The sequence below is a fragment of the Mustelus asterias genome, chromosome 28 (assembly GCF_964213995.1).
Source record: "Mustelus asterias chromosome 28, sMusAst1.hap1.1, whole genome shotgun sequence".
Taxonomy (NCBI): domain Eukaryota; kingdom Metazoa; phylum Chordata; class Chondrichthyes; order Carcharhiniformes; family Triakidae; genus Mustelus; species Mustelus asterias.
Window position 1 is genome coordinate 22071681 of NC_135828.1, and position 72089 is coordinate 22143769.

The 72089-nt window shown below is 47.3% G+C and overlaps 1 long non-coding RNA gene across 1 annotated transcript; it reads right to left on the minus strand.

The window, feature by feature from the left end:
• Nucleotides 1-10427: 10427 nt before the first annotated feature.
• Nucleotides 10428-38984, minus strand: LOC144480152 (uncharacterized). The gene is made up of 3 exons (XR_013495627.1): nucleotides 38874-38984; nucleotides 21957-22055; nucleotides 10428-10535 (listed from the first exon to the last, which is right to left on the minus strand). It is a non-coding gene; the product is annotated as an uncharacterized LOC144480152 (long non-coding RNA).
• Nucleotides 38985-72089: the final 33105 nt, after the last annotated feature.

Genomic DNA, 72089 nt, shown 5'->3' on the forward strand with positions numbered 1-72089 from the left:
TAGGCCAACATCCCATTTGCCTTCTTGATCACCTGTTGCACCTGCAGACTGGGCTTTTGCGTCTCATGCTCCATATAAGTCGGGCGCTCCATCAGTGAGGGTTAGTGAGGAGGTCCACTGTTACTCTGCCTGCAATCGGTGGAAGGGAATAGGGAGGGTGGATCACTCTGCCTGAGATTGGTCTGGGTGGCGGAGGGGGTGGGGGGGGGGGGGTGATAAGGGGCTCAGTAATGTTGTGGGGGTGGGGCAATGTCTCTGGGGACCAGGGGGAGGCATTATCCGGCCCAAGAGGGATGTGGCAGGGGAACGGCGTTCTATCATTTTTTTTCTGCGCACGCGCAGTTGGAGGCGCCGATCGGAGCTGCAGGATTTCGGGCGCGTTAAGCCCCGTCCACAGGCTTGCGCAGCGCGATTCGGATTCGCTGATATTTTTGCAGGCAGAGTCAGAACGCCTCAGAACGGGTCTAAAAGTCGGATCTGAAACACTCCCAGTTTCAAGTCTGCCCAGCACTGAGAATGAAAATAGTAAAATAGGGCCCTTGGAATTTTGGGGGGAAAATCCCACCCAATACTTTTCACTGTATGCCAATACATGTGACAATAATAAATCAAATCAATAAATGTATTCAAAGTAGAGAGTCCAAGGTTGCCAATAATCATAGTGATAACTATGAAAGTATGAGGCATGAGTTAGTCAAGATAGATTGGGGAATGTCATTGAAAGACATGATAGAGGATAGGCATTGGCTAATACTTAAGGAACAAAGGCATGCATGGCAACAATTATACGCTCCTTTCTGGTACAAAAACAGAGAAAGAAAATCAGCTCAACCTTGGCTTACAAAAGAAATTAAGGATATTAGATCGAAAGGGGAGTCAGATGGTCGCTAGAAAAAGTAGCAGGAGGATTGGGAGCAGTTCAGAATTCAGCAAAGAGGGACCAAGAGATTGATTGAGAGGCTAAACTAGAATATAGAACATAGAACATAGACCAGTACAGCACAGAACAGGCCCTTCGGCCCACGATGTTGTGCCGAGCTTTATCTGAAACCAAGATCAAGCTATCCCACTCCCTATCATCCTGGTGTGCTCCATGTGCCTATCCAATAACCGCTTAAATGTTCCTAAAGTGTCTGACTCCACTATCACTGCAGGCAGTCCATTCCACACCCCAACCACTCTCTGCGTAAAGAACCTACCTCTGATATCCTTCCTATATCTCCCACCACGAACCCTATAGTTATGCCCCCTTGTAATAGCTCCATCCACCCGAGGAAATAGTCTTTGAACGTTCACTCTATCTATCCCCTTCATCATTTTATAAACCTCTATTAAGTCTCCCCTCAGCCTCCTCCGCTCCAGAGAGAACAGCCCCAGCTCCCTCAACCTTTCCTCATAAGACCTACCCTCCAAACCAGGCAGCATCCCGGTAAATCTCCTCTGCACTCTTTCCAGTGCTTCCACATCCTTCTTATAGTGAGGTGACCAGAACTGCACACAATATTCCAAATGTGGTCTCACCAAGGTCCTGTACAGTTGCAGCATAACCCCACGGCTCTTAAACTCCAACCCCCTGTTAAATGTGACAGTAAATTTGCAAATGACAGAAAAGCAGACTGCAAAAGCTTCTATAAGTTTCTAAAAAGAAAAATATTAGAGAAGACAAATGTCGGTCCCTTACAGTCCGAAACAGATGAATTTCTAATCGAGGAAATGACAGAACAATTAGACGTTACTTTATTTCTGTCTCAACGGAGGAGGACACAAAAGTTAAAGTGATGTTTCATTATTGGTCACAAGTAGGCTTCCATTAACACTGCGATGAAGTTAATGTGAAAATCACCTAATTGCCACACTCCGGCACCTGTTCGGGTACACTGACTTTTATTTTTCCAATTTTCAATGTCTTTATAACTGATGAAGAGAAACGTTCAAAGAAAAGAATGTGTTTGGATATCCCGATGCGAGGAGGAGACGGGTGGGTGAATTCAAGATACAGATCAGCGCAATCTCACTGAATTGCGGACATGTTCACGGGGCTGAATGACCTGTTTCTTTGTTCCTGTATTTGTCCTGTGGTGTTGGATCAGTAGATTCTATGTTGCAAAACCTTTTTTTTTGAAATGTCAGGGAGAAAAGGCTGAGATAACCTTACATTTCTGGCACTGGTTCCTGCCCAGACCAGGAGTGTTGCCCAAGTTAACAAACAAAGGGGAGGAAACGGTTCCAAGTGGTCAGAATCCATATTTGCTCAGAGGCAATGCACGGTCATGTATTGTTTCAGGACAGATGTCAAACCTCTTATCCCGTATCCCAAACTCCAGAAGGCTCCAAACTCCAGCGACATTCAAAGCTGGCCCTCTGGGTAGCAACTCGAATAAAATCATTTTATTGTTCATTTTTCCATATTTTGTTTCGTCTTTTGTAAGTACGTGCTGGATCTCCGACCCCAAATTCGGCACACACCCAGTCTCGGGCTCCCCGGACAAGGGGTCCAGTGCCTGTGGATGCTTAGCTTTCAATTTGCGGAAAGCAGGTTTAAAGATCTGCGCCAGAAACCTCTGACCCCCCCCATCTGTGGCTGGGATTTTCCAGTCCCGCTGCAGTGGATGGAGTTTTGGCTGGCCGCCAAATTCTCCGTTCTCGCTGGCAGCGGTGGTGGGAATGGACAAGATCAGGGAATCCCCCCCCCCCCCCCCCCCCACCCCCCACCCTCTCCCCCCACCCCACCCTCCAAGGTTCTAGCTGTTATAATTTGGGCTTTTTCTAACATCTTTTCCAAATGCAAAATGGATAACTTGATAATGCAAGCAGGCATTATCATCCAAAATCTGTATCTATCACCCTTGTGCAGAAATGTCTTTAGAAAGCAGTGATAAGGGAGTAATGCCTTCAATTCTGGGCACCATTATCTTTAGGGAGAGTATCCAGATCTTAGAGAGAGTGCAGAGGAGATTACTAGAATGGTATTTGGGATGAGAGTTTTGGTTCATTAAAGGGTTAGGAGAAGCTGGGGGCCTGGTGGCGCAGTGGGTTAGCGCCCCTGCCTCTGAGCCAGAAGCTCCGGGTTCGAGTCCCACCCCAGGACTTGATGGCCTAGGAAGACGCGTTCATAACGCGGCCAAACAGGTTGAATGTCAACTTGTAAATCCTTCCAAACATGCCAATGGCTGGCGGTAGAAGTGGGAGAGACTCCTGGTCGGTCACGCTTGATGTGGAGTGGCACCCCCCTCAAGCTATAAGCCCCCAGCGACAGACTAGTGACCTGTTCCGGGAATGACTAGCTATGGAAACAGACAAAAGTCTATCTTAGAAAATAGGAGCAGGAGAAGGCCATTCGGCCCTTTGAGCTTGCTTCCCCATTCATTATGATCATGGTTGATCATCCAACTCAATAGCCTGATACCATCTTCCTGCCATATCCTTTGGTTCCCCTTCACCCCAAGAGCTATATCTAACTCCTTCTTGAAAACATACAGGCCAGAATTTTACCAGCCCGCCCACCATGGGAATCGGCGAGGGGTGGACAATGGAAAGGTCCATTGACCTCTAGTGGGATTTTACGGTTTCGGAACGACGGAGGCCGTTAAATCCCACCCACAATGTTTTGGCCTCAACTACTTTCTGTGGTAGTGAATTCCACAGACGGACCACTCTCTGGGTGAAGAAATTTCCCCTCATCTCTGTCCTAAAGTGATGCATTTCAGTAGATCTAATGTAAGGGGGAGCTATACAATAAATGGCAGAACCATCAGGAGTATAGACACACAGAGGGATCTGGGTGTGCAAGTCCACAGATCCTTAAAGGTGGCAGCACAGGTGGAAAAGGTGGTGAAGAAGGCAAATGGCATGCTTGCCTTTATTGGACGGGGCATTTAGAGTATAAAAGTTGGCATCTGATGTTGCCGTTATATAGAACGTTGGTGAGGCCACATTTGGAATACTGCGTCCAGTTCTGGCCGCCACATTACCAGAAGGACGTGGAGGCTTTGGAGAGAGTGCAAGAAAGGTTTACCAGGATGTTGCCTGGTCTGGAGGGTATTAGCTATGAGGTGAGATTGAGTAAACTAGGGTTGTTCTCCCTGGAAAGACAGAGGTTGAGGGGCGACCTAATAGAAGTTTATAAAATTATGAAGGGCATAGATCGGGTCAACAGTTGGAAGCTTTTTCCCAGGTCAGAAATGACAAACACAAAGGGGTCACAAGTTCAAGGTAAGGGGGGAAAGGTTCAATACAGATATGCGGGGGACGTATTTTACACAGAGGGTGGTGGGGGCCTGGAATGCACTACCAAGCAAGGTGGTTGAGGCAGACACACTAGGATCATTTAAGACTTATCTAGATAACCAAATGAACAAACTGGGAATAGAGGGATACAAACGGATGGTCTAGTTAGGAACACATGATCGGTGCAGGCTTGGAGGGCCGAAGGGCCTGTTCCTATGCTGTATTGTTCTTTGTTCTTTGTTCTAAACGGTTTACCCTGTATCCTCAGACTGTGAATCCTTGTTCTGGAAACATCTACCATCAGGAACATCCTTCTTGCATCGATTCTGACTAGTCCTGTTAGAATTTTATAGGCTTCTGTGAGAGTCCCCTCATTCTTCTGAACTACTGAGAATATAATCCTAATTGACTCAATCTCTCCTCATACATCAGTCCTGCCATCCCAGGAATCTTTGTTGCATTCCCTCCATAGGAAGAACATCCCTTGCTCAGATAGGGAGATCAAAACTGCACACAATATTCCAGGTGTGGCCTCACCAAGGCCCTATATAATTGCAGCAAGACATCCCTGTTCTTGTGCCTTACTGCACCACTAGGAGAGGGATTGAATTGAAAATGGAGAAACTGGGATCGCTTTCTCCAGATATATCACAGCTTGGTATGGCTCCTGCTCTGACCAAGACTGCAAGAAGCTGCAAAGGGTTGTGAACGTAGCCCAGTCCATCATGTAAACCAGCCTCCCATCCATTGACTCTGTCTACACTTCCCGCTGCCTCGGAAAAGCAGCCAGCATAATCAAGGATCCCACGCACCCCGGACATGCCCTCTTCCACCTTCTTCCGTTGGGTAAAAGATACAAAAGTCTGAAAACACGTACCAACCGACTCAAGAACAGCTTCTTCCCTGCTGCCATCAGGCTTTTGAATGGACCTACCATATATTAAGCTGATCTTTCTCTACACCCCAGCTATAACTGTAACACTACATTCCGCACCCTCTCCTTTCCCTCTCCCCATGTACTCTATGAACGGTATGCTTTGTCCATATAACAGGCAAGGAACAATACTTTTCACTGTATCCCAATACAATAATAAATAAATTCAATTCCCCGGGGAAGCAAAAGTTCAGGAGAGATACGATAGAGATATTCAACATCACAAATGAGAATCTGTTTTCAGACGGCTGCTAACTGAAGGACACAGATTTGTGGTGATTGCCAAAAGAGCCAGAGGTGAGGTCAGGAAACTTATATTTTACACGGTGAGCTGTTCTCAATGTACTGCCTGCCAGGATGGTCTGACTCCACATTTTAAATTCTATGTAATGTAATATTAGCATCCTTTCTTAAGATAGTGCACAGGAACTTGATAGTCACAAGGTCAATAGCAACATCGAACTTTGTGATTTGAACCACAAAAATCTCAAGGGAGACACTTACGTTAAAGCAGACAGGATTGACTTTGACCTAAAAATTGTAACAGTAACAATTTCGGGAAGGTCATTCCTATTTGAGACACTTGGGGTACAGAGAGTCACGTCTCCTATTTTCAAGCCTTTGTTCCATTTAAATTCCTGTTATTATTTTCCTCTCGCCGCTGAGTAACTCAGGCGCCCTGTGCAGTCTAAACAAAGGCTTATTTTTTTGTGGATCTGTATAACACGCTTGAAGCAAGGACAGCTTGTTCGAGACACAAAGTGAGTATTAATTGGGTCAATGGCCTCACTCGAGTTCCTGAAAGGACCTTCAGCGATTGTGTTCGCCCAGTATCACAAGCAACATTCAGCCTCATCGTGTTAAAGGTCTGACGATGGCTTCAATCTCTCTCACACCAGTGGAATAAAGACCTGCATTGGTGGGTTTTATCAACAAAGGATTGGCCCAGAATTCACAGCTCACTGTCGGGGCAGGGTGGGGGGGTTGGGGTGGCAACAGAAACAGAATTATTCACACCACTCCACCCGCACTGCTTAAATATCACAAAGGAAACTCTCTCTGAATCTGAAACAGGAAATGCTCAGTGGGTCATGCAGCCTCTGGCACCCTGGAATCTTCCATCCTCCCTCATGCCTTGGATTTCCCCCGTGTTGCTGAGAGTGGATGGAGTTTTGGCTGGAACATCAACTTCTCCATTCTCGCTTGCAATTAGTCCCACCGCAGATGCAGATCGGAAAATCCCACCCATAATTTCATATTGTTTTGTCGTTCTCCCTCACTCATTCTTAATTTTTCCACTGCCTTCCCTGAACTTGTCTATTTCTGTCAGTTAAATTCCAGCCACCTGGAATTTGCTGATTATTTGCCTCTACAGTGTTGTAGCCCTTCAGCACTTTCTATTCTCTGTGGAACACGCTCCTCTTACTGACCCTCCTCCTGTGCGCCCTCCGCCCGATGGTGCGTCACCATCCTTCTCATCAAACCCCGCCTGCTGTTGGGATCATCCAGTCCCACCGCGAGTCAATGGACTTCTGGCTGGGCCACTGAACTTCCCAGGGCCACTGAAGTCCCAGTCACGGTCTCTCCTGACAGTGGTTAGCACTGCTGCCCCACAGCACCAGGGAACCGAGTTCGATTCCTGGCTTGGGTCACTGTCTGTGCAGAGTCTGCACATTCTCCCCGTGTCTGCGTGGGTTTCCTCCGGGTGCTCCGGTTTCCTCCCACAGTCTGAAAGACATGCGGGTTAGGTGCATTGACCCAAACAGGTGCCGGAGTGTGGCAACTAGGGGATTTTCACAGTAATTCCATTGCAGTGTTAATGTAAGCCTACTTGCGACACTAATAAATAAACTTTCCCGTTTTCATTCTCCCTGTCATGGGACTGGTTAAAATACCACATTCTGCCAATGCGGGTTCATCCTGTTTGGATGGAGGCCTACTTGAAAGCAACACACAATGCAGTCGATAGTGACCGTCTCTGCCTTCAGCTTCCAGGCTTTTCCCTGGAGTGTTTCTGGTAACATTTCGCCACATCTTCAGCTTCTGTGGGAGAATAACTTCAAAAGGGGTGTGGGGAGCAGCATGCTTCAGCTTATTTAAGTGTTTGAAAGAATATCTCTCAGGGTGACGATTCTATGACTAACTTCCTTCGCTTAGTGAAATTATAATGAATACAAATCTGACACCATAAAAGGCAGTGATTATTCATAATGGTTTGACCTATGTTGGCCTTTATTACAAGAGGATTTGACAGTTGGAGTAAAGATGTTTTACTGTAATTATATCAAGCTTTGGTGAGAACAGATCTGGAGTATTGTGTGGTCTCCATATCTAAGGAGAGATTATACTTGCCATAGAGAGGGTGTAATGAAAATTCACTAAATTAATTCCTGGGATGGAGGGGTGTTCTATGAGAAATGATTGAATAGACTGGGCCTTTATTCTCTGGAGTTTACAACAATGGGAGGTGATCGCACTCAAATATACAAAATTCTTACAGGGCTCCACAGGGTAGATACGGGAAGAATGTTTCTCCTGTGGGAGGGGGGACTAGAAACAGGGGCACAATCTCAGAATAAAGGCAAGGTCATTTAGGACAGAGATGAGGAGGGATTTCTTTACTTAGACGGTGGTGAATCTTTGGAATTCACTGGCCCAGAGGGCTGTGAGAGTTCAGTCATTGAGTATGAGTGGCACAATGGCACAGTGGTTAGCACTGCTGCCTCACAGCGCCAGGGACCCAGGTTCGATTCTAGCCTCAGGTCACTGTCTGTGTGGAGTTTGCACATTCTCCCCGTGTCTGCGTGGGTTTCCTCCGGGTGCTCCAGTTTCCTCACACACTCCAATGATGTGCAGGTTAGGTGGATTGGCCAAGGTAAATGCGCGGTGTTACGGAGATAGGTCGGAGGGGAGGGCTGGCTGGGATGCTCTTTCGGGGAATCAGCGCAGACTCAATGGACCAAATGGCCTCCTTCTGCGCTGTAGGGATTCTATCGTTCTGTTCTATGGTTCTATGTTCATGATGGAGATCAATAGATTTCTTCATATTAAAAACATCAAGGGTTACGGGGATTAATCAGGGAAATAGCGTTGGAACAGGGCATCAGCTTTGACCTCACTAAATGGTGGAGCAGGCTCAAAGGACTGAATGGCCTACTCCTACTCCCTGTTTCTTAGTTTCTTATGTTTATTTGATCCCTTACTTATGGTAGCCAATTAACAGTCAGTTCCGTAGATCAGTATCAAACAGGGCAGGTAATTGGCAGCCGATGTAATGCCACTCATTTTGTGATACAATCCAAAACAAGATTTGGTGCACTTTGGTTTTCTCAAGTCCAGATAGAAGGTATACATTCAGCACGGTATTTTGTTCAGCTGTAGAAATTTTGCTTCAATGCAAATTGTTTTCTGACGATAAACTTGACATGTGGTTTTCGCCCGGGGCATGGTTTCAACACATCTGCTGGTGCACAAGGCAAATAAACCTCATGATATATACTGCCTGAAGTAACTTAGTAGAAGACAAACTTGTTTACCATGCAGTATCTCACTCCCAACTGCAGCAAACACAGTGGTGTCAGCTCTGATTACAATGGGTGTAGCTCTATAGGAACTGCATTGTTGTGACAAAGAGAAATAAGGGGAATTAAAGAAGTAGATTGTGTTGTATTTCACATACATTACCTGTGAACAGGTCTAAGGAAAGATATACTAGCATTGGGGGCAGTACAAAAAAGGTTCATTATGTTGATCCCGGGTAGGGATTTTCTTATGAGGAGCGGTTGAGTAGATTGGGCCTGTACTCATTGGAGTTTAGAAAAGAATGAGGGGTGACCTTATTGAGACATATAGGATTCTCAGGGGGGACTTGACAGGGTAGAAGCTGAGACGTTGTTTCCCCTTGTGGGAGAGTCGAGGACATAATCTCAGAGTAAGGGGTCTGTCTCTCAGAGGGTAGCGAATCTGCGGAATTCTTTACCGCTGAGGGCTGTAGAGGCCGGGTCATCAAGTATGTTCAAGGCCGAGACAGACAGATTTTTAAGGGAATCAAGGATTAAGGGGATAAGGCGGGAAAGTGGAGTTGAGGATTGTCATATCACATCAGTCATGAATGATCTCATTGAATGGTGAAGCAGACTCGATGGGCCAAATGACCTACTTCTGCTTCTGTATCTTACGGTCTGTAAGCATGGGAACAATGTATTGGCAGCAGTAGCCGATATTTCCAGACTTGAATGTAAACACATATTCTCTGCCTTAGTTGCAAAGCAGAAATTGGGGTGAGTTTTGTGATGGGTGTGCATGGAACCATGAGAATTCAAATTTAAACACTGATCGGGAAGCAACTCCAGCCCTCTTGTGAGAGAGGGAAACCTGGTTTGATCAAGATTGGGTCCCACTCAGAGGGAGGGTGGGACGTTCCAGTGCAGTGGAGGGCGGGAGGAATGGGAATGATTTTTTTAAAAATTCACCCTATGGGATGTGGGCATTGCTGGCTGGGCCAGTGTTTATTACCCATCCCTAATTGTCCTTGAAGGTGGTGGTGAGCTGCCTTCTCGTCCCTGGGGTGTAGGTACATCCACAATGCTGTTAGGGAGGAAATTCCAGGATGACTCAGCGACAGTGAAGGAAGAGGCGATATATTTCCAAGCCTGGATGGTGAGTGACTTGGAGGGGAACCTCCAGGTGGTGGTGTTTCCATGTGTCTGCTGCCCTTGTCCTTCTGGATGGTGTGGAGATGCCGGCGTTGGACTGGGATAAACACAGTAAGAAGTCTCACAACACCAGGTTAAAGTCCAACAGGTTTATTTGGTAGCACAAGCTTGTGCTACCAAATGAACCTGTTGGACTTTAACCTGGTGTTGTGAGACTTCTTACTGTCTTCTAGATGGTAGCAGTCATGCATTTGGAAAGTGCTGCCTAAGAAAGCTTGGTGAATTGCTACAGTGCATCTTGTAGATGGTACACATGGCTGCCACTGAGCGTCGGTGGTGGAGGGAGTGAATGTTTGTGGAAGAGTTAGCAATCAAGCAGGCTGCTTTGCCCTGACGGTATTGACCAGGACGTAAACAGATTTTCCACCAACACCTTGCATCAAGAGTATATGGTTGAGGATGTCCCCACACTGAGAATGCTAACGGCCCACTGGATTGCAGTTTGAGACAATGGCTGGGGTTTGGGGAAAGGTGCTGAGTTTGGCGGGGAGGGGGGCTTCTGATTCACCACACTGAAAACAGCTCTCCCAAGACTTCAGGTAAAGGATTCACAGCACATGATTGCAAAGCCTCAATCTTTTAGGGCTTCGAACCAAAGGTACCTTTGTTCGTAAATCGCTGTTATCTTGCGATGGCACTGCTATTTCCCAGAAGCCACCCTGGGGCAAGATAAAACAAGGTACAAGCGTATGAAAATAATTAAGATAACACGGATAAAGTAATCAAAACAATTGCTCAGCAATTCACCCATCAACAAGATATCAAAGATATCAGCCAGAAAGGTCAATAAACCTATAAATAAAATTATATTATGGAGGCGCATCGCTCAAACTCCCTCATGAAGAACTGAGGGATATGAAGACAGAGAGTGATCCATATTCCCTCACTCTTCAGAGTCAAGGCTTCATGGCATTTTGAGCAAATGACAGATACTTCCTTAACTACGATTGAATTGGGACCAAACCTAATGAGGCCAGTACAAAGACCGTGGTCAATTGGTCCACCAGCCTCATATGCTTATTCCCAGTGAGATTCAGGCACTAGTTAGGACTCCATTGGGTAGCTGCTTTCGGACAGACCCCGTGAGATCATAGATCATAGAAACCCTACAGTGCAGAAGGAGGCCATTCGGCCCATCGAGTCTGCACCGACCACAATCCCACCCAGGCCCTACCCCCACATATTTACCCGCTAATCCCTCTAACCTACGCATCTCAGGATTCTAAGGGGCAATTTTTAACCTGGCCAATCAACCTAACCCACACATCTTTGGACTGTGGGAGGAAACCGGAGCACCCGGAGGAAACCCACGCAGACACGAGGAGAACGTGCAAACTCCACACAGACAGTGACCCGAGCCGGGAATCGAACCCGGGACCCTGGAGCTGTGAAGCAGCAGTGCTAACCACTGCGCTACCGTGCCGCCCGGTGAGGGTGTTAGTACGGGCTTCAAAGAGTGGCCGACAACAGCCCATAGATTGAAGTCAGGCCCAGGAGGTGTATTCCCACTCTCTCCACCTTGGGTGAGTTAAAAAAAGGTTGCTTTGATTTTTAGACCAAATTCATTTAAATAATAAATTAATTCTCTGGAGTTGAACACTCGTCTCACTTTCATGGTCACAATATTGTCATTGATTGATCCGAAAACCCATCTGGTTCTTCAAAGTCCTTTAGGGAAGGAAATCTGCCATCCTTACCCAGTCTAGCCTGTAGTATAAGCGTTTATTTGTGTCACAAGTAGGCTTACATTAACACCGCAATGATGTTAGTGTGAAAATCACCTAGTCGCCACACTCTGGCACCTGTTTGGGTACACTGGGGGAGAATTTAGCAATGCACCTAACCAACACGTATTTCAGACTGTGGGAGGAAACCGGAGCACCCGGAGGAAACCCACGCAGACATAGGGAGAACATGCAAACTCCGCGCAGACAGTGACCCAAGCCAGGAATCGAACCCGGATCCCTGGCGCTGTGAGGCAGCAGTGCTAACCACTGTGCCACCGTGCCGCCCATATAGGGTTAACATGGGATTGAGTACAATACCATCCACACGGTGATGTACAACCCAGGAATCAGTGTGATATTGAGCAGGGTCTGGTAAAGACCGAAGCATGGAGGTAGCTCCTACACCACGATCCAGCTTGGCTAGTGGTGAGAAGGGCACTTCCCGTCAAATCCTTCATGTACACCCAAAATCTCGACACCGCTGCCTCGCTGCCTTTGAAGAGGTGACGGGGAAGGAAGAGAGAGTTGCACACCTCCTTGTGGAATGTGCCTTTGCACAGACCGTCTGGAGAGAGCTGAGGCGGTACTTGTCGAGGTACATCCTGAACAGCTCCTTAACTCTGTGCTCTACGGGCTGCTCCCAGGGACGCACAGCCCGTGACAAACAGCAACTGTTGCTGGAGGAACATCATAAGTTCGTAAGATATAGGAGCAGAATTAAGCCATTCGGCCCATCTAGTCTTCTCTGCCATTCGATCATGGCTGATATGCTCCTCATTCCCATTTTTCTGCCTTCTCCCCATAACCCTCCAACCCATTACCAATTAAAAATCTGTCTAACTCCTCCTTAAATTTACTCACTGTCCCAGCATCCACCGCACTTTGGGGCAGCGAATTCTACAGATTCACAACCCTTTGGGAGAAGTAGTTTCTCCTCAACTCTGTTTTAAATTTGCTGCCCCATATCCTAAGACTGTAACCTCTCATCATAGTCTTAGGAGGCCTGTATTTGCCACACCCTGGTTACTTACAGAGGAGATTTACTCGGTGAAAGACACACTTTGGTTTGCCCGAAACTTGTTGATCTTCCGGTGCAAGGAGTTGGCCTTGACCGAGACTGGCACATTGCAAAGGTAGCAAAAGCCACACAAGCTTTCGGAGCCTTAAGCTCCTTCTTCAGGTGAGTGAAAATTCTGTTCATAAACAGGGCATATAAAGACACAAACTCATTTTACAGAATAATGGTTGGAATGCGAATACTTACAGCCAATCAAGTCTTGAAGGTACAAACAATGTGAGTGGAGAGAGCATTAAGACAGGTTAAAGAGATGTGTATTGTCTCCAGACAGGACAGCCAGTGAGACTCTGCAAGTCCAGGCAAGCTGTGGGGATTACAGATAGTGTGACATGAACCCAATATCCCAGTTGAGGCCGTCTTCATGTGTGCGGAACTTGGCTATCAGTTTCTGCTCAGCGACTCTGCGCCGTCGTGTGTCATGAAGGCCGCCTTGGAGAACGCTTACCCGAAGATCAGAGGCCGAATGCCCGTGACCACTGAAGTGCTCCCCAACAGGAAGAGAACAGTCTTGCCTGGTGATTGTCGAGCGGTGTTCATTCATCCGTTGTTGCAGCGTCTGCATGGTTTCCCCAATGTACCTTGCCTCGGGACATCCTTTCCTGCAGCGTATCAGGTAGACAACGTTGGCCGAGTTGCAAGAGTATGTACCGTGTACCTGGTGGATGGTGTTCTCACGTGAGATGATGGCATCTGTGTCGATGATCCGGCACGTCTTGCAGAGGTTGCTGTGGCAGGGTTGTGTGGTGTTGTGGTCACTGTTCTCCTGAAGGCTGGGTCGTTTGCTGCAGACAATGGTCTGTTTGAGGTTGTGCGGTTGTTTGAAGGCAAGAAGTGGGGGTGTGGGGATGGCATTGGCGAGATGTTCGTCTTCATCAATGACATGTTGAAGGCTCCGGAGGAGATGCCATAGCTTCTCCGCTCCGGGGAAGTACTGGACGACGAAGGGTACTCTATCCACCGTGTCCCGTGTTTGTCTTCTGAGGAGGTCGGTGCCGTTTTTCGCTGTGGCGCGTCGGAACTGTTGATCAATGAGTCGAGCGCCATATCCTGTTCTTATGAGGGCATCTTTCATCTTTCAGTTTGTACCTTTAAGACTTGGTTAGCTGTAAGTATTCGCATTCCAACCATTATTCTGTAAATTGAGTTTGTGTCTTTATATGCCCTGTTTGTGAACAGAATTCTCACCCACCTGAAGAAGGAGCTGAAGGCTCCGAAAGCTTGTGGCTTTTGCTACCAAATAAACCTGCTGGACTTTAACCTGGTGTTGTTAAACTTCTTACTGTGTTTACCCCAGTCCAACGCCGGCATCTCCACATCATGACATTGCAAAGGTCCAGGACTATGTGTCGAGGGATGCACTCAAGCTTGGGGCACTGTCGCCAAGGCGCAATGGGTGATGATCACTGTGTAAGGCCTCTCAACCAAGGTACACTGAAAGGCTAGTAACTGGGCAAAACCCCTCCAACTGGAACTGTGTTCTTGACTGTGTATAGTAAATGTTGAAACATCTCAGCGTGCAACAGGACCTATGTATATAATTTGAACAATCATTGTACTCTCTATAATGAAAATATTGAAATGTTTGTAATGTTCTCAATACTGTATTGAAGCACCTCAGAGTGCATCTTAATCTTTGTAGAAAATGTGAATATCATTGCACTTTCCTGCTGTGACAGTTTGAAATATTTTGACATGTTTCTTTCTGTTATTTTACGAATAATGTATATTTTTGCTAAAGGAAATGGAGATATCTCCTACCAAAAGAAAAAATGCTGGAAAATCTCAACAGGTCTGGCAGCATCAGTAAGGAGAAAAGAGCTGATGTTTCGAGTCTGGATGACCCTTTGTCAAAGCTTTTCTCTTTTGGTTTCAGATTCCAGCATCCGCAGCAATTTGCTTTTATCTGGAGTTGTCTCCAAAACTGTTGCCTTTGCTAGTGCAGGTGTAAATAGTTCTACCTGATAATAAAGACTAACATTTAACCCACTAAAGCCAAAGGAGACTTCTTCAAAAGACACTGTTCTGTAACCAACACCCGCCACGGTGGCACAGTGGTTAGCATTGCTGCCTCACAGTGCCAGAGACCCGGGTTCAATTCCGGCCTCGGGTCACTGTCTGTGTGGAGTCTCCACATTCTCCCCGTGTCTGCGTGGGATTCCTCCGCGTGCTCCGGTTTCCTCCCACAGTCCAAAAGATGTGCAGATTAGGTGAATTGGCCATGCTAAATTGCCCCTTAGTATCCAAAGATGTACAGGTTAGGTGGATTGGCCATGCTAAATTACCCCTTAGTGTCCAAAGATGTGCGGGTTAGGTGGATTGGCCATGCTAAATTGCCCCTTAGTATCCAAAGATGTGCAGGTTAGGTGGATTGGCCATGCTAAATTACCCCTTAGTGTCCAAAGATGTACAGGTTAGGTGGATTGGCCATGCTAAATTACCCCTTAGTGTCCAAAGATGTACAGGTTAGGTGGATTGGCCATGCTAAATTACCCCTTAGTGTCCAAAGATGTGCAGGTTAGGTGGATTGGCCATGCTAAATTACCCCTTAGTGTCCAAAGATGTGGAGGTTAGGTGGATTGGCCATGCTAAATTACCCCTTAGTGTCCAAAGATGTGCAGGTTAGGTGGATTGGCCATGCTAAATTACCCCTTAGTGTCCAAAGATGTGCAGGTTAGGTGGATTGGCCATGCTAAATTGCCCCTTAGTGTGATGGGGATTATCAGGATAAATACATGGGGTTATGGGGACAGGGCCTGGGTGGCATCGTTGTCGGTGCAGGCTCGATGGGCCAAATGGCCTCTTTCTGCACTGCAGGGATTCTATGAAGCTGGCCCACATGTGACTCCAAATCCACAGAGAAATATGGTTGACTCCTAACTGTGCTTTGAAATGGTCTAGCAAGCCACTCAGTTGTCAAGGGTGTTTAGGGATGGGCAACACGCAGTGGCACCCAAATCCTATAAAAGGCTTAAAAAAAAAGACACCCTCCTCCCACCCCCATCTGCAGTTGCTTTAAAGAAGATGAATGTTGAATGTCTGAGGCAGCTGATCATAGCCAGCCCAGCCCATCCTACCATCATGGGGAATCACAAACAGCTACAGAAAGAGCCTTCAGGTGCCTGATCTGTACATGCTAGGGGCCTGAGGCCTGTATTGGCCACACCCTGATGACTAACAGAGGAGATTTACTCTGCACTTAACCCGGGCCTTACTGGGCCTGAGGCGTTAAGGGTGGGCTCCATTCCTCAAGGTCACCCCGGTGGGCATGAAGTGAAAACAAAAACTACAAACATTTGTCCTATTTTCTGATTTCTGCCATGCCCAGCTTTTTGTGATTTTTCCTTTTGAAGGAACAGGCTCCCATGAGGAAACACAGCGTCCTGGCCTGAAAAGCTCTGGTGAACACCTGTCAGGTAACTCCTGTGGTAAAATCTGACATCAGCTGTACACACACCAGCCGGAAGCACTGCAATTTTTCGGAATTTGATCTTAACTGAACAATTGATGTCAAATCAACAAGAATGAACATGTTTGCAGCAGCGATGGTTACTAATAGCATCATTATCCCCAGTCGTGATTCATAGAATCCCTACAGTGCAGAAGGAGGCCATTCAGCCCATCTAGGGCCCTATCCCCGTAATAGGATATTTACCCCGCTAATCCCTCTAACCTACGCATCCCAGGATACTAAGGGGCAATTTAGAATGACCAATGCACCTAACCAGCATATCTTGGGAGGAAACCGGAGCACCCGGAGGAAACCCAAGCAAACACAAGGAGAACGTGCAGACTCCACACAGATAGTGACCCAAGCCGGGAACCGAACCCGGGTCCCTGGCGCTATGAGGCAGCAGTGCTAACCAGAGCCACCGCGCCGCCATTTCTTGTGTGTTTGTTCCTTTTCAGAATGCCGTGGTTCAAAGTTCTCATCTCCGTCTCATAAAGGGAAGAATGTGATTGCACTGGAGAGGGTGCAGAGGAGATTCACCAGGATGCTGCCTGGGATGGAGCATTTAAGCTATGGAGGGAGGTAGGGTAGGCTTAGTTTATTTTCGCTGGAGCAGAGAAGACTAAGGGACGACCTGATCGAGGTGTACAAGATTATGAAGGACATGGACAGAGTGGATAGGGAGCAGCTGTTCCCCTTAGTTGAAGGGTCAGTCATGAGGGGGGGACATAGGTTCAAGGTGAGGGGCAAGAGGTTTAGGGGGGGATGGGAGGAAATTGGAGCACCCGGAGGAAACCCACGCAGCCACGGAGAGAATGTGCAGACTCCGCACAGACAGTCATCCGGGGCCCTGGCGCTGTGAGGCAGCAGTGGTAACCACTATGCCACCTTAATGTCTAGTGTCTTAACATCTCGAGACCGTATGACTTTTCTTCCCAGCCCCATTGATAGAGAGAAGCTTCTTCCGCTGCTGGGGGAATCCAGGACAAGGATTTAAATTCAGAGTGATGACATTCAGGACAGAAATTAGTAATCACTTTTCCCAGGAAAGTGGGTAGAAGTGTGGAAACTTTCACCCACATACATCGGCAGGATGCCAGATCAATTAATAATTTTAAATGCGAGATCAATAAGGGGAGAGGTTGGCATGGTGGTAATGCCCTGAGGGCATGGGTTCAAATCCCACCAGGACTAGTGGAATTCAAATTCCGCATTTGATAAGCTGGCCTTGCAACCATTGTCACCAAAACCCATCACGAACATCCTTTCGGGAAGAAAATCTGCCAACCTTTCCTGGTCTGGCCTACATGTGACTCCAGACCCCATGGTAATGTGGTTGACTCTTAACTGCCCTCTGAAATGAGCCGAGCAAGCCACTCAGTTCAAGTGGAAGACCTCTATTGGGAAGTGGGTTAGTGTAGATTTAGTGTAGTTTTGTCAGTGTAGACTCGATGGGCCGAAGGGTCGCTTCCTCTGTACTGTAATTAGGGATGGGCAACCGATGCTGGCACTGCCAGCAATGCCCACATCCCACGAAGGAATAAATGACAAAATAAACAGCTGAGATGGGGCGGCACGGTGGTTAGCACTGCTGCCTCACAGCCCTGGGTTCGATTCCCGGCTTGGGTCACTGTCTGTGTGGAGTCTGCACCTTCTCCCCGTGTCTGCGTGGGTTTCCTCCGGGTGCTCCGGTTTCCTCCCACAGTCTGAAATACGTGCTGGTTAGGTGCATTGGTCATGCTAAATTCTCCCTCAGTATACAGGCATCGGAGTGTGGCGACTAGGGGATTTTCACAGTAACTTCATTGCGGTGTTAATGTAACCTTACTTGTGACACTAATAAATAAACTTTAACTTAGATGGGGAGTCAGGATATAGATCAGCCTTGATCTCATTGAATGGCGGAAGGGGTTGAATGGCCTCCTGATGTTCCGGAGCCATTTCTTTTTCTTTAGAAATCTGTCGGGGGAAAGATTCCGGTTTCCAGAAAAGCGTCCTTCTCCAGTCTGTGATCACCAGATATACATACCGAGAGCTCTGTGTGTGCCCTCGCTGCTTGGAGATATGATTAGCCTTTTGCTTTTGTGTATGTGTGTGTCAGTCCCTAACAGTGGCCTCCCACACAAGATAAAGACACAGAGGCCCTTGTGTTAAAATGATGTGCCTGCACATTGCGATCTCTGATTAGGGACACAGCAGAAATGGAAGGAAATCGGCATCGGGGTTGTGAAACCAACAGGGGCAAACGATTTGCTTTCTTCAGGACCCCCCAAACCCCCCCAACCCCGGAACCTCATCACAAATTCGATAAAAGTCAACAATTTGTGCTTCCCTTTGACTTTTAGTTTTGGCGGAGGGGTGGATGTTTAGTACACTTTACACTGATGTAATAACGCTGTCCAGACAGCTTTCGGGTTTTGCATTGTGTCGCTTCAGAGTTTCAATCGAACGAGAGATAAACATCTGATTTCCCAAGCGGCGGCTGCTCGGTTTAAACTTTGCTCTTTCATCTTTGGCATGTGAACCCATCCGCTGAAAGAGGAGATAACGTCAGCCCTAAATGTTGTCCCAAACAAAATGAGTCTGTGTCCTGTCAATGCAGCTCCGAAAAGCCCTGAGTCTACACAACCCGACAGGCCACAATTAAATGACTAAATCAGAAATCCTGCTCCGCTAGCCACAGAGATCACATAGAATTATGTCGAATTACATGGAATGTGCAGCACAGAATTGAGCCTTTCAGCTCCAGCCGACTCCCATCATTTTTCCCTCATTCAGACTTTATTCTTTACTCTCTCAGTGGCGTTTGCTACCAAATAAACCTGTTGGACTCTAACCTGGTGTTGTGAGACTTCTTACTCATAGAATCCCAACAGTGCAGAAGGAGGCCATTCAGCCCATCGAGTCTGCACCCATCACGATCCCACCCAGGCCCTATCCCCATAACCCCATGCATTTACCCTAACTAGTCCCCCTGACACTAAGGGGCAATTCAGCAAGGCCAATCCACCTAACCCGCGCATCTTTGGACTGTGGGAGGAAACCGGAGCACCCGGAGGAAACCCACATAGACATGGGGAGAATGTGCAAACTCCACACAGACAGTGACCCAAGCCGGGAATCGAACCCATGTCCCTGGCGCTGTGAGGCAGCAGTGCTAACCACTGTGCCACCCTGCTGCCCCACTGTGCCATCGTCCCACCCCAAGTTTAGTTTCTTTACCCTCTCACCCAGTTGAGTTCTTTACTCTCTCACCCAGATTAGTTTCCCCTGAGCTCATTTTTTATTCATTCATGAGATGAGGACATTGCTGGCTAGGCCCAGCATCTATTGTCCATTCCTAACTGTCCTTGAGAATGTGGTGATGAGCTGCCTTCTTGAACCTCTACAGTCCATGTGGCAGGGGAGGTGGTGGCGTAGTGGTATTGTCACTGGACTAGTGATCCAGAGACTCAGGATGACATTCTGGGGACCTGGGTTCAAATCCTACCACGGCAGATGGTGAAATTTGAATTCAATAAAAATCTGGAATTAAGGCTACTGATGACCGTGGAATATTGTTGCAAAAACCCATCTGGTTCTCTAATGCCCCTTTAGGGAAGGAAATCTGTCTTTACCCGGTCTGGCCTACATGTGACTCCAGACCCACAGCAATGGGGTTGACTCTTAAATGCCCTCTGAAATGACCTCAGTTCAAGGGCAATTATGGATGGGCAATAAATGTTGTTCCATGAATTAATTTTAAAAAGGGACACCCACAGTGCTGTTAGGGAGAGAGTTCCAGGATTTGGACCCAGCGACAGTGAAGGAACGGTGATATATTTCCAAGTCAGGATGGTGAGTGACTTGGAGGGGAACATTCAGGTGGTGGTGTTCCTATGTATCTGCTGCCCTTGTCCTTCTAGATGGTAGTGGTCGTGGGTTTGGAAGGTGCTGCCTAAGGAGCCTTGGTGAATTACTGCAGTGCATCTTGTAGATGGTACACACTGCTGCTACTGTGCATCAGTGGTGGAGGGAGTGGATGTTTGTGGATGTGGTGCCAATCAAGTGGGCTACTCCCTGGATGGTGCTGAGCTTCTTACGTGTTGTTGGAGCTACTCATCCAGGCAAGTTACACTCCTGACTTGTGCCTTGTAGATGGTAGACAGGCTTTGGGAAGTCAGGAGGTGAGTTACTCTCCACAGGATTCCTAGCCCCTGACCTACTTAGAGGCAGCACAGTGGCTGCATGGGGTGGCACAGTGGTTAGCACTACTGCCTCACAGCACCAGGGATCTGGGTTCAATTCCTGGCTTGGGTCACTGTCTGTGCGGAGTCTACACATTCTCCCGTGTCTGCGTGGGTTTCCTCCGGGTGCTCCGGTTTCCTCCCACAGTCCAAAAGACGTGCTGGTTAGATGAATTGGCCATGCTAAATTCTCCCTCAGTGTACCCGAACAGGCGCCGGAGTGTGGCGACTAGGGAGTTTTCACAGTAACTTCATTGCAGAGTTAATGTAAGCCTACCTGTGACTAATAAATAAAATAAAAACTTTAAACTTTACTCTAGTAGCTGCTGTATTTCTATGGCTAGTCAAGTTCAATTTCTGGTCACTGGCAAGCCCCAGGATGTCGATAGTGGGCAGTTTCAGCAATGGTTATGTTACTGAATGTCAAGGCGCAATGGTTAGATTCCCTCTTGTCGGAGACGGTCATTGCCCGACACTTGTGTGGCACGACGTCACAGGTGGAGAAGGTGGTGAAGAAGGCATATGGCATGCTTGCCTTTATAGGACGGGGCATAGAGTATAAGAATTGGGGTCTGATGTTGCAGATGTATAGAACGTTGGTTCGGCCGCATTTGGAGTACTGCGTCCAGTTCTGGTCGCCACACTACCAGAAGGACGTGGAGGCTTTGGAGAGAGTACAGAGGAGGTTTACCAGGATGTTGCCTGGTATGGAGGGGCTTGGTTATGAGGAGAGATTGGGGAAACTGGGGTTGTTCTCCTTGGAAAGACGGAGGATGAGGGGAGACTTAATAGAGGTGTATAAAATTATGAAAGGCATAGATAGGGTGAACGGTGGGAAGCTTTTCCCCGGGTCGGTGGTGACGTTCACGAGGGGTCATAGGTTCAAGGTGAAGGGGGGGAGGTTTAACACAGATATCAGAAGGACATATTTTACACAGAGGGTGGTGGGGGCCTGGAATGTGTTGCCGGGCAAGGTGGTGGAGGCGGACACACTGGGAACGTTTAAGACTTATCTAGACAGCTATATGAACAGAGTGGGAATGGGGGGATACATAAGAGTGGTCTAGTTTGGACCAGGGAGCGGCGCGGGCTAATTGTTCCTTGTTTCTCGTTTCAAGGCTTCATTCTATGATCATCTTGCTGGTGCCAGTACAGAGCGAGACTGCGGATAGTTGGGAACCTGTCTCGGGGGCAGGGAATTCATATGGTGTTCGTGGAAGTGGAAATGACTAGGGTTGGGAAGCACACTGGGCCAGTGTGATCTCCTGGACTCGTTTCGATCGCCTCAGGGGGTCGGAGAGGAATTTCCCAGATTTTTATTTCCCCATATTGGCCCTGGGGTTTTCACTCTGGGTTTTCGCCTCTCCCTGGAGATCACATGGAATGGGGGGGTGGGGGTGAGTTAATAGGTTGTGATGAACAAAGCATCGTAGCTGTGAGGGACAGCTCGGTGGATAGGATATTAGGATGTAGATAGGCTGGAAAATTGGGCGGGGATCCTGGATTCAGGATTCAATCCTGGACCGGGGAGCGGCGCGGGCTTGGAGGGCCGAAGGGCCTGTTCCTGTGCTGTATTGTTCTTTGTTCTTTGTTCTTTGTACCACCGGTCAGCCCAAACGTGGATATTGTCCAGACCTTGCTGCATCCGTAAAACACACGTCAACCACCCCATGTGTTTGTCAGTTCCATATTCTCAGCACCTGAGTCAAGAGATTTCTCCTGAATTTCTGGCTGAATTTCTGAGTGAGTTTGAAACATTTATGGCAAAAGCAGAATAGTGTGGATGCCGGAAATTGGAAATTTAAAAAAATGCTAAGAATGGGCGATAAGTGTTGGCAGAGTCAACAATCCCCACCTCCCTTGCAACAATTGAAAGGAAATTGAATGGCAGATGGAGTCTAATTTAGATAAATGCGAGGTGATGCATTTTGGTAGATTGAACCAGGGCAGGACTTACTCAGTTATTGGTAGGGTGTTGGGGAGAGTTACAGAACAAAGAGATCGAGTGGTGCAGGTTCATAGCTCCTTGAAAGTGGAGTCACAGGTGGACAGAGTGGTGAAGAAGGCATTCGGCATGCTTGCTTTCATTGGTCAGAACATTGAATACAGGAGTTGGGACGTCTTGTTGAAGTTGTACAAGACATTGGTAAGGCCACACTTTGGAATACTGTGTACAGTTCTGGTCACCATATTATAGAAAGGATATTATTAAACTAGAAAGAGTGCAGAAGAGATTTACTAGGTTGCTAATGGGACTTGGTGGTTTGAGTTTTAAGGAGAGGCTGGATAGACAGGGACCTTTTTCTCTGGAGCGTAGAAGGCTGAGCGGTGATCTTATAGAGGTCTATAAAATAATGAGGGGCATACATCAGCTAGATAGTCAATATCTTTTCCCAAAGGTAGGGGAGTCTAAAACTTGAGGGCATAGGTTTAAGGTGAGAGGGGAGAGGTACAGAAGGGTCTAGAGGGGCAATTTTTTCACACAGAGGGTGGTGAGTATCTGGAACGAGCTGCCAGAATTAGTAGTAGAGGCGGGTACAATTTTGTCTATTAAAAAGCGTTTAGACAGTTACATGGGTACGATGGGTATAGAGGGATATGGGCCAGCTTCTGTGGAAAGTCAAAATCAGAGTAAATGGCCGGGATTTTCCAGCTTTGGCATGGTGGTTTCCACCATGGCAAACGTGGCAAGCCAGCCAAAAGTACATTGATTTCGGCGGGACAGGAAGATCCCACCCAACTTTTCAAGTTTATGACTTCTTGTCAGAAAAAGTCGGGGATATAACAGTTTTGTTAAGCAAATGAAGAGGCTAGAGAAAAAGTAGTATTGAGGAAGCAGAAGGACTAGGACAGGTTAGGAGAGTGGGCAAGAGGTGGCAGATGGAATACAATGTGGAAAAGTGTGAGGTTATGCACTTTGGAAGGAGGAATGGAGACATAGACTATTTTCTGAATGGGAAAGTGCTTAGGAAATCAGAAACACAAAGGGACTTGAGAGTCCTTGTTCAAGATTCTCTTAAGGTTAACGTGCAGGTTCAGTCGGCAGTTGGAAGGCAAATGCAATGTTAGCATTCATGTCGAGAGGGCTAGAATACAAGAACAGGGATGTTCTTCAGAGGCTGTATAAGGCTCTGGTCAGAGCCCATTAAGAGTATTGTGAGCAGTTTTGGGCCCCATATCTAAGGAAGGATGTGCTGGCCTTGGAAAGGCTCCAGAGGAGGTTCACAAGAATGATCCCTGGAATGAAGAGCTTGTCGTATGAGGAACGGTTGAAGACTCTGAGTCTGTACTCATTGGAGTTTAGAAGGATGAGGGGGGGGATCTTATTGAAACTTACAGGATACTGCGAGGCCTGGATAGAGTGGACGTGGAGAGGATGCTTCCACTAGTAGGAAAAACTAGAACCAGAGGGCACAACCTCAGGCTAAAAGGACGATCCTCTAAAACAGAGATGAGGAGGAATTTCTTCAGCCAGAGAGTGGTGAACCTGTGGAATATTTTGCCACAGAAGGCTGTGGAGGCCAGGTCATTGAGTGTCTTTAAGACAGATAGATGAGTTTTTGATTAATAAGGGGATCAGGGGTTATGGGGAAAAGGCAGGAGAATGAGGATGAGAAAAATATCAGCCATGACTGAATGGCAGAGCAGACTTGATGGGCTGAGTGGCCTAATTCTGCTCCTATGTCTTATGGTCTTAGAAGTGGGGAGGTGGGGTTGGGGGGAAGGAAGGAACGTCCGCGTTAGGGATGAAAGGCAGGGGGAGTTTAAATGACAAAACGGATATAGTTCAAGGCAAAAGGGGATGATAAAGGAACAAGAAGCAAAATATGGGCCTGGAGAACAATCACAATCAACAGTTACCGTCTGAAAATTTATGATCTGAAATTGGTGAAGCTAATCTTGAGTCCAAAATAGCTAATTGTAAGATAAGGGGTAGGATTTTCTGGCCGCGCTCGCCCCAAAATCAGAAATTCCCCCCCCCCCACACCGAGGTCAAAGGACCTTTCCACGGTCTGCCCCTCGCCCGCTCCAATTCCCGTGGAGGATGGAACAGGAACATTCGCCCCGAGGTCTTCTTCCTTGAGCTTCTGTTGATCTCCATTGGAAGAGTGCAGGAGGCCGGGGACAGAGAGTTAGAGTGGGAGTGAGTGGGAGTGAGAGGGATTAAGCTCAGGGTCAAGCCTATGGACTGAACCAAGATGTCCCACCGAATGATCAGCTGACTTGGATTTGGTGCCCCTGCTGCAGAGGAGGTCACACTGTGAACGGGAGAATACAGTACACCAAAACCAAAATCCATACAAGGGAATTGTACAATGTGGAGGGGACATTAAGTTGAGGTGGGAATAGATTGCATGGCGCCATTTTGAAGAAGAGCTCTTCACTGCTGTCCTGGCCAACATTCATCCCTCAACCAACAACATGAAAACACATTATCTGGTCGTTATCACATTGCTGTCTGTGGGGGCTTGCTGCGCGCAAATTGGCTGCTGCATTGGCAGCAGTGACTACATTTCAGAAAATACCCCACCGACTGTGAGGCACTCTGAAACATCCAATAGTCATGAAAAATGCTATACAAATGCAAGTCTTTGCTTCTTGCAGTCAGACGAGGAATCCCATTGTAGTGTCAGCTCTTGTGGACACGCTGGTGGTGTCCCTAAGTCTGGGTTCAAGTCCCGCTTCAGGGTTTGACAGCCGTAGGCGATGTGTACACAAAACAGGTTGGGTAACTCCTTCCAACGTCCCTGAAGGCAGGCGGTTACAGAGCGGGGAGAGATTTCTGGTTAACAGTGCTGCAGAAGGCAACGGCAAACCGCTGCCATACTTTGCCATCATGGACCAATCCAATGGAAGTTCATGGTCGCCAATGGGACCTTAGGAAGGATTAAAGAGTCACCTCTTAGTTTGTGACATTGAAATTCCATAGGTCACATTTAATTCTTCGTTTCCATAGGAATGGGTGATCCACATACCAGTTTTATTGTTTAAAAGCGCCACAGTCACCAGCATCCTAATTTTTTACTCACTTGATAAGATAACCAATCTTACACACTAAAGTGTATCAGTGTTACTAAATATTTATTCTTTTACTGTTCAGCGAGATTGTTTGGCCGTTAACACCTAAATCACATTCTATTTAAGTGTTTATGCTGACAACGTGTGAAAGCAAATATGTCTCAATAAAGCCAGTGGTCTGAAGTAAAATAGATCTGAGAATGGAATCATAGAATCCTTACAGAGCAGAAGGAAGCCATTTAGCCCATTAAGCCTGCACCAACAACAGTTCCACCCAGGCCCTATCCCCGTAATCTCACTTATTTACCATGTTAATCTCCCTGACACGAAGGGACAATTTAGCATGGCCAATCCACCGAACCTACACATCTTTGGAATGTGGGAGGAAACCGGAGCACCCAGAGGAAACCCAAGCAGCTACAAGGAGAATGTGAAAACTCCGCACAGACTGTCACCCAAAGCCAAAATTGAACCCGGGTCCCTGGCGAGGTGAGGCAGCCGTGCTAACCACCATGCCGCCCATAGATATGGAAGAGGTTCTCTGTTCAATTGGTGGTCAAGTTTCAAATTTAAGTCAAATACCGGCCAGGCAAAAGCACCCTGCAATATGAGGAGAATGACCTGACATTCAAGCAGTGTTGCGGTTCCCGGTGGGAGAGTGCTGCACTGTTGCTGGTGCCATTTTTCAGTTGAGATATGACGTTGAGGCCCTGTCTCCCTTCCCAGGCATGTTTGAAGAAGAGCGGGGGAGTATTCCCCAGTGCCTTGACAAACTTTTATCTATCAGATGACCTGATCAGTTACCACCTCTGTGTACGACATCTTGCTGTTCACATGTTGGCTACCTACATAATAACAGTGACTACACCTCAGAATGATACGCTGAATTTGACTGAGAAACAGCTTCCAATGTTCTGAGGATGGAAAAGGTTCTATATAAATGCAAGTGCTTCCTATACATTACATTAACTGGGATGGGGGGGAGAAAACACCTCTATAGAGCACCTTTGCTGGACTAAAGCCGAAAAGCATTCAAAGAGTATTTTTTATTTGTTCATGGGATCTAACACCCGTCTCTAATTTCCCTTGAACTAAGTGGCTTGTTCAGCCGTTTCAGAGGACATTAAAGAGTCAACCACATTGCTGTGGTTCTAGAGACCAGACTGGGTAAGGACATTAGTGAACCAGATGGATTTTTATGACAATAATTTCATGGTCTTCTAATCCCAGATTTTTATCGAATTCAAATTTCAGCATCTCTCAGCGTGGGATTCGAACTCAGGTCCCCGGAACATTGGGCCTCGTGAGACGGTCTATGACAATACCACAACGCCACTGCCTCCCTGATGGATAACCCTAGTTCCAAAGGGTTTGTCAGCAGGGTATTGGGACAGTCCATTCTCACACATCCAACCATGGGACATCCCAAGGCATCCAACGGCCAATGCGTTAACTCTTGGCGTGCAGCCTCAGTGGTTCTGTAGCCAATAAGGGCAGAGGAATTGGGCAGCATTGGTTGAGGTTATGATGAGGTTGCGTCCCCATTGATGCCCAGATTTGGGCAATCTTGCCACAGGAAAAAATCTCACAGTCCCAGAAGAAACCACCAAAGAGGGGTGGGGGGTGGGGTGGTGAAAGGCTTTACTCATGAAGGAATGGAACGCAGAAGCATAAGGGGAAATTTGATAGAGATGCACAAAATTCTGAGGGGTTTTGATCAGAAAACTGTAAAAAAAAGACCTACTTCCACTGGTTAGTGAGTGGGTAATAAGTGTTTATTATTGGGCGGGGAGGTGATAGCCTAGTGGTATTATCGCTATGCTATTAATCTAGAAACTCAGCTAATGTTCTGGAGATCCAGGTTCGAATCCCGCAGATGGTGCAATTTGAATTCAATAATAAAAATCTGGAATTAAAAATCTACTGATGACCATGTCGGAAAAACCCATCTGGTTCACGAATGCCCTTTCGGGAAGGAAATCTGCTGTCCTTATCTGGTCTGGCCCACATGTGCCTCCAGAGCTACAGCAATGTGGTTGACTTTCAGCTACCCTCCAAGGGCAACTAGGGATGGGCAATAAATGCTGGCCAGCCAGCGACGCCCATGTCCCACGAATGAATAAAAAAATCATCTGAATGGCTATAAATTAGGAAAGGGGAATGTGCAATGAGACCTGGGTGTCCTCATACACCAGCCGCTGAAGGCAAGCAAGCGGTAAAGAAGGTAAATGGGTACGTTGGCCTTCATAGTGAGAATATTTGAGTACAGGAGCAGGGATGTTTTGTTGCAATTATACAGGGCCTTGGTGAGGCCATATCTGGAATATTGGGTGCAGTTTTGATCTCCTTATCTGTGGAAGGATGTTCTTGCTCTAGAAGGAGTGCAGGGATGGTTTACCAGACTGATTCCTGGGGTGGCATGGCCGACGTACGAGGAAAGATTGAATCAGTTAGGATTATACTCGCTGGAGTTTAGCAAAATGAGGGGAGAATCTCACAGAAAAATTTCTAACAGGTCTAGACAGGGTTGATAAAGGAAGGACATTCTCGATGGCGGGGGGGGCGGAGTCCAGAACCAGGGGTCATAGTCTAAGGGATATGGGGTAAAACTTTTCGGACTGAGATAAGGAGAAATTTATTCGCCCAGAGAATGGTAAGCCTATGGGATTCTTCACAACAGAAAACATTTGAGGCCAAAACATTGTGGGGGTGATCTTAGCAAAAATAAATTTAAGTGCTGAACAAGCATGAAAACTGGAATCGTGTCCATTTTTTGGATAAGCTCCCAGACGCAATTGTACGGCACTTAGAAAAGAAAGTGTGATTCTCACCAGTAGAGGGAGAGGGCGGAGCCTATTCACGCTAGGAAGCCAGCTGATGAGCTGTGGTGGCCACATTGGACATGTGCCCCAATCTCCCAGTGCACTGTGTACAAGATCGACTGGCGTGACGAGCCTATGAAATCGCCCCCTGCATGTTCTCAAGAAGCAGTTAGATTTAGAATCATAGAATCCTACAGTGCAGAAGGAGGCCATTCAGCCTATCGAGTCTGCACCGACCTCAATCCCACCCAGGCCCTATCCCCATAACCCCATGCATTTACCCTAGCTAGTCCCCCTGATACTAAGGGGCAATTTGGCATGGCCAATCCACCTAACCCACACATTTTGGGACTGTGGGAGGAAAACAGAGCGCCCGGAGGAAACCCCACGCAGACACGGGGAGAACGTGCCAACTCCACACAGACAGTGACCTAAGTCGGGAATTGAACCCGGGTTCCTGGCCCTGGGAGGCAGCAGTGCTAAGCACTGTGCCACCGTGCCGGGTTTGTACTCGTTGGAATTTAGAAGGCTGAGGGGGGATCTTATAGAGACCTATAAGATAATGAAGGGACTGGATAGGGTAGAGGTGGAGAGATTCTTTCCAATTAGAAAGGAAGCTAGAACTAGAGGGCACAGCCTCAAAATAAAGTGGGGTCAGTTTAGGACAGAGTTGAGGAGGAACTTCTTCTCTCAGAGGGTGGTGAATCTCTGGAATTCTCTGCCCACTGAAGTGGTGGAGGCTACCTCGTTGAATATGTTTAAATCACGGATAGGTGGATTCCTGATCGGTAAGGGAATTAAGGGTTATGGGGATCAGGCGGGTAAGTGGAACTGATGCACTTCAGATCAGCCATGATCTTATTGAATGACGAGGCAGGCTCGAGGGGCTAGATGGCCTACTCCTGCTCTCATTTCTTATGTTCTTATGTGCCGCAACTTGTTTGTTTAGCAGTTGGGGCGAAGGGGGATTAAAGGATATGGGGCAAGGGGGGATTAGGATATTGAGTTGGATGATCGGACATGATCATAATGAATGGTGGAACAGGCTCAAAGGGCCGATTGGCCTCCTCCTGCTCCCATTTTCTATGTTTCCATGCATGGTGTCGTTATGGTTTCTCTGTCAATTGAAACAGACTCCATAATTGCTTTCAAAGCCAGCATATCAACGAGAAAGGAAATGTGAAAGAGTGGGAGGAGAAGACAGAGGCACTGGGACGGAACGAGTTAAGCTGGTGGTCTAAATGAGCCCCGTCTTCTGTTTGTAACATTCTGCCCTTCCTAATCGCTGTTTGGCTCAGATGTCGCTGGCAGCCAGGTGTTCGAGCTCAGTGGTGTTTCATCCTCATTTGTCTTTTCAAACTATACCAAAGATACCTTGATACTGAGCAGCGATTTGCTGCTACAAGGACCGCTAGGAGTCAAACTGTTGTTTCTTAGAAGCAATGTGGACCGCATGACCTTCAATGCGGAGAAATGTTGTTACTTCTCCTGCTCTGTGACATGTTGTTGCCTTTCAGGTTTGGAGGAGGCCTGGCAGCTGTTTGAGGAACCAGTCCTTGAGAACTGAGCTTATTTATCCACTTATCTGCCCGGGCTGCTTCTCCAGAATGTTTCAGCTGAAATATCCCCATTGCAAAGCATGTTCCTTTCCTTTTCGCCCTCCCACAAATACTCAGCTATTTCGCAGAGTCTGGACGGCTGGTTTCCGATGTAAAGCGATGCCAGCATTTGACAGAGAAACCATAACAACACCATGCGTGAAACATCGAAAATAGGAACAGGAGGAGGCCAATCAGCCCTTTGAGCCTGTCCCGTCATTCATTATGATCATGGCCGATCATCCAACTCAATATCCTAATCCCCCCTTGCCCCATTTCCTTTGATCTCCTTCGCCCCCAAGTGCCAAACAAACAAGTTGCAGCACGGTGGCACAGTGGTTTAGCCACACAGCGCCCGGGACCCGGGTTCAGTTCCCGGCTTGGGTCACTGTCTGTGCAGAGTCTGCATGTTCTCCCTGTGTCTGTGTGTGTTCAATTCCCGTACTGGCTGAGGTTATTCATGAAGGCCCCGCCTTCTCAATCTTGCCCCTCGCCTGAGGTGTGGTGACCCTCAGGTTAAATCACCACTAGTCAGTACCCCCACCCCCCCCCCCCCCCCCCACCCCCCCCCCTCACCCCCTAAAAGAGGCGAGAGCAGCCTGTGGCCATCAGGGATGATGGTAACTTTTTTTTTACTTCAAATACAGTTTAGCTGTCACCCACTGACATGTTTTTTTTATTCATTCGTGGGACATGGCTAGGCCAGCATTTATTACCCATTCCTAGTTGCCCAAGGGCAGTTGAGAGTCAACCACATTGCTGTGGCTCTGGAGTCACATGTAGGCCAGACCGGGTAAGGACGGCAGATTTCCTTCCCTAAAGGACATTCGTGAACCAGATGGGTTTTTGCGACAATGGTTTCATGGTCATCAGTAGATTCTTAATTCCAGATATTTTTTATTGAATTCAAATTCCACCATCTGCCGTGGCGGGATTTGAACCCGGATCCCCAGAACATTAGCTGAGTTTCTGGATTAATAGTCTAGTGATAACACCACTCGGCCATCGCCTCCCCCTATCTGGGTATCGACTGCCTGTTTTTGAGCTGCTTTGTAAATTCTCCCATGACGTTATTTGTATTGAGGAGAGAGGCTGTCCTTGCTTTCTGTCACACTTTAGATGTTACACTTTATGGTAAACTCTGACTGGTCTAAGAGAAATCAGGTCACACTCCCGATATTATCAACCATGGCCGTGTCCTCCTCACTGCGAGCATTGCCACAGTGGGTTGGATAGCACCTCTAATATTATCGAGGAATGCACTGTCTGCCTCGCCATAAAAAGGAAAAGAAAGATTCGCATTTACATAGCACTTTTCAATCCCACCAGACATCCCAAAGCCCTTAACAGTCAAGAGACCCAGGTTCGAATCCCACCACGGCAGATGGTGAAATTTGAATTCAATAAAAATCTGGAATTAAATGTCTAATGATATCCAATGTCGATTGTTGGAAAAACCCATCTGGTTCACTTTCTTTAGGGAAGGAAATCTGCCGTCCTTACCTGGTCTGGCCTACATGTGACTCCAGAGCCACAGCAATGTGGTCAACTCTGAACCGCCCTCTGAAATGGCCCGAGCAAGCCACTGAGTTCGAGGGCAATTAGAGGTGGGTAACTCAATGTTGGCCAGCCAGTGACATCCATGTCCCATGAATAAACGGAACAGAAAGTACTTTTGAAATCTAGTCATGTTATAATGTGGGAAAGACAGCAACCAATTTGTATACAGCAAGCTCCCACAAACAGCAATGTGACAAAATGAGCAAATATTCCTTTTTTTGGGATGCGGATTCATAGAATCATAGAATCCCTCCATTCAGCCCATCGAGTCTGCACCGACTTTCTGACAGAGAATATCTCAGCCAGGCCTTCTCCCCCCACCATATCCCCATAACCCCACACATTTACCAATCCACCTAACCTGCACATCTTTGGACATTTGGCCTTTATCAATCGAGGGATTGAGTTTAGGTGTCCGGGGATAATGATGCAGCTATATAAGACCCTCGTCAGACCCCACTTGGAGTACTGTGCTCAGTTCTGGTCGCCTCATTACAGGAAGGATGTGGAAAAGATTGAAAGGGTGCAGAGGAGATTTACAAGGATGTTGCCTGGATTGAGTGGCATGCCTTATGAGGATAGGCTGAGGGAGCTCAGTCTTTTCTCCTTGGAGAGACGTAGGATGAGAGGAGACCTAATAGAGGTATATAAGATGTTGAGAGGCATAGATCGGGTGGATTCTCAGAGGCTTTTTCCCAGGGTGGAAATGGCTGCTATGAGAGGACACAGGTTTAAGGTGCTTGGGGGTAGGTACAGGGGAAATGTTAGGGGGAAGTTTTTCACACAGAGGGTGGTGGGCGAGTGGAATCGGCTGCCGTCAGTGGTGGTGGAAGCAAACTCAATAGGGTCTTTTAAGAGACTCCTGGATGAGTACATGGGACTTAATAGGATGGAGGGTTATAGTTAGGCCTAAAAGGTAGGGATATGTTCGGCACAACTTGTGGGGCCGAAGGGCCTGTTTTGTGCTGTAGTTTTTCTATGTTTCTATTAAGGGGCAATTTAGCATGGCCGATCCACCTAACCTGCACATCTTTGGACTGTGGGAGGAAACCGGAGCACCCGGAGGAAACCCATGCAGACACAGGGAGAGGGGGCTAACTCCACACAGACATTGACCCAAGGCCAAAATCGAACCCGGGTCCCTGGTGCTGTGAGGCAGCAGTTCTAACCACCATAACTGGCAGGTGAATATCAGCCAGCACGCCAGGGATGACTCCCTGTTCTTCATCAGAATAGGGGCATTGCAGCTTTGATGTTGGAGAGGGCAGATTTCATTGCTGGTTTCATTGGTTTCATTGCTGACAGTGCAGCATTCCCTCAGAACTGCCCAGGAGCAGTGGCCTTCAATATTGTGCTCAAGCCCGAGAGATGAACTCAAAGCTGATTATTCAAGAGGTGAAAGTGCTGTCAGCTGGGGCATGGCTGACAGAATGTCAGTGTCCCAGTCACCTGCTGGTACTTTATCTTCCTCAATATTGAATAAGTTGATAACGTTGATTTATTTTGGCACAAAGATGAGCCGGAGCTGTAAATCACTGACAGAAGTTGGGTGTTGGCAGGGTTAAAGTATTAGTTTAGAGAGACATGAGATCACCCATGCGAATTGGGGTGAGTCGGAGTGAGGTGAGGAGCTCAGCAGATGACCAACTGAAAACTGCAATGTTTGACTTCTTTTAGCCAAGAGTTCCTTCTTTTCTGGCACGTACTTGTCCCAATTTGATAGCTTCATACCATGCAGTAAGACACTAAAAGATAAGGAGCCTGCCTGGCAGCATCACGGTGATAGGAGCTGCTTGGTACTTTAAGTTGCTGGAGCTGGTTTGTGGCGTTACCTGTACTCCAGAGTGGAACAAGCACCCTCGAAGCGCATTGTCCACTGGGGTTGGAGCGTCTCAATCACTGATAAGAGGAATAAGGGATAAGGCTCTGAGAAGAATCATACAATCTCAAAACATTAACTCTGTTCCTCTCTCCACAGATGCTGCCAGACCTCCTGAGTTTATCCACCATTTTCTGTTCTTCATAAGGGATAAGGAGGAGTGTTCCCTCCCTTCTGTGAAAAGGCTCCGGTGGGCCTAACTCCTGATAACCTTTGACTCCCTTGTTAGTTGAGAATATATCTACCTCTGCCTGTCTATCTGTACCCTGCCTTCCAATACTCTTTGCAGAAGAGAGTTCCAAAGACTCATGCATCTCCAAGAAAGAAAATTTCTTCTTATCTCTGTCTAAAAGGGGAGACCCCTTATTTTTAAACTGTGCCCCCCTCATTATAGTCTCTCCCACAAAAATAAACATCCTTTCCACATCCATCCTGCCAAGAACTCTCAATAAGGTCACCTCTCAATTTTCTAAACTCCAATCAATACAGGTCCAACCTTTCCTCAAAAGATAAACCGAGGAATCAATCGAATGAGTCTTCTCTGAGCTACTTTTAATGCAAGAGGGAAGGTAATGGCCTAGTGGTATTATCGCTAGTTTACTAATCCAGAAACTCAGCTAATGTCCTGGGAACCTGATGCGCATCAATTGGACACGAGGCACGAAGCTTCAGTAAAAGAAGGCTTTTATTAACTAACAATGGAACTAACAGAACTTTAACACACTATCCCAGACTGAAGAGGTCCCGCCCGAGCAGGGGGTCTTATACCTCTCCCAGGAGGCGGAGCCCGACTGGGATGTGCCACAACAGTAACAACCACAGGTGTATCAATCCCACCCTAGCCCAACAACAACATTAGAACAACCCCACAGTGGGAACCAACGATGGTTCACCACATTCACCCCTCCTTTGAGAACAAAGGCCAGCGGGGTACGAAAACAGACTAAAATGTCAACAGATTATAAGTTCAGACGGTCTGGAGGTCCGCACCGTCGTTGTGACCTCCTCAACTCCGGCGGTGACACCGGAGCAGGTGCTTGCGGTGGCGTTCTCCCCAAAACAGCGTCCAGCTGTTCTCCCACGGACTCACAGGCCGGTTGACCCTGATGAAGCGGTAGTGCAGGGGATCCCGATACATTCTGCGATGGTGCCGATCTTTGGGGCTCAGGCAAGCTGTGCATTGGAGTAAAACTGTTAAGCACTGGTCCCGGTGCTGTCCGCGCCACGTCCGGGGGAGAAATAAGGGATAAGGGATTCATCACTGGGGGTATGGGAGCGACAGGAGTTGCTACGTCCCCTGCGGGCGCCAGGTCTCGGATCGAGACTGTGTCCTCTCGCCCGTCAGGATATGCCACATAGGCATACTGAGGGTTGGCGTGGAGGAGGTGGACCTGTTCGACCAAGGGGTCGGACTTGCGGGCCCTTACATGTCGCCGCAGAAGGACGGGTCCTGGGTACGTCAACCAGGCTGGTAAAGATATCCCCGAGGACGACTTCCGAGGGAATGAGAACATCCTCTCGTGGGGAGTAGCATTGGTTGCCGTACACAGGAGGGAGCGAATGGAGTGAAGCGCATCAGGGAGGACCTCCTGCCAACGGGAGACTGGAAGGCCTTTGGACTTCAGCGCCAATAGGACAGCCTTCCAGACTGTAGCATTCTCTCTTTCCACCTGTCCATTACCCCAAGGGTTGTAACTCGTGGTCCTACTAGAGGCAATCCCGTATGAGAGCAGGAATTGCCTCAAGTCATTACTCATGAACGACGAGCCCCTGTCGCTATGGATATAGCTGGGGTACCCGAACAGGGTAAAAAGATCACGGAATGCCTTGATCACCGTGGCAGTCGACGTGTCCGCGCAGGTGACAACAAACGGGAACCGGGAGTACTCATCTATTATGTTCAGAAAGTACACGTTCCGATCTGTTGAGGGAAGGGGGCCCTTAAAATCCACACTCAGCCTCTCGAAGGGGCGAGTGGCCTTGACCAAATGTGCCCGGTCAGGTCGGTAAAAGTGCGGTTTGCATTCCGCGCAAATCCGACAGCTCCTTGTCACCGACCTGACGTCCTCCACCGAGTAAGGCAGGTTGCGGGCTTTGATAAAGTGGTAGAGCCGAGTGACCCCAGGGTGGCACAGGTCATTATGGAGGGCGTTCAAGCGATCCTCCTGCGTAGTAGCGCATGTTCCGCGTGAGAGGGCATCCGAGGGCTCATTGAGTTTCCCTGGACGATACATGACATCGTAGTTATAGGTGGAGAGTTCAATTCTCCACCGCAAGATCTTATCATTCTTGATCTTGCCCCTCTGCGTGTTGTTGAACATGAACGCCACGGACCGCTGGTCCGTGATCAGGGTGAACCGCTTTCCCGCCAGGTAATGGCGCCAGTGTCTGACGGCCTCCACAATGGCCTGGGCCTGCTTTTCCACCGCTGAATGCCGAATTTCGGGGCCTTGGAGGGTGCGGGAAAAAAACGCGACGGGCCTGCCCGCCTGGTTTAGTGTGGCGGCCAGGGCGAAATCAGATGCATCGCTTTCCACCTGAAAAGGGATGGATTCGTCTACCGCGTGCATCGTGGCTTTCGCGATGTCGTGTTTCAATTCCTTGAAGGCCAATTGGGCCTCTGGCGTGAGTGGAAAAGTCGTGGACTTAATAAGCGGACGGGCTTTGTCCGCGTAGTTGGGGACCCACTGCGCATAATAGGAGAAGAAGCCTCGGCATCTTCTCAGTGCTTTTGCGCTAGCGGGCAAGGGAAGTTCAGCAAGGGGGTGCATACGGTCTGGATCAGGGCCAATGACCCCGTTTTCCACCACGTATCCCAGGATGGCTAACCGGCGCGTACGGAATACACACTTCTCCCTGTTGTAGGTCAAATTCAGGCGAGATGCAGTGCGTAAAAAGTTCTGGAGATTTGTGTCATGGTCCTGCTGATCACGGCTGCAGATGGTGACATTATCCAGGTACGGGAAGGTAGCCCGCAGCCTGTTCTGGTCCACCATTCGGTCCATAGCACGCTGGAAGACCGAGACCCCATTGGTGACACCAAATGGAACCCTAAGAAACTGATACAGACGACCATCCGCCTCAAAGGCTGTGTAGTGTCGGTCCTCTGGGCGAATGGGGAGTTGGTGGTAGGCGGACTTAAGGTCTATGGTGGAGAACACCCGGTACTGCGCAATCTGATTGACCATATCAGATATGCGCGGGAGGGGATACGCATCCAGCTGCGTATATCGATTAATGGTCTGACTGTAATCAATGACCATCCGGGGTTTGTTCCCGCTCTTGACCACCACAACCTGTGCTCTCCACGGACTAACACTGGGCTGTATGATCCCTTCTTTGAGGAGTCGCTGAACCTCAGATCTGATGAAGATCCGATCTTCAGTGCTGTAACGCCTACTTTTAGTAGCGATGGGCTTGCAGCCTGGTACCAGATTCTTGAATAAAGAGGGTGTGGTGATCTTTAATGTAGAAAGATTGCATGCGGGGCGCTTTGGACAATTTGGAGACTGCAGCTGTTCCCCTACTGTCAGCGAAGGGAGTGGCCCACCGTACTGTAGGATCACACTCTTCATGTGGACCATAAAGTTTAGTCCGAGGAGAATTGGTGCGCAAAGATGCGGCAACACAAGGAGCCTGAATCGCTCGTAAATTGTGCCTTGCACTTTCAAGGTTACCACACAACGTCCTAGCACAGGGACAGACCGGGACCTTGATGCCATAGAGATTGTCTGTTTGGCAGGTTGAATCTGGAGTTCACACCTCTTTACAGTGTCAGGGTGAATAAAACTCTCAGTGCTCCCGCTGTCAAACAGACAATAAATTGCACGACCATTTACCTGTATATCCATCATCGAACAGTCAAGCCTGTGATGCTTAGCCTGGTTCAGGGTGATCGACGCCACCGTTGGTCCGTGAACGTCACTGCAGGCAGCTGAGGTCGATGCTGAGGACCCCTGCTGGTCGCTCATGGTCATCGTCGACCAAAATGGCCGCCCCCATGAATCGCACATGGGTGAGGGCGCCAAACGTAGCGACTCCTGGTGGTCATCCTCCTCCGACTCCGTCGACCGCAATGGCGTCGTCCTGGACTCGCACGTGGACGAACCCCGTGAGTACTTCAACGACGATGGTGATGATCCCCGTTCTGAAGGGTCACAGGCCGCACTGCCGTTCTTGGGCTTCGATCTGCACACCTTCGCATAACGCCCCTTTTTACCGCATAGGTTACAGACTACCGCTTTAGCGGGACACTTTTGTCGTGGATGCTTGGCTCCTCCGCAGAAGTAGCACCGCGGGCCGCATGGGGCTGCAGCCGTTGTCTGGTCCACATGGGAGCACGCCATAACACTGCACTTCGAGCCCGTGGGGCGAGGAGGGATTTGCGACTGCTCCTGCCACGCTGTCTCCACGTGGTCCTCCGGATACAGGACCAAGCTCTTCGAAGCCGCCTCAAGCATTTCAGCTAATTCCATAGCTTGGGTCAGGTTGAGATTTCCCTTTTCTAGCAGCTTGAGACGGATGTATGAAGACCCGACCCCGGCCACAAACGCATCTCGGGCGAGGTCATACATGTACTGCTCAGCCGACACAGCTTTGCAGTCACAGCCCCTGGCAAGCTGCAAGAGCTCATTGGCGTAATCCTCCATGGTTTCGCCCGACTGCCGACGTCGTGTAGCGAGGAGGTAACGAGCGTGGATCTCGTTGGGAGGTTTCGTATAGCGCTTTTTTAAAAGCTCGAGGGCCCTCGGGTAAGTGGTGGCCACACGGATCGCGAGATAGACTGTGTCGCTTACCCTCGCATGGAGGACCCGGAGTCTGTCATCATCTGTGGTGACCGCTGCGGAGGCTGCCAGGTAGTCTTCAAAACACTTCAGCCAGTGGTCGAAGGTGTTAGAAGCGCCCACCGCACGTGGATCTAGCATCAGACGTTCTGGCTTTAGGATTTGCTCCATACTCTCCTTTCTTTTTTTCTTCCGTCGAGAGCTTAATGTTAGTTAATAAAATTGATGCGCATCAATTGGACACGAGGCACGAAGCTTCGGTAAAAGAAGGCTTTTATTAACTAACAATAGAACTAACAGAACTTTAACACACTATCCCAGACTGAAGGGGTCCCGCCTGAGCAGGGGGTCTTATACCTCTCCCAGGAGGCGGAGCCTGACTGGGATGTGCCACAACAGTAACAACAACAGGTGTATCAATCCCACCCTAGCCCAACAACATTAGAACAATCATAGAATCATAGAATCATAGAAACCCTACAGTACAGAAAGAGGCCATTCGGCCCATCGAGCCTGCACCGACCACAATCCCACCCAAGCCCTACCTCCATATCCCTACATATTTTACCCGCTAATCTACACATCCCAGGGCAATTTTTTAGCATGGCCAATCAACCTAACCTGCACATCTTTGGACTGTGGGAGGAAACCGGAGCACCCGGAGGAAACCCACAGTGGGAACCAACGATGGTTCACCACAGAACCTGGGTTCAAATCCCCCCAAGGCAAATGGTGGGATTTGAATTCAATAAAAAAAAATCTAGAATTAATAATCCACTGATGACCATGAAACCATTGTCGGAAAAACCCATCTGGTTCACTAATGTCTTTAGGGAAGGAAATCTGCCGTCCTTACCCGGTCTGGCCTACACGTGTTTCCAGAGCCACAGCAATGTGGTTGACTCTCAACTGCCCTCGGGCAACTAGGGATGGGCAATAAATGCTGGCCCAGCCAACGATGCCCATGTCCCACGAATGAATTTTTAAAAAGACCCCAAATTGACCACCTCGTTATCACTAAAGAATTTGGCAAAAATCACCCGACCTTCTTTCTACCAAACACAATTGTATTTTGCAGGCGATATTAATGCTGGCCTTGATCCAGCTGAACCCAGGCTGCTTTGGCGTTCCTTACCTCTGCTGAACTTTCCCTTATCTTTGACTGCGATATCAGGGAGGTCAGTCAACGGAACTGTCTGGAATGCCTTATAACCACATTTTGTCTACTGTGGAGCTCTGCCCTCATGTTGCTATGGTAAGGGGGTCACTAAGGGTTACTCTCTGGTTGCCAGGTAGGGTGATGATCTCCAGTGGAGACATTTTGAGGTCTAGCTCAGTTCTGAAGAAGAGTTGCATTCAACTCAAAATGTCAACTCTCTCCACAGATGTAGCCGGACCTGCTGAGTATTTCCAGAACTTTCTGTTTTTGATTTCAGATTTACAGTATCAGTAGTATATTGATTTTTATTTTGATGCTCCATGCAGTGCACAAATCCAAATTAAAGTTTTTTATAAGTTTATTTATTAGTCACAAGTAGGCTTACATTAACACTACAATGAAGTTCCCCTTGTTGCCGCACTCCAGTGTCCGTTCGGGTCAATGCACCTAACCAGCACGTCTTTCAGACTGTGGGAGGAAACCGGAGCACCCGGAGGAAACCCACGCAGACACGGGGAGAACGTGCAAACTCCGCACAGACAGCGACCCAAGCCAGGAATTGAACCCGGGTCCCTATCGCGGTGAAGCAGCAGTGCTAACCCCCGTGCCACCATTCTGATCTTAACAAGTCTTTCCATTACTTCTTTGCACTGAACAATATGATTGTCCATGGGTTTGTGATATATTACTCTGATCCAGGGGCCACATCTGAAGCTTCTATACAGAACCGGAAGGTTCATGGTCTTTGAAACCACTCTTAGTGGCTATACTGTCCTAACTATGTGAGGGGTTTTGGATCATTTGCAAAAAGTAAAAGACGTGGTATGCACGTGTAGATTCAAATTAACAACGACTGATTTATTCTAGAAACTTCTGCCTGATACTAAAAGCAGGACCCTCTGAAACACTCGAATGACATTGCCATCAAATCACGTGACCTGCTCTTAAAGCAATCTGCAACCACTTAAATATATAACAGTGGCCAACCCCACCTCTGTGTCCATCCATAAGCTGTCATGCTGCTCATCTATTGCTGAATGATAGACATGGGGTTATCTAAAGGTGCACAAGCGTTATTCAGAGTAACTCGTGCTCCCAGGTATTAATAGGATCGGGTGAAACTGAAGCCAAGGCACAGAGATTTTATTTATTGAGAAAGTTGATTGCTCAAAGCTCTCCCCCAGCTCAATCCAGTTACATGTTCCATTTGAATAACTGTAAATCAATTTTAAAAACCGATAAAAGGGGGAGGTATAAGAGCCAGGATGAGAAGTAAGTGGGAGGGGTGGGTGGGGGAGATGGGGTATTGGTGGTCATCGCTATCACCAAGTCCATTGGGGGATAGATAGACTGGAAGGAGAGGATAATCATAGAAGCATTGAAAATAGGTGCAGAAGTAGGCCATTCAGCCCTTCCAGACTGCACCACCATTCAATATGATCATGGCTGATCATGCGCTTTCAGAATCCCACGCCTGCTTTCTCTCCATACCCCTTGATCCCGTCAGCCGCAAAGGCCATGTCCAACACCCTCATGAACAAAGGGAGAGGGGGGTGTGGGGGGGGTGAGGGGTGGTGGAGACCTGCGCGGGCTCTCCGACGGTCCTGAGAGGGCCGTTAAGAACAAAGAACAAAGAACAATACTGCGCAGGAACAGGCCCTTCGGCCCTCCAAGCCCGCGCCGCTCCCTGTTCCAAACTAGACCATTCTTTTGTATCCCTCCATTCCCACTCCGTTCATATGGCTGTCTAGATAAGTCTTAAACGTTCCCAGTGTGCCTGCCTCCACCACCTTGCCTGGCAGCGCATTCCAGGCCCCCACCACCCTCTGTGTAAAATATGTCCTTCTGATATCTGTGTTAAACATCCCCCCCCCCTTCACCGTGAACCTCTGACCCCTCGTGAGCATCACCACCGACCTGGGAAAAAGCTTCCCACCGTTCACCCTATCTATGCCTTTCATAATTTTATACACCTCTATTAGGTCACCCCTCATCCTCCGTCTTTCCAATGAGAACAACCCCAGTTTACCCAATCTTTCCTCATAACTAAGCCCCTCCATACCAGGCAACATCCTGGTAAACCTCCTCTGCACTCTCTCTAAAGCCTCCACGTCCTCTGTAGTGTGGCGACCAGAACTGGACGCAGTATTCCAAATGCGGCCGAACCAACGTTCTATACATCTGCAACATCAGACCCCAACTTTTATACTCTATGCCCCGTCCTATAAAGGCAAGCACTTCCCGCACCCGCCACCAGCCTGCACTGAGAATGGTCCTCCAGTTAACTCCCAGTAGCAGCTTGAGGCTCCTGGATAAGCATTCAGTGGACAGTTGAGAGCCTCGACTGGCCTATGGGTAGACGATGCCCATGCCACTCCCCCTCCCAGAGGTTGTAGTGGATGGCAGTGGTGAGGGGATAGGTGTTTAATGGGCCCCTCTCCGCCCGCAAACCCACCGCCAGGGTGAGACGGGGACATAAAACCCTGCCCATGGGGAGCGGAGTTGTGCACAGTACTCTAAATGAGTTCCAAACAAGGCACTACATATATTTAACACGAACATCTCAATCCTCTTACTCCAGGCATGAACTACACCTTTACTATGACAGATTCTTCAACCTATTTCTGAATAACTGCTATACCATTTAATAGCCTAAAATACACCCTGTACTAAACCCTCCTGCTAACTCCAGTCCTATCATCAGGACCCTGTACATTTAAATAAACAAGCTGCTATCTTGGTTTGCATGTATTTACGAAGTGCGCTATCTCAGCAAACAGCAATCAATCCAGCAGCGCTTAAGTCTGGGGTGGGTCCAAATACATCTAGAGCACAGAAAATATTCTAAAGTTAAAGTTTATTTATTAGTCACAAGTAAGGCTTACATTAACACTGCAATGAAGTTACTGTGAAATTCCCCTAGTTGCCACATTCCAGCGCCTGTTCGGGTCAATGCACCCTAACCAGCACGTCTTTCAGACTGTGGGAGGAAACCGGAGCACCCGGAGGAAACCCACGCAGACACGGGGAGAATGTGCAAACTCCACACAGTTCCCAAGCCGGGAATCGAACTGAGGTCTCTGGCGCTGTGAGGCAGCAGTGCTAACCCACTGTGCCGCCCTTATCTTAAGTTGTGATGTGGAATAATATTCGTATTCAGTTCAATTACAAAGAGAAAAATGACAATTTGGGGATTTTGTTTCAAAGATCTAGCTCATTTGTAAAGGATTTTTGGTTTAATTTATGATTGGCTTTTCATATCATCTGGTTCAGCACTGAAAGAATTGATTCCCAGAATTCCAACAAATTTCACAGGTCAAAACAGCCCAGCTGTAAGCACTGAAATAAAGGAAGGTTAAGGAATTTGATTTATTATTGTCACATGTATTGGGATACAGTGAAAAGTATTGTTTCTTGCGCGCTACACAGACAAAGCATTCTGTTCATAGAGAAGGAAAGGAGAGAGTGCAGAATGTAGTGTTACAGTCATAGCTAGGGTGCAGAGAAAGCTCAACTTAATGTGAGGTAGGTCCGTTCAAAGGTCTGATGGCAGCAGGAAAGAAGCTGCTCTTAAATCGGTTGGTACGTGACCTCAGACTTCTGTATATTTTTCCCGATGGAAGAAGGTGGAAGAGAGAATGTCCGGGGTGCGTGGGGTCCTTGATTATGCTGGCTGCTTTTCCAAGGCAGCGGGAAGTGTAGACAGAGTCAATGGATGGGAGGCCGGTTTGTGTGATGGATTGGGCTACATTCATGACCCTTTGTAGTTTCTTGCGGTCTTGGGCAGAGCAGGAGCCATACCAAGCTGTGATACAACCAGAAAGAATGCTTTCTATGGTGCATCTGTAAAAGTTGGTGAGAGTCATAGCTGACATGCCAAATTTCCTTAGTCTTCTGAGAAAGTAGAGGGGTTGGTGGGCTTTCTTAGCTATAGTGTCGGTGTGGGGGGACCAGGACAGGTTGTTAGTCATCTGGACACCTAAAAACTTGAAACTCCCGACCATTTCCACTGGCACGTGGAAGCCCAGCTGTAAGCACTGAAACAAAGCAAGATTAAGGAGTCTGCACTGGCAGTGCGTTCCAGGCACCCACCACTCTCTGTGTGAAAAAGTTTCACTGCACATCTCCCCTAAATTTTGCCCCCTCTCACCTTAAACCTGTGCCCTCTTGTAATTGACACTTCCACCCTGGGAAAAAGCCTCTGACTATCCACCCTATCTATGCCTCTCATAATTTTGTACACTTCTATCAGGTCTCCCCTCAGCCTGCGTCTTTCCAGTTAAAACAATCCAAGTTCATCCAACCTCTCCTCATACCCAAAACCCTCCAGACCAGGCAACATCCTGGTAAACTTTCTTTGCACCCTCTCCAACACATCCACATCCTTCTAGTAGTGTAGTGACCAGAACTGCATGCAATACTCCAAATGCGGCCTAATTAAAGTTTTATACAGCTGTAACATAACTTGCCAACTTTTATACTCGATGCCCCGGCCGATGAAGGCAAGCAAGCCCTATACCTTCTTGACCACCTTATCCACCTGTGTTGCCACTTTCAGGGATCTGTGGACCAGTACTCCCAGATCTCTCTTTATGCCAATGCTCCTAAGGACTCTGCCATTTACTGTATAACTTGCACCTGAATTTGATCTTCCAAAATGCATCACCTCGCATTTGTCTGGATTAAACTCCGGATTAAACCTATGGTACACTGAGACAAATCTCAATGGAGTCACATAGATTCAGATTTTGGGTCTTGTCTCTCTCTTGTGATGATGGCAGCAAGTTACTATTGCAAACAGTCAGAGATGCAAAGAAATCTTTCTTTCGAGAGCAAGCATCAATCAGTTTAGCTAAACTGACTAGCAAAGTGAAGGTAAACTACATTGGAAGGACTAACATTTAATTTCCAATTCTCATTCCACACCTAATGGCGCACTAAGGCAGGCTTTGTTCCCATAGCTAGATTCCTGGAGCAGGTCACTAGTCTGTTGCCAGAGGCTTATAGCTTGAGGGATGCCACTCCACATCAAGCATGGTGGACCAGAAGTCTCTCCCACTCTTACCACCAGCCATTGGCGTGTTTGGAAAGATTTTTTGACATTTAACCTGTTTGACCGCGTTACTTCCTCAGCCATCTAGTCTCGGGTGGGACTCGAAGCCGGAGCTTCTGGCTCAGAGCCATGGTGCCTCCTACCACCTTTTAAAAAGTGATATAATTACTCTGGTGGCCAGTTTCAGTCATATGCCACCTGTGCGGCTGAAAGAGAAATGTACTTTGCCGTCAGTTATCTATTCACAGGAGGATCACTCCTCAGTGCCCACCAGAGACGGAAAATCTGTGGGCGCCATCCCTAAAAGTGATTGTTGGAATATGCCAATGTTTTCTCAACAAGTGCTTCTGGGAGGCAAGGTTCCAGACTCGCATTTCCATAGCTCCTTTCATTATCTCAGGATGTTCCAAGGCACCTTACAACCAATGAGTTCTTTTGAAGTGAGGTCACTGCGTAATGCAGGGAGCGAAGCAGCCAGTTTGAAAACGGGACGCCCCCAACGCACACCAACAAAATAACCCAAATAAAATGTTTGAGGCGCCATTGACTGGGACATCAGGATAGCTCCTCTTCCTTTCTCCGAATCGTGCCTTGGGAGTCTTTTATGTCCACCTCACATGGCAGATGGGGCTTTGGTTTAATGGTCCTATCTAAAAGATGACCCCTTGGACAATGCAGTACGGTGGTACAGTGGTTAACAGTGCTGCCTCACAGTGCCAGGGACCTGGGTTTGATTCCCGGCTTGGGTCGCTGTGCAGAGTTTGCACGTTCTCTCCATGTCTGCATGGGTTTCCTCTCCCACAGTCCGAAAGATGAGCTGGTTAGGTGCGTTGGCCATGCTAAATTCTCCCTCAGTGTACCCGAACAGGCGCCAGAGTGGCGACTCGGGGATTTTCACAGTAACTTCATTGCAATGTTAACGTAAGCCTACTTGTGACACCAATAAATAAACTTTCGGAGTGTGGCGGCTAGGGGATTTTCAGAGGAACTTCATTGCAGTGTTAATGTAAGCCTACTTGTGACATGAATAAATAAACTTTAAACTTTAATGCAGCACTCACTGGATTGCCAACCTAAGATTTTGTTCTCCTGTGGGACTTTAACTCATGACTTCCTGAAATTGAGCCATGGCTGATGTAAAACCAAGAGCGAAAAAGCGAGCATAAATAAACAGGTAAATTGTGGAATATACAGGGAGACACTGAGAAAGCAAGAGGGTTGTTTAGAAAATGTTTTGTTCAGGATCTAAACTCTGCAATATGTGTGTATGGTGCCTCTACAATCAGGAATAGAGACCTGAGGAACTTTGTCCAATTAATTCAGTACAAATAAGAAGAATTAAAGCCAGGAACTCCTTATCTCTGTTGCTTAGACGTTGACCTTGCACACTGAGGAGGTGACAGCTCTTTTTCAAAGACCTTTGGGAGTGCAACCAATTCCCACTTTGGATGTTTCCATTCATCCCACACAGAAACGGCCCTGACCACAGAGAGCAGACAGGACATGAGCTCGCTGGGGTGGCTGTACAGGGCACATAGCTGGATCTAGCAGCAGTGGAAGGGTTAAGTTTCTTTCTGTTGACATGCCTGCTGGAGGAACGAGCAATTTCCACTGCATCCGCTACGGGAGCAGGTGGGACAACATCACGGGGTTTCGGAAAATGAGTCTATTTATTTCACAAACATATTTGTTTGAAGGTTCTCCATTGCAAGATTCCTTCTGTGAAAGAAGATTCTGATGGTGAGACCCCCCTCTATAGGGAGATTCAAACAGTGAGACCCCCCTCTACAGGGAGATTCTAACAGTGAGACCCCCTCCATAGAAAGATTCTAACAGTGAGACTCCTTCTATAGAGAGATTCTGTGATTCTATAGAGATATATGAGATATATCTCACTGTACACAGATTCTATAGAGAGAGTACATAGTGAGACCCCCTCTGTAGAGAAATTCCGACAGTGAGACTCCCTCTATTGGGAGATTTGGACAGTGAGACCCCCTCTATAGAGAGATTCTAACAGTGAGATCCCTTCTATAGAGAGATTCTAACACTGAAACTCCCTCTATAGAGGGATTCTGACACTGAGACCCCCTTTATAGAGAGATTCTAACGGTGAGACCCCCTCTGTGGAGCGATTCTAACAGTGAGACCCCCTCTATAGAGAGACTCTAACAGCGAGACTCCCTCTGTAAGGAGATCCTCCTGGGATCCATTATACTAATTCAAGTTGTGAAAGTTCCTTGATAGAAAGAGTCCTCTTGATTCCCTTTCCAAAGATTGAGTTTTGATGCTGTCGTCCTCATGGTCAAAATAGCAAAAGTGCATTTAACAGGGAGCCAGATAAACACAAGGGCAAAGGTTGTGTTAAAAGGACAGGAGGAGGCCTGTGTAGAACCTAAACAAGGCCATGGACCAGTTGGCCTCATGTTTTTCTTTTGTATTGTCCATTCCATGGACTGCAAAGTAAGATACAAAATGGAAGCGAACCATGGAGTAACTGGAAGGAATAGGATAGGAAGCACTAGGGAGTGTGCAAGAATTTGTAAAACATGTTAAAAGATAACAAGAGAATCATGGAAATTTAAGAAGTTTAAGCATGGAACCAACGCGATATTTCGGTATTATAACAGTGGTTACAAAAGAAGGGTTAAAAGGGATGATTCCCATTTGAATTGAAGAAAGTTCACTGGGACATAATGAGAGGAAATGACAGGTCCTAATTATTTTCTCTAATTATTTAAATAAGCACCCAGTCAAGAAACCAGTTACACAACAGAACTGGGATTGTAAAAGCTAGAAGCTCTAAGATGAGACAACCATTTGTTCTTGAGGTCTCAAGGGAGAATCTAACCACTGCCCCTTGACATTCAATGGCATTACCATCGCTGAATCACCCACTATCAACATCTTGGTACATACCATTGATCAGAAACTCAACTGGACTCACCACGTAAATACTTTGACTATCAGAGCCAGTCAGAGGCTAGGAATCCTGCAGAGAGTAACTCACCCCTGTCTCCCCAAAGCCTATCCACCATCGACAAGACACAAGTCAGGAGTGTGATGGAATACTCTCCACTTGCTTGGATGAGTGCAGTTCCAATAACACTCAAGAAGCTCAACACCATCCAGGAGAAAACAACCCACTTGATTGCTATCCCTTCCATAATTATTCACTCCCTCCACCACTGACGCACAGTAACAACCGTGTGTACCATCTACAAGATTCACTGCAACAATTCACCAAGGCTCCTTCAGCAGCACCTTCCAAACTCATGACCACTCGAAGGACAAAGGCAGCAGATACCTGGGAACACCACAACCTGGAGGTTCCCCTCCAAGTCACTCACCATCCTGACTTGGAAATATATTGGCCGTTCCTTCACTGTCGCTGGGTCAAAATCCTGGAACTCCCTCCCTAACAGCACTGTGGGTGTACATACACCTCAAGGACTGCAGCGGCTCAAGAAGGCAGCTCACCATCACCTTCTCAAGGGCAACTAGGGGTGGGCAATAAATGCTGGCCTGGCCAGCAATGCTCACATCCAATAAAATGAATGTTTTAAAAAGTAGGTGCCACACCCCCAAATAACAGACGAGCTGGTCGAGAGAGCACACTTAACCAAACAGGCTTCCTGTGCTACCAATGCTGCATAAACAAACATAACGCAAAAGGTTTAAAATAATAAAAGGTATCTGCCTGGTACTGTCCATTTTTGTTGTTCACCCAATAATCTACACAGAGTTGAAGTCAGTGGAGCAGAGGGTATGGGGTAAGTTAACTGAGCTGAAATAAACTTTCTGGGGATGTGGGTAAGATATATCGGAGGGAGCAGCTCCCCAAGCTTTTGCTACCAAATAAACCTGTTGGGCTTTAACCTGGTGTTGTTAAACTTCTTACTGTAGGACTGGCATGGCCTTTGGGTCCAGGAAGACTAACCATCTTATTTTTCATGTGTTGCTTTATCCTATTTGGATTTTGAGAGCCTGGACAGGACTGTCTGACCGCATGTGATTGCAGTAGCATAGTGGCACAGTGGTTAGCACACTGCTGCTTCACAGTGCCGTGCACTCAAGTTCGATTCCAGCCTTGAGTGATTGTCTGCGTGGAGTTTGCATGTTCTTCCCATGTCTGCGTGGGTTTCTTCTGGGTTCTCCGGTTTTCTCCCACACTCCAAAGATGTGCAGGTTAGGTTGATTGGCCATGGCAAATTGCCCCTTAGTGTCCAAAGATGTGTAAGTTAGCAGGATTGGCCATGCGAAATTGTCCCTTAGTGTCCAAAGATGCTCAGGTTAGGTGGATTGGCCATGCTAAATTGCCCCTTAGTGTCCCAAGATGTGCAGGTTAGGTGGATTGGCCATGCTAAATTGCCCCTTAGTGTCCAAAGATGTGTAGGTCAGCAGGATTGGCCATGCTAAATTGCCCCTTAGTGTTACAAGATGTGCAGGTTAGGTGGATCAACCATGGGAAATGCATGGGGTTACAGGGATTGGTCAGAGGAAGGGCCTGGGTGGGAGTGTTGGCATAGTTTTGATGCTGCCAGATCTGCTTAGTTTTTCCAGCATTTTTGGTCTTTATTTACAATACTAGATCCATGGTCAGTTCCCCATTTTGCAGCCTCCATAGACTTGAGTTCATGCAAGACTGATCTATCCTTATTTGAACCAAACCCTGGTCACCCATCAGCCGTGTGCTTGCTCATCTATTTAATTCCATGTTTTGAAAATTCCCCTATGGCCTCACCCCTGTAACCTCCTCCAGCCCCACAACATTCCCAGGATCTCTGAACTCCTTCAATTCCGGCCTCTTAAGCATCCCTGGTGTTCTTCACTCCACCACCAGGGGTCATGCCTTCAGCCGCATGTCTGGACCCAAAGTTTTGGAATTGCCTCCTTTCCATCTCTCTTCCCCATCCTTTAAGATATTCCTTAAAACCCAGCTGTTTGACCAAGCTAATGCTCACCTGTCCTTATATCTCTGTATGTGGTTCAGCGTGAAATTGTGTTTGATAAGGCTCCTTTAATGTGCCTTGGGATATTTTACCAGATTCAAAGTTCCATAGAAATGCAAGTTACTAACCAGGATCAAAATGGCTCGATGAGGTGCGACTGTGGTCAGGCTTCACGAGGAAGCGAATTAGCAGACAACATAGCTCACTTTCTAGCTATGTCAGAGGCCTCCAAGACCACTGCGCCACCACGATCACAGATTCAAATATCTCAGGCGATGGCGTGGTGGTATTATCGCTAGACTTTGAAACCAGGAACTCAGCTACTGCTCTAGGGACCCAGGTTCAAATCCTGCCATGGCAGATGGTGGAATTTGAATTCAATAAAATATATCTGGAATTAAGAATCTACTGATGACCATGAAACCATTGTCAATTGTCGGAAAAACCCACCTGGTTCACTAATGTTCTTTAGGGAAGAAAATCTGCTGTCCTTACCTGGTCTGGCCTACATGTGACTCCAGAGCCACAGCAATGTGGTTGACTCTCAACTGCCCTCTGGACAAGAGGAACTGGGGATGGGCAATAAATGCTGGCCAGCCAGCGATGCCCATGTCCCACAATTGAATAAAGAAGCACCTTATGAACATACAAATTAGGGGCCATCTGGCCCTTCGAGCCTGCTCCACCATTTAATAATCGACAGTCATGGCTGATCTGATTATAACTCCAACCCCACATTCATGCCAACCCCCGATAACCTTTCACCCCCTTGTTAATCAAGAATCTATCCACCTCTGCCTTAAAAATATTCGAAGACTCTGCTTCCACTGCTTTTGAAGAAGAGAGTTCCAGAGACTCACTATCCTCTGAGAGAAAAAATTTCTCCTCATCTCTGCCTTAAACCCCTTATTTTTAAACAGTGACCCCCTAGTTCTAGATTCTCCCACAAGAGGAAACATCCTCTCCACATTCACCCTGTCAATAACCCTTGGGATCTTAAAGGCTTCAATCAAGTCGCCTCTTACTCTTCTAAACTCCAATGGATACAAACCTAACTTCTCCAACCTTTCCTCATAAGATAAACCTGCCCATTCCTGGTATTAATCTAGTAAACCTTCTCTGGACTGCTTCCTTTGTGCTCATATCTTTCCATAAGTAAGGAAACCAATACTGTGCACAATACTCCAGATGTGGTCGCACCAGTGCCCCTGTACAACTGAAGCATAACCTCCCAACTTTTGTAATCAATTCCTCTCACAATAAACAATAATATTCTGTCAGCTTTCCGAATTATTGGCTGTACCTGCATACTAGCCTTTTGTGATTCATGCACTAGGACACCCAGGTCCCTCTGTACCTCAAAGCTTTGCAATATTTCACATTTAGAAAATAAGTTTATTTTTTATTCTTCCTGCCAAAATGGACGATTTTACATTTGCCCACGTTGTACTCCATCTGCCATATTTTAGCCCACTCACTTTCTATGTTCCTGTGTAACCTCTTTATGTCCTCTTCACCGTGGACTTTCCTAACTATCCTTCTGTTGTCAGCAAGTTTAGCGCCCAGACCTTCAGTCCCTTCATCCGAGTCATTTATGTAATTGTAAAAAGTTGAGGCCCCAGCATTGAGCCCAGTGACATACCACTGGTTACAGCCTGCCAACCAGAAAAAGACCCATTTATGCCAATTCCCTGTTAGCCGGCCAATCTTCTATCCATGCTAGTTATAGAATCACAGTGCAGAAGGAGGTCGCTCAGGCCAATAAGCCTACACCAACAACAATCCCACCCAGGCCCTATCCCTGTAACCTCACATATTTACCCTACTATTCCCCCTGACACTAAGCGGCAATTTAGCATGGTCAATTAACATAACCTAAACTTTGGACTGTGGGAGAAAACCAGAGCACCCAGAGGAAACTCCACACAGACAGTGATTCGAGGCCAGAATTGAACCTGGGTCCCTGGAGCTGTGAGGCAGCAGTGCTAACCACTGTGCTGCCCATATGTTAATATGTTACTGCCTACGCAATGGGCTTTTATTTTCTGCAATAACCTTTGAAATGGCACCTTATCAAATGCCTTCTGCAAATCTAAATACAATACATTCACTGGTTCCCCTTCCACATAGCGAATCATAGAATCCCTACAGTGGAGAAGAGGCCATTCAGACTATCGGGTCTGCGCTGACACTCTCTTGAGTGTCTTACCCAGGTCCTCTCCCTCTCCCTATCCCCGTAACCTCACACATTTTCCATGGCTAATCCACCTTACCCACTAAGGGACATAAAGTACATTAATGGGGCAATTTACCATGGGCGATCCACTTAAACTGCACATCTTTGGACACTAAAGGACAATTTACCATGGCCAATCCACTTAACTTGCACTTCTTTGGACACTAATGGACAATTTACTGTGACCAATCCACCTAACTCGCACACCTTTGGACTGTGGGGACACAGCCTGCACCTTCTCCTTGTGCCCACAGAGGCACAAGGAGAAGGTGCAGACAGTCACCCAAGGCCAGGATTGAACTCGGGTCCCTGCAGCAGTGCTAACCACTGTGCCACTGGGCCTGTACAGTAAAGACTGATTCAACCGGTTCATCTGCCATCTCCCTACTTTCCATTATCAATTGCCCAGATGCATGTTCTGTAGGAACAAAGCTCTCTTTGTTAACTCTTCTCTTATTTAAATAGCTATGGGAATGGGGGGGCGGGAGGGAGTCTCACTATCCGTCTTTCTATTTCTCACCATCTTCCCCTCACAATTTAATAATCCCAAGGTAGATGTAACGCACCTTTTACACTCACCAAGAGTACAGTCAGCAAAGGACAGGAAAGATATGGGCAATATTGTGCAAGCAGTGGTATATCAGGAAAGTTTGGGGAGCAATTTCAACAGTGGAGATAAACTTCCTTGAGGAAGGGTGGGCAACCTGCTAGGAGGACAAGAAAATTGAAAAATGAGGAAGCAGGCAGTGTACCGCTGAGGAATTATTTAGAATTGTAATGGGTTTGCCTTTACTATCTGTGATGTTCTTCAGACAGCAGCAGCTGCATATTCAGACGGAGATTTTTAAAATTAGACCTGCACGAGATGTTAAACATTTATTAGCTCTTCCAAACAGACTCCCTCTGCTGGTATATGTATGTACGGTAGCCTCAAGTGGACAAAATGCACAATGCCATTTTCAATACACATCACCTGGGTTGAGTGCAGGGAGGACAATATGGGTGAGGAAGGTGGCTGATTATTAACAGAACCCACCCAATTGTCCTACAGGTAATTTAAATGGAAGAAAATATCTGTTGTTCCATCACCTCCTGTGAAGTGAAGGTCCCAGACTCCTAGCATGCCAAGGTACAGGGGCCGCAGTCTCTGAACCTGAGTCCTGGGGTATTTTGGGCTCCCGGCATAGCATCTGAACTGTTGTCGTACCTGGAGGTGTTGCCCCATCAGGAGATAGTCCTCCTTATCCAGATACATGAGAATAGAAGTCGAGTGTGAAGTCCATTCGGCAAAACTAGGACTCATAAATCTAAGAGCGCACAGAGTGGTCAGGATGTGGAATTTGCTGCCATGTCTGGGCTTATAGATGAATTTTAGACGTAGTTAGAATCACAGAATCTCTACAGTGTAGAACGAGGCCATTCAGCCCATCGATCCTGACAATAATCCCACCCAGGCCCAATCCCTGTAACCCTGTAACTTCACATATTTGCCCTGCTAATACCCCTGACACTAAGGGTCAATTGATCATGGCCAATCCACCTAACCCACACATCTTTGGACTGTGGGAGGAAACCTGAGTACCCAGTTAGATAAGTGCGTGAGAAATGAGACAGGAATTGAGGATGTGCCAAAAGGGTTGGATGAAGCAGGGAATAGGAGGCTTGTGTGGAGCATAAACACTGGGATGGACCAGAAGGGTCAAATGGTTCTGCTGTAAATTCTGTGTAATTCTATTTAACCTCCCCAATTAGCACTTGGATAATAGCAGGTATTAATCATAACTAGAAATCCAACACAACCCAAATTAGTATCAAAGCGCAGCACTATAACACACAAATAAGTACATAAATAACTAAATACACACCCTTTCTAAAGAAAAACAGGAGTTTAGCTATGCAGCCTAATGATATAGGATGAAGGCCTACTAAGAAGGCCTCACTGCCTCCATTTTGGATGCATCTCATTTTTATTTCAAAGGCAAGCACTGTTGATGGAGCCTCACAAGATTTAGTGGGGTGTCTTGGGTTGGAGAGAGCTTTATTGTCCTTAAGTATCTTCATAAAGTTTGTAACATCGTCTCTTCAAAGAAAGAACCCCAGTCAATTGGAACATCAGTCACACAGCATTTGAGTCGGCCTACACATGCAGTTTTACCATTAAAATTTACCTGGAACAACCTGGGTGTTGCTGAAAAAAGAAACTTTCTGTCGAAGCTTTGCATCTTGCACTCATCAGGTTAGATTCGGAAGAATCCCAAATTTGAAAAGGGACAACAAATTTATGCTTTTTAGAATCCCAATGAAAATAAACAAATGGACAAATTCGCAAATTAACTTACAAATTAACTTGCCCCTTAGTCTCTCTTTATATTCTTCTGAGTACCGATTTAACAGATTAACCCGGTAACCAATTTCTAAAAAGTTAATCAAACCAATTGATAGCCCCTGAGGGGCATTGTACCTGACGGAACAAAATTACATAATGAAATGAGAATTTCATTTTGGGGGCTGGTAATGCATTCCATCCCCAATGGTGCCCACCAGTCATAGTGGCACAGTGGTTAACACTGCTGCCTCACAACACCAGGAACCCAGGTTCCATTCCAGCCTTGGATGACTGTGTGGAGTCTACACATTCTCCCTGTGCCTGCGTGGGTTTCCTCCGGGTGCTCCGGTTTCCTTCCACAGTCCAAAGATATGCGGGTTAGGTGGATTGGCCGTGCTAAATTGCCCCTTAGTGTCCAAAGATGTGTAGGTTAGGGGGATTAGCAGGGTAAATATTTGGGGTTACAGGGATTGTTGGAGGTGGACCTGGGTAAGTTACTCTGTCAGAGAGTCGGTTCAGGCTCAATTGGCCAAATGGCCTCCTTCTGTACTGTAGGAATTGCATGATTCTATGAAAACAACATTTTCACACTGCATTAGGAAAGAATGTTGATTTGCCGACTGGACTTTGATTGGTTGAGGTGTTGCCATGGAGAAGAGCTATTCCCCCAAGCTTTTGTTTAAATTCAAATCAGGCAAGTGGACTCTGATTGGTCAAGGCTCTGCCATGGAGAATGCAGCAGGGAACAATTGACGTTCACACCTTTGTTTAGCTGAGAAAAGCACAAGGCCTGGGCATTTTTGTTTCCACATTTCCACTCCATCTGACGAAGGAGCAGCGCTCCGAAAGCTAATGGTATTTGCTACCAAATAAACCTGTTGGACTTTAACCTGGTGTTGAGAGACTTCTTACTGCATTTTTGTTTGCCAGAGGACAGGACCCCATGTGTGAATATACGTAGCTTCGAAACTTTTCAGTCTTACTCACGTTCTGTACAGTTATAAACCTAGCCAGAAGCTGTGTGCTACACACCTGTACAACACCAAACACTTGAGTGCACTGTCCTAAGTTTTGAAAGGCAATAGGAGCTAATGTTTACGAGCAGAAAACACAAGGCAACATCATTTGCTTCCAAGTTAAAGTTTTTAAGTTTATTTATTAGCGTCACAAGTAGGCTCACATTAACACTGCAATGAAGTTACTATGAAAATCTCCTAGTCGCTACACTCCGGCACCTGTTCAGTTACACTGAGGGAGAATATAGCAGGGGCAACGCATCTAACCCCAGCACGTCTTTCAGACTGTGGGGGGAAACCGGAGCACCCGGAGGAAACCCACGCAGACACGGGGAGAAACTCCACACAGACAGTGACCCAAGCCGGGAATCAAAGCCGGGTCCCTGGTGCTGTGAGGCAGCAGTGCTAACCACTGTGCCACCGTGCGGCCCACCAATTTTTATATTGCCATTCCTTCATTCATCTTTGAGAATAGAATTTCCCTTTGTTGACTTGCCAAAGCCACAAAGACTAACAGTTCAAGCAGAACGCCCACCAACTCTCTCAGGCAAGTAGGAGGTGAGCAATAAATGTGGCCTTGTCATTATTGCCCATGTCCCCAGAGCAAATTTTATTTTCAAAGTAATTATAGCCCAGGTTAGTGTAATAAAGGAGTTACTGAGCACTGGTGGGGTCCATCAGATCAGCAAGCAAATAAACATGACACTGAGATTATAAAGAAAGTCAATTCCAACCCAGGAGAGAAAAGGCAATGGGTAGAGCTTCAGTGATGGAGAACACTCGGTGTTCACCTTCCTGAGAGTCAGCACAAAACGCACTACCACTTCAGGGGAGGCAATGGCCGAGTGGTATTATCGCTGGGGTATTAATCCAGAAACTCAGCTAATGTTCTGGGGACCTGGGTTCGAATCCCGCCACGGCAGATGGTAAAATTTCAATTAAAAAATCTGGAATTAAGAATCTACTGATGACCATGAAACCATTGTCAATTGTTCGAAAAACCCATCTGGTTCACTAATGTCCTTTAGGAAAGGAAATCTTCCGTCCTTACTTGGTCTGGCCTACATGTGACTCCAGATCCACAGTAATGTGAGTTGGCTCTCAGCTGCCCCTCTGAAATGGCCTAGCGAGCCACTCAGTTGAAGGGCAACTAGGGATGGGCAATAAATGCTGGCCATCCAGCGATGCCCATGTCCCACGAGTGAATAAAAAAACCCACCAAATCTCAGAAGCCCATTGCCATTGGGCTTCTGAGAATTCCCAGGTAATAATGACACTGGGAGAATTATCACGTAATAAGTTCTGTCCTGGGTCGGGAATCAATGGGAAGTTTCCAAACTATCAAATTGTTTTTTTGTGTCTTTGAAATGCTGGTTAATAGCTTCAGTGTGGGAGTTGCTAAATGTGTGGCAGTCCCACCCACATTGATGTGCAGCATTACCTCGAAGACTGAAGTAATATTCTGTTCTATAATTGTGCTCAACTAACCATCTTTAATTTCCAAAATTTGCCCATTCGAAAGGGGGATGTTGTGGCTCTGGAATTATTCCCAACCCATTAATCATCTAAATTCATCTCAATCCAAACTTTTGACCCGCATTGGTCAAACTCCCTACTGCTCTCATAAGCTGTGATTCTGTTCTGGGATCTGGGGATGTAAGCAATCTATTAACAGAAGATGGTTCCAATGCCTTGTGCTATTTGTCTATTTGTCTCTTTAGAAATACCTCGATTTTAAAATTCACATCCTTGTTATCAAATCCCACCATTACTCACCCTTCCCTATTGATGCACTATCAATCAAGCAAAGACTAGTTAGTACGCAAGAACAAATAGGCTTTTATTCACAAAAGACTTGGAGCACACCCATGCTGATGAACTGGTCCGGCGACTGAGGCAGCGGGGTTGGGAGCAGTCACCTTTATACCTGGACCAGGGGGGGTGGGGAGGAGTCTCAGGCAGGGCCGGCAGGGGCATGCCCAGGCATGTCACACATACACACAGGCAATAAGCTTAACAGTGGTTTACCACACCTATCTTAATCACTTGTTATACAATCCAGCTGGTGAAGCCAGAACCATGACACAGAGTGCTTCTGTATTGAGAGAGTTTATTGACTTGTTCAGTCTCACAACTCACCTCCCACTCAACCCAGTGTCCCAGCTATCCCCTATTTATACATGGCCAAGGATAATTAATACAATCACCTGCTTGTCTTAACATTAATATTGTTTTTTATTCATTCCTGGGACATGGGCGTCGCTGGCTGGGCCAGCATTTATTGCCCATCCCTAGTTACCCAAGGGCAGTTGAGAGTCAACCACATTGCTGTGGCTCTGGAGTCACATGTAAGCCAGACCAGGTAAGGACAGCAGATTTCCTTCCCTAAAGAACATTGGTGAACCAGATGGATTTTTCCAACATTCGACAATTGTTTATTTATTTATTTATTCGTGTCAGAAGTAGGCTTACATTAACACTGCAATGAAGTTACTGTGAAAATCCCCCAGTCGCCACACTCCGGCACCTGTTCAGGTACACTGACGGAGAATTTAGCACGGCCAATGCACCTAACCAGCACGTCTTTCGGACTGTGGGAGGAAACCAGAGCACCCGGAGGAAACCTACACTGACATGGGGAGAATGTGCAAACTCCACACAGACGCTAAGCCGGGGATCGAACCTGGGTCCCTAACGCTGTGAGGCAGCATCGTTTCATGGTCATCAGCATATTCTTAATTCCAGATATTTTTTATTGAATTCAATTTCATCTGCTGTGGCAGGATTCGAACCCAGGTCCCCAGAACATTATAGCTGAGGTTCTGGATTAATAGTCTAGCAATAATACCACTAGGCCATCACCTCCCCGAATGTAATTGACAAGACATTAACACAGGGGCGGATTTACAACACCGTGCCCTGGCACCCACCACCCCCGCACCTCCAGAGGCAATGGAGCAATGGGACCCCCTGAGGCAACGGGGCCCCAAACTGCAGGTTCTGTAATTGGGGCTGGAATTGGAGGTGCACACCTGTAAATCATAGCCACTGGTGGCGGGAAGCTGGGTCACAGGTGTTTAACCACCCCTGCCACCCCATCTCCTTCTTCTTCAGCCTCCACTTCCCCTTCTACACCCCCCAATCGCCCCTCCTTTACCTTCACACCCCTGCACCCCCTGTGCAGAGCACAATGTGTTTCATTGCATATCCACCCCCCGCTGTTATTTCCATGTTGTTAATTGGGAAAAAAATGCCTATGGCGGGAGTCACGGTCACCGTGATTCAGAGGTGTGGAAGATTAACAGAGCTACACTAGCCTCCCCTATAGAGTGAGCGCTTTGTCAAAGGGAAATCACACAGAGAGGTTGAGGGTACCTCACTCACATGCTGACAGTGTAATGTTTTTGTGTCACGGACAGGAATCCTTCTTGTCCTGGCATGTTGAACACTCAAAACAATGGAAACTGGATGAGCTGCTCCAGACGCAGCGACAGCCTCGACACCCGCAGTTTCGAAAGGATACTGAGTTGACCTAGCGCCTCCAGGGGATGCAGGTCCCAACCAGCTGTCAGACAAGGGGAACAGGAACAGTCCGGGAGAGAGAGCTGGGGCCTTGCAGCACCAATAGAAACCGTAGGGAAGAAGCTAAACCTCTGGCCAAAGCGGCATCCAAGAGTGAAGAGAATTCGAGAATTACATGAGGGGGGGGAGGGCGGTGACTTCGAGTCCGGAGGGCAGCTGGGAGAAAGGGTGACGTGAGACAGGGGATAATTTGTAGCTTGGTGAGGTGCAGAGGCCGGAGAGAATTTTTTTATTTATTAGGCTTACATTAACACCGCAATGAAGTTACTGTGAAAATCCCCTAGTCGCCACACTCCGGCGCCTGTTCGGGTACACTGAGGGAGAATTTAGCACGGCCAATGAACCTAACCAGCACGTCTTTTGGACTGTGGGAGGAAACCGGAGCACTCGGAGGAAACCCACGCAGACACGGGGAGAACGTGCAGACTCTGCACAGACAGTGACCCGAGCCGGGATTCAAACCCGGGTTCCTGGCATTGTGAGGCAGCAGTGCTAACCACTGTGCCACCATGCCGCCCATAAGAAGGGAGAAAGGAGGGCAGGATATGAGGGCACAAATGATGCATTTTGAGGAGATGTCCAGCTTCGACAGTGGATGAGTCAGTAAACTTGGCAACCTCACTATGAAGCACCAGCAATTCAGATCAACTTGCACTTTTATTTATTACCATTGCTTTGCCCGTTTGAATTTGGTGGGACTAATGACTACAACCTTCTTATGTGGAGCTGTTGGTCCTTCAGGAGCTACTGCGGTAGCCCCATCCCCTTTTGGTTGTTTGTGTCCTGATTGGACGAGAGGCTGAGTGAGCTTGGCACGCGAGGCTCAGTTCTGTGCAGTCGAACATGGCGGCGGAACACTGGAGCGCGCTGAAGGTTCTATTCCAGGGCGCTCCTTCCAGCGTGGCCATGCACACACTCAAGGTCCTCACTGCACTGCTGAAACACCACATGTATTTGCCCTTGGGAATTTTGCCTCGCGTCCGGTAATCGGAACATTTTGTAAATGGATAAAACGTTAACAGATAGAGCGGCATGGTGGCACAGTGGTGCCACCACAACGCCAGGGGCCCGGGTTCAATTCCGGCCTAGGGTAACTATGCGGAGTCTGCATGTTCTCCCCGTCTCTGCATGGGTTCCCTCCGGGTGCACTGGTTTCCTCCCACAGTCCAAAGACGTGCAGGTTAGGTGGATTGGCCATGCTAAATTGCCCCTTAGTGCCCCAAGATTAGAAGGATTAGTGGCGTAAATACATGTGGTTACGAGGAAAAGGGATTTATTTCTTCTGGGTGTTCCGTTTTCCCGCCACAGTCCAAAGATGTGTAGGTTAGGTGGATTGGCCATGCTAAATTGCCCGTTAGTATCCAAAGATGTGCAGGTTAGGTGGATTGGCCGTGCTAAATTGCCCCTTAGTGTCCAAAGATGTGCAGGTTAGGTGGATTGGCCATGCTAAATTGCCCCTTAGTGTCCAAAGATGTGTAGGTTAGGTGGATTGGCCATGCTAAATTGCCCCTTAGTGTCCAAAGATATATAGGTTAGGTGGATTGGCCATGGGGTTACGGGGATAGGGTGGGGAAGGGACCCTGGGTAAGATATTCTGTCAGAGAGTCAGTGCAGATTTAATGGGCTGAATGGCCTCCTTCTGCACTGTAGGGATTCTATTCTATTCTATTCTAAAATGCTGATGCTAAGTGGAATCCGTATACGATATTTAAAAATAACCTGGAAAGTGTTGACATGCTTTGGGAATGAGAGAGATAAGGTTGGATTTCAGCAAGGCAGTTATTTAATGAGGCATGTTTTATAAGCATGAAGGGGCACTGATCAATGTGTGTACTTTCTTGCCTTTGGCATTTGGATGTGGGGATGGGGTTTGGGGGGGGCGGGAAATAAAGATGAGCACAGGGCCCCACCAACTGTAAATCTGCTACTGCCCTCACAACGTCCAGCCCTTCGACCCTCTGAGATCTCAGCCACCGCTCCGATTCTGGCCCCTGACACATCTCCGGCATTCTTCGCTGATATCTATGATCTTGACTGTCTAAGCTCTGGGATTTTCTCCCTAAGCCTCTCCCTTTCTCGACCTTGCTTTCCTCCTTTAAGACATTCCTTAAAAGTGATCTCTTTGACCAAGCTTTTAGTCAGGATCATAAGAACATAAGAACATAAGAAATAAGAGCAGGAGTAGGCCATCTAGCCCCTCGAGCCCGCCCCACCATTCAATAAGATCATGGCTGATTTGATAGTGGTTTAGTTCCACTTACCCGCCCGCTCCCCATAACCCTTAATTCCCTTATTGATCAGGAATCTATCAACCTGTGACTTAAACATATTTAACGAGGTAGCCTCCACTGCTTCAATGGGCAGAGAATTCCAGAGATTCATTACCCTCTGAGAGAAGAAGTTCCTCCTCAACTCTGTTCTAAACTGACTCCCCCTTATTTTGAGGCTGTGTCCTCTAGTTCTTGTTTCCTTTCTAAGTGGAAAGAATCTCTCTGCCTCTACCCTGTCCAGCCCCTTCATTATCTTATATGTCTCTATAAGATCTCCCCTTAGCCTTCTAAACTCCAACGAGTACAGGCCCAATCTACTCAATCTCTCCTCATAAGCTAACCCCCTCATCTCCGGTATCAACCTGGTGAACCTTCTCTGTACTCCCTCCAAGGCCAATATATCCTTCCGCAAATAAGGGGACCAAAATTGCACACAGTACTCTAGTTGCGGCCTCACCAGTACCTTGTATAATTGCAGCAAGACGTCCCTGCTTTTATACTCCATCCCCTTCGCGATAAAGGCCAACATCCCATTTGCCTTCTTGATCACCTGCTGCACCTGCAAACTGAGTTTTTGCAATTCATGCACAAGGACCCCCAGGTCCCTCTGCACAGTAGCATGTTGTAATTTTTCACCATTTAAATAATAGTCCATTTTACTATTATTCCTTCCAAAGTGGATAACCTCACACTTGTCAATGTTATGCTCCATCTGCCAGATCCTCGCCCACTCACTTATCCAAATCTCTCTGCAGACTTTCCGCACCCTCCACGCAATTTGCTTTCCCACTCATCTTTGTGTCATCCGCAAACTTTGTTACCCTACACTTGGTCCCCTCCTCCAGATCGTCCATGTATATGGTAAACAGTTGAGGCCCCAGCACCGATCCCTGCGGCACACCACTAGTCACCAACTGCCAACCAGAAAAGCGCCCATTTATTCCAACTCTCTGCTTCCTGTTAGATAGCCAATCCTCAATCCACGCTAACACTTTACCCCCAACTCCGTGTACCCTAATCTTCTGCAGCAACCTTTTGTGAGGCACCTTATCGAACGCCTTCTGGAAATCCAAAAACACCACATCCACCGGTTCCCCTCTGTCAACTGCACTCGTTACATCTTCATAAAAATCCAGTAAACTCGTCAAACACGACTTTCCCTTCATGAATCCATGCTGCGTCTGCTTGATCGAACCATTTTTTTCCAGGTGTCCTGCTATTTCTTCTTTAATGATGGATTCCAGCAATTTCCCAACTACGGACGTTAAGCTAACCGGCCTGTAGTTACCCACCTTTTGTCTACCTCCTTTTTTAAACAGTGGCGTCACATTAGCTGTTTTCCAATCAGCCGGCACTTCCCCAGAGTCCAGCGAATTTTGATAAATTACAACCAACGCATCCGCTATTACTTCTGCCATTTCTTTCAGTACCCTGGGATGCATTCCATCCAGGCCCGGGGACCTGTCTACCTTTAGTCCCATTAGCCTACCAAGCACTACCTCCTTAGTAATAGTAATCGTTTTAAGGACCTCACCCCCTACAGTCCCACAACCGTCAATTTTCAGTAAGCTATTTGTGTCCTCTACCGTGAAGACCAACACAAAAAACTTGTTTAAGGCCTCGGCCATTTCCTCGTTTCCCATTATTAAATCCCCCTTCTCGTCTTCTAATGGTCCAACATTTACTTTTCCTTTTTATATATTTGTAAAAACTTTGGGACTACGATGTTGTGGCCATTACGGAGACATGGGTAGAACAAGGACAGGAATGGTTGTTGGACGTTCCGGGGTATAGATGTTTCAGTAAGTGTAGGGAAGCTGGTAAAAGAGGTGGAGGAGTAGCATTGTGGATCAAGGATAGTTTAACGGCTGCGGAAAGGCACTTCGAGGGGGATCTGCACACTGAGGTAATATGGACTGAAGTTAGAAATAGGAAAGGAGCGGTCACGTTGTTAGGAGTTTACTATAGGCCCCCAAATAGTAATAGAGATGTGGAGGACGAAATTGCTAAGCAGATTATGGCTGGGTGTGGGGGTCACAGGGTACTTGTCATGAGGGACTTTAACTTTCCAAATATTGATTGGAACCTTTGTAGTTCGAATAGTTCGGATGGGGCAGTTTTTGTGCAGTGTGTGCAGGAGGGTTTCCTGACACAATATGTGGATAGGCCGATGAGGTGGGGCCACATTGAATTTGGTAATGGGAAATGAACCGGGGGCAAGTGTTAGATTTGCTTGTGGGAGGGCACTTTGGAGATAGTGACCACAATTCGGTGTCTTTTGTTATTGCAATGGAGAGGGATAGGGCCGTACGGCAGGGCAAGGTTTATAATTGAGGGAGAGGTCATTATGATGCGATTAGGCAAGAATTAGGGGGCATAAGATGGGAACAGAAACTGTCAGGGAAAAGCACTAATGAAAAGTGGAACTTTTTCAAGGAACAAATACTGTGTGTCCTTGATAGGTATGTCCCTGTCAGGCAGGGAGGAAATGGCCAAGTGAGGGAACCATGGTTCACAAAAGAGGTGGAATGTCTTGCAAAAAGGAAGAGGGAAGCTTATGTAGGGATGAGGAAACAAGGTTCAGATGGCTCAATTGAGGGTTACAAGTTAGCAAGGAATGAGCTGAAAAAGGGGCTTAGGAGAGCTAAGAGGGGGCATGAGAAGTCCTTGGCGGGTCGGATCAAGGAAAACCCCAAGGCTTTTTACTCTTATGTGAGGAATAAAAGAATGACCAGGGTGAGATTAAGGCCAGTCAAGGACAGTAGTGGGAACTTGTGTATGGAGTCAGTAGAGATAGGAGAGGTGATGAATGAATACTTTTCTTCAGTGTTCACCAAGGAGAGGGGCCATGTTTTTGAGGAAGAGAAGGTGTTACAGGCTAATAGGCTGGAGGAAGTAGATGTTCGGAGGGAGGATGTACTAGCAGTTTTGAATAAACTGAAGGTCGATAAGTCCCCTGGGCCTGATGAAATGTATCCTAGGATTCTTTGGGAGGCAAGGGATGAGATTGCAGAGCCTTTGGCTTTGATCTTTGCGTCCTCACTGTCCACGGGGATGTTGCCAGAGGACTGGAGAGTGGCGAATGTTGTTCCTCTGTTTAAGAAAGGGAATAGAAATGACCCTGGTAATTATAGGCTGGTTAGTCTTACTACGGTGGTTGGTAAGTTGATGGAAAAGGCCCTTAGGGATGGGATTTACGACAATTTAGAAAGATGCGGATTAATCCGGGATAGGCAGCACGGGTTCGTGAAGGGCAAGTCGTGCCTCACAAATTTGATAGAATTTTTTGAGGAGGTAACTAAGTGTGTTGATGAAGGTAGGGCAGTTGATGTCATATGCATGGATTTTAGTAAGGCGTTTGATAAGGTCCCCCATGGTCGGCATAGATAGGATGCAAAGCTGGGCTGAAAAATGGCAGATGGAGTTTAACCCTGATAAATGTGAGGTGATTCATTTTGGTAGGACAAATTTAAATGTGGATTGCAGGGTCAAAGGTAGGGTTCTGAAGACTGTGAAGGAACAGAGAGATCTTGGGGTCCATATCCACAGATCTCTGAAGGTTGCCACTCAAGTGGATAGAGCTGTGAAGAAGGCCTATAGTGTGTTAGCTTTTATTAACAGGGGGTTGGAGTTTAAGTGCCGTGGGGTTATGCTGCAACTGAACAGGACCTTGGTGAGACCACATTGGGAATATTGTGTGCAGTTCTGGTCACCTCACTATAAGAAGGATGTGGAAGCGCTGGAAAGAGTGCAAAGGGGATTTACCAGGATGCTGCCTGGTTTGGAGGGTAGGTCTTGTGAGGAAAGGCTGAGGGAGCTAGGGCTGTTCTCTCTGGAGCGGAGGAGCTTGAGGGGAGACTTAATAGAGGTTTATAAACTGATGAAGGGGATAGATAGAGTGAACGTTCAAAGACTATTTCCTCGGGTGGATGGAGCTATTACAAGGGGGCATAACTATAGGATTCATGGTGGGAGATATAGGGAGGATATCAGAGGTAGGTTCTTTACTCAGAGAGTGGTTGGGGTGTGGAATGGACTGCCTGCAGTGATAGTGGAGTCAGACACTTTAGGAACATTTAAGCGGTTATTGGATAGGCACATGGAGCACACCAGGATGAAAGGGAGTGGGATAGCTTGATCTTGGTTTCAGATAAAGCTCGGCACAACATCGTCGGCCGAAGGGCCTGTTCTGTGCTGTCCTGTTCTATGTTCTATGTTTACTATCAGTTTTTATATTTTGTGCTAGTTTAGTTTCATAATCTATCTTTCCTTTCTTTATCACTTTCTTAGTAGTTCTTTGTTGTTTTTTAAAGCTTTCCCAATCTTCTAATTCCCCACTTCTTTTGGCCACTCTGTACACATTGGTTTTTAATTTAATACTCTCCTTTATTTCCCTAGTTATCCACGGCTGGTTATCCCTTTTCTTACATTCCTTCTTTATCACAGGAATATATTTTTGCTGAGTACTGAGAAAAATCTCCTTAAAAATCCGCCACTGTTGCTCAGCTGTCCGACCAACTAGTCTGCGCTCCCAGTCTATATTAGGCAATTCTGCCCTCATCCTATTGTACTCCCCTCTGTTCAAGCAGAGGACACTGGTTTGGGACCCTACTTTCTCTCCCTCCATTTGTATTAGAAATTCAACCATATTGTGATCACTCATTCCAAGAGGATCCCTCACAAGAAGATCATTAATTTTACCTGTCTCATTACACAGGACCAGATCCAAGATAACTCGCTCCCTCATAGGTTCTGTAACATACTGTTCGAGGAAACTATCCCGACAGCATTCTAAGAACTCTTCCTCAAGTCCACCGCGTCCGACTTGAGTCAACCAATCAATATGCAGGTTAAAATCCCCCATGATTATTGCTGTTCCGTTTTTACACGCATCCATTATTTGCTTGTTTATAGCCCGACCCACCTCAAAGTTATTATTTGGGGGCCTATGGACCACGCCCACCAGTGACTTTCTCCCCTTACTGTTCCTTATCTCCACCCACAACGATTCCACATTCTGCTCCTTAGAGCCTATATCGTCTCTCACTACCGCCCTGATGTTATCCTTAATTAACAGAGCTACCCCACCTCCTTTTCCTTCCTGTCTATCCTTCCGAAATGTCTGATACCCCTGGATATTCAGTTCCCAGTCCTGGTCACCCTGCAGCCACGTTTCTGTAATGGCCACTAGATCATACCCATTTGGACTGATTTGTGCCATCAACTCATTCACTTTGTTTCGAATGCTACGTGCATTCAGGTAAAGCGTCTTTATGCCAGCCTTTATATGGACCCGATTTGTTAGTGCATTCTTTTGATTGCACGCTCTGTCCCTACCTGTCAGAAACTGGTTATCCTTCCCCAGACCATCTCCTTGCACTGCGTTGACCACCTGCCTTCTTGTGTTTGTCACCTTTTTTACTCTGCCTGAGCCCTTGACTCCTTTAACTAGATGAATATCCTCATCATTAACCTGCACTCATACTCTCTCCTTTACCTTTGATTTTGTAATTCCCCATACCCCTGAACCCTCCCCCGCACTATTTAGTTTAAAGCCCTATTTAGAGCCCTGGTTATACGATTCGCCAGGACTCTGGTCCCAGCACGATTCAGACGAAGACCATCCCATCTGAACAGGTCCCATCTTCCCCAATACTGGTGCCAATGTCCCATGAATGTCATCATAGAATCATAGAAAGTTTACAATACAGAAAGAGGCCACTTGGCCCATCATGTCCGTGCTTGCCAAAAAACCAGCCCTCCACAGCCTAACGCCACTTTCCAGGATTTGGCCTGTAGCCCGGAAGGTTACAGCACTCGAGGTGCAAATCCAGACAGCTTTACAATGAGTTGAGGGTTTCTGCCTCTACTACCCTTTCAGACAGTGAGTTCCAGATCTCTAAACTCTCTGGGTGAAGAATGTTTTCCTCATCTTGTGTACAAGATGTTGAGAGGTATAGATCGGGTGGATTCTCGGAGGCTTTTTCCCAGGGCTGAAATGGCTGCTACGAGAGGACACAGGTTTAAGGTGCTGGGGAGGAGGTACAGAGGAGATGTCAGGGGTAAGTTTTTCACTCAGAGGGTGGTGGGTGAGTGGAATCAGCTGCCGTCAATGGTGGTGGAGGCAAACTCGATAGGGTCTTTTAAGAGACTTCTGGTTGAGTACATGGGACTTAATAGGATTGAGGGTTATAGGTAAGTCTATATATAGGCCTAGGTAGGTAGGGACATGACCAGCGCAATTTGTGGGCCGAAGGGCCTGTTTGTGCTGTAGTTTTTCTATGTTCTATGTTCTATCTCCCCTCTAATCTTTCTACCAATCATTTTAAATCTGTACACCCTAGTCACTGACCTCTCTGCTAAACTAAGTAGGCCCTTTCCATCCACTCTATCCAGGCCTCTCACAATTTTGTACATCTCAATCAAATCTCCCCTCAAGAAGGATAACCCCAGTCAATCCAATCTTTCCTCATCGCTGCAGTTTTCCAGTCCTGGCAACACCCTGGTTTCTCGATCCTGGCAACATCCTCGATCCTGATGATTTATAAATTTGAAGTCCTCTTTATCAATTTTTAGCCCATCTAGTGACTCGACCAAAGCCCTCTTTCATACAACTGGATGTTGAATGTGCTGTAACTAAAGCTGAGACATCAGATGCTGCATAGTAATTGGCTCTGCAAGAGTTCCCATGCAGCTGGGCACCAGTTCCACACGAGAAAGGATGAGCTCCGAGTTCTGTGCAAAGCCCTGTGTCAAGTTGGCGCCAGCCTCTGCCATGCTCCTTGACAATGTCAACAGGCTTTCTGACAGGCCTGTCGATGCACCAGGCATTTCCCTGTGCCTAACTATCAGCCCTTTCCTGAGCATGGTCCCATTGAAGCCCTCAACTAAGGCCTCACGTGCAACTTTGGCCTCAAGGGAGCTGGCGCCTGTACTACCTTTGCCCTGCTCCCTCCCAACCCCCCCGCCCAACCCCCCCACCCCAGCTCTGCTGCAGACCACCCATGATTCACCATGTGCAGACTCGACCATCACGCTACCAGAAAGAAAAGCAAGAGCTTACGCCATCTGCAGCTTGTAAATCAGAAATTGGGGGATAAGTGGAATTCGAGAAGGAATGCTAAGTGTGTTGCGAATGTAGTAGAGCTATGAGTGAGAAATATGATTGATAGGGATCGTTAGAAGGTGAGTGATGGAGTGAGTGGTGAGCAGTGTGTGAGGCTAGTGGGGCAATTGATAAGATGCGACACTTAAAAACGCATTCGCTGACCCCGACTGCTCATGTGAGGTCGTTGAATTTCTTACGACACTGCGTCCACACCCTTGGGGGCTGCACTGCTGGCAATGACAGCTATCTGCCCCCGCTGCCTTCTCAGTGTCTGTATGGAGGATCTCCAGCCCTCCTGTGGCAGAGGAGCTCCCTTCATATCTGTCTCCTGCAGCAAGACCTCCGATGCTGCTTCAGAGAACCTTGGAGCACACTCTTTGCCCAGTTAGGCCATTCAGTCGGTACTCCTAACTGGTCAGAAAGCCTTTCCCAGCCAGTGCCTGCTACAGCCTGAATGCGCCACCCCTTTAAGAGGTGCAGGTTGGATTTAAATGGTGCTAGCTTTGTATGAACACGAGCCCCTGGTTGAGGTATGCAGTCAGTCAACAGCGCATTTAGCACAAGGTTTGTGTGTGTGTATTGGAATGAAAGGGCATAGCTCAATTGTGCATCACGAACCCTGCTCCCATTTTCAAACCTTATCCAAATTTTCTCTGCTTGCTCAGTTTGAGATCATTTTGCCCGTTCTCACATAAGGGAATACAAAAAACTAAACTTTTCTGCTGTAAAAGTAGTCAATGTTGAGATGGGACAAGTTCAGGCAGTCTGGATAGAGCCTGCAACCCAGAAATTGCTTGTGCTTGTCTGGCAGGTTTGGAACTGAGCAATCTGGTTTTTGTGTCATTTCAGACGATTAAAAAGGGCATGGGATCCAAGGGGCTGCTGCCCGGTGGATCCAGAACTGGCTTGCCCAAAGGAGGCAGAGAGTGGGTATAGATGGGTCTTTTTCTAAATGGAGGTCAGTCACCAGTGGTGTGCCCCAGGGATCTGTTCTGGGACCCTTGCTGTTTGTCATTTTCATAAATGACCTGGATGAGGAAGCGGAGGGGTGGATTGGTAAGTTTGCCGACGACACGAAGGTTGGTGGGGTTGTGGATAGTCTGGAGGGATGTCAGAAGTTACAGAGGGACATAGATAGGATGCAAGACTGGGCGGAGAAGTGGCAGATGGACTTCAACCCAGATAAATGCGTAGTGGTCCATTTTGGCAGGTCAAATGGGATGAAGGAGTACAATATAAAGGGAAAGGCTCTTAGTACGGTAGAGGATCAGAAGGACCTTGGGGTCCGGGTCCATAGGACTCTAAAATCGGCCCCGCAGGTGGAGGAGGTGGTTAAGAAGGCGTATGGTGTGCTGGCCTTTATCAATCGAGGGATTGAGTTTAGGAGTCCGGGGATAATGATGCAGCTATATAAGACCCTCGTCAGACCCCACTTGGAGTACTGTGCTCAGTTCTGGTCACCTCATTACAGGAAGGATGTGGAAAAGATTGAAAGGGTGCAGAGAAGATGTACAAGGATGTTGCCTGGATTGAGTGGCATGCCTTATGAAGATAGGCTGAGGGAGCTCGGTCTTTTCTCCTTGGAGAGACGTAGGATGAGAGAAGACCTAATAGAGGTATATAAGATGTTGAGAGGCATAGATCGGGTGGACTCTCAGAGGCTTTTTCCCAGGGTGGAAATGGCTGCTACGAGAGGACACAGGTTTAAGGTGCTGGGGTGTAGGTACAGGGGAAATGTTAGGGGGAAGTTTTTCACACAGAGGGTGGTGGGCGAGTGGAATCGGCTGCCGTCAGTGGTGGTGGAGGCAAACTCAATAGGGTATTTTAAGAGACCCCTGGATGAGTACATGGGACTTAATAGGATGGAGGGTTATAGGTAGGCCTAAAAGGTAGGGATATGTTCGGCACAACTTGTGGGGCCGAAGGGCCTGTTTTGTGCTGTAGTTTTCTATGTTTCTATGTTTCTAAAAAAGCTCAAATCACAGCAATCTAGAAAATGAAATGCAGGTTTGAAGAGATAGGGCAAATTCATGTTTGTTACCTCCAGACTCAACTCTTCAATACACTCAAACTAAACACAGGAAATGCTGGAAATATTCTGCAAGTATATTTTTACCGCCCTGCCCGGAATCGGAGCGGGCGAGGGGCGGACAATGGGAAGGTCCATTGACCTCGACGGGATTTTACGGTTTCGGGACGAGTGAGGCCGTAAAGTCCCGCCCAAAGTCTCACGTTCATCACTTTTCATCCCAACCCTGTTTGACGAAAGATCATTGACCTGAAACATTGGCCAGATCTTTCTGGCCGTTCCCGGCGGAGGGATCTTCCAGTCCCGCCCTCCCCCCGCCACGGGGTTCCCCGATGAGCAACAAGAAATCCCATTGACAGCGGCGGGACTGGAAAATCCCACGACTGACCAATAACTGGCCGCCACAGAACATGCCATGGTGAGGGGGCGGGGATAGAAAATCGCACCCGCTGTTTTTCTCTCTCCTGCGTGACCGGCTGAATACTTCCAGCACTTTCTGTTCTTTACTGCAGACTATCCACGGTGTTTTCATTTTGTAGAAATGCTGCTCTGAAAGCCAGTCTCCCACCTTGCACCCTTGGTGGACTGGAGCTCATCTGAAACACTGCAGCCATTATCCTAAGTCATGACCAAGTTCCCTTCACCCCTGTGCTGACTGACCAATGTTGACTCCCTGTCTGACAAAACCTTGATTTTAAAATACTCAGCCGTGCTTTCAAATCCCTATGTGTCCCCGCCCCTCCCTTACTCTATAACCTCCTCCAACCCTCACCTTGCATTTTTGCAATTTTAGCCTCTTGAGCATTCCTGATTTCCTTTGATTCCCCCACTGAAAGTTGTAGGAGCACCACGGTGGCACAGTGATTAACACTGTTGCCTCACAGCGCCAGGGACTAGTTCGATTCCCGGCTTGGGTCACTGTCTGTGCAAAGTCTGCACGTTATCCCCGTGTCTGCGTGGGTTTCCTCCGGGTGCACCGGTTTCCTCCCACAGTCCGAGGGATGTGCTGGTTAGGGTGCATTGGCCATGCTAAATTCTCCCTCAGTGTACCCGAACAGGCGCCGGAGTGTGGCGACTCGGGAGTTTTCACGGTAACTTCATTGCAATTTTAATGTAAGCCTACTTGTGACACTAATAAATAAACCTTCAAGTATCTAAGTTTAAGCTCTGGAATTCCCTTCCTTAAGCTTCTCTGTTTCTGTACCTCTCTCTTCTGCTCTCTCTCTCTCTTCCTTTAAGACACTCCTTAAAATCGACCTCTTTGTTCAAGATTTTGGTCACTGGTTCTAATATCTCCACTTGTGTCTCATTGTCAGATTTTGTTTCATCATGTGCCTTGGGATTTGTCACCACATTGCAGGCATTACGTAAATACAAGTTAGTGTGTTGTTTGACCATTCATTGTAACATTAACCTAACTTTTCATTCTACAAGTGTTACAGAACCGCCTGTATATTTCCATTTCTCTGTTAATAAGACCATAAGATATTGGAGCAGAATTAGGCCATTCGGCCCATGCTCTGCCATTTAATCATGGCTGATAAGTTTACCAACACCATTCTCCCCCTTTTTCTCCGTAATCTTTGATCCCCTTACCAATCAAGAACCTATCTATTTCTATCTTAAATACACCCAATGACCCGGTCTCCTCTGTGGCAATGAATTCCATAGATCCACCACCCTCTATCTGAAGAAATTCCTCCTCATCTCAGTTCTACAAGGTCATCCCTTTACTCTGAGGTTGTGCCCTTGGATTCCAGTCTCTCCTACTAATGGAAACATCTTCCCCACGTCCACTCTATCCAGGCCTTTCAGTATCCTGTAAGTTTCAATGAGATCCCCCCTCATCCTTCTAAACTCCATCGAGTACAGACCCAGAGTCCTCAAACACTCCTCATACGTCAAGCTTTTCATTCCCGGGATCATTCTCATGAACCTCCTCTGATCACTCTCCAAGGCCAGCACATCCTTCCGAACTTGCTCGCAGTATTCTAAATGTGGCCTCGCCAGAGCCTTATAAAGCCTCCTGTTGTATAAGTGGTAATGTCACAAGTGTTCAAAAATTGTCCAAGTTTTCATACTGAAGTTCTTATTCGCTGCCTTGCAATGTGGGACGTTGCTTTATCATTACAGATCAATTTCGTCCCCAGCAAAGCAGGTGCCAGCGCAGAACCCTTGACCCTGCCCCCTCAACACGCTTGCACATGCAAACATCAAAACATATGGCAATAAGGATGGAACCACGTTGGGAGCACAGTCCTCAGTTTGATCTCAGTCCACCAGAGAATCGCAACCTGTTGGGTATGGGGTAAAAAAATGATCTTTGGTGGCATTAGCTACC